Genomic DNA, 72,089 nt, shown 5'->3' with positions numbered 1-72,089 from the left:
TTAATATAATAAAGTCAGAATATAAAAGAAACTTTTCCAACTCTTTTCTCCAGGAGGTCAATTAGATCCGTCCGCCAAATAGGATCGTATGCATTAAAATCACCCATTAACAGCATCGGTCCGGGAAGCTGGGCAATTAAACGCGTTATGTTATTATCCTTCCAATGGAAATTCCGTAAGTGAATGCTGCACATAGAAATTTGCAGCGAACGCTTCATTATGGTTGCTAACACATCCAGATTTGTATTTATTTCAAACGCTTTGGTGATATCTTCAATCGACGTTAATATGATTACTCCACCTGTAACTATTATATTTGGCGGTGAATCTCGCCGATAATTATTATATCTTCTTAAAATAAGATTTACATCTTCATGAAAAGGAGTTTCTTTCAGTCAAACAAATAGAGTTCACATCATGCACCAAGCGTCGAACCTCATGGATGTTTCACAAACAACCATTGATGTTTCTTGCAAAAACGATTCGTTTATATTAGAATATTATTTGTGAGTATGCATTTTGGTCAGCCCCGTTTTTATCTTTTTCTCCATTCTACAAACTTTATGTCGAAATTATCTCGTCGCCCGTGAAGCTCCCAACTTCCGAGACGGAGTGCAAGTTAGTGACGGACGAGTACGGGTTGGGATGTAGGCGCCGATTCAGAGTCAAAACAAAAGAGACACTCATAAAAGGATCGCACCAGCCGTCGCGCCACCTCGATAAGGGGAAAACAGTCCCCCTTGTTTGGATTTAGGTGGTCTTTGCGATTTTGGTTTTATGACAATCTCAGAATAACATGACTTCAAAGTCTCCTTATTGTTTCGAAGCAATCACAACAGGCTAATCTGAAGAGTTATGTAAACGAATCCGAACTTCAAGTTTATCTTCCTTCTTATTCTGCTCAGTTGCACTTTTGTTTCTACTCGGTACAAAAAACTGCTGGCTGTAACTTGAACATATCGTCATTTTGAGAGAGAAATCTCATTTTTATGAATTATTCTCTCTAGATTGTAGCCAAAGTTGGAGTAAGATTGACAAGGAGCTGGTTTGCAACCTGCATTAACAGTTGGAGTAAAAAAAGTGGCCGCTACCTGAGCATATGTTGTTGTTGCTTTTGGTTTGCGGTTGTTTACCATTTTTTTGGCCTCGAAATAGCTGATCTGTAATGTTTTCTTTTCTCGAACACTTCCCTGTTCTTTGTAAACAGGACAGTCTCTTGATCGACAACAATCCCGTCTTTTGCATTTAACTCAGAGAAGAAGATCCTTGCAAGGTTCCCCTTCATGATTTTCTTCACCACATAAGCATATTTGCAGTCTCTCATATCGAACAACGGTTTGACCACATCTCTGGCACCTGAAGATGTCATGAGTTGCGGCACGAAAGCTAACACATATAGATGGTGTATACCAGCGCCCGCTTTCACCGACAAGGAAGGTCTATTAAATGTTAGAACATTAGAGGCAGAAGATAGAACGTTGCCATTCCTTCTCACGTCCAGCCTTCGGCATAGAGTGCTGAAGGCTGCTATATGTAACAGCTCCTTCACAATTTCATTCTCAGAACAATCGAGTAGGTCTCAATAAACCACAACACCCTTTGAGGTATTAAGATTACTGTGAGGATTGACGTATACAGCAAACTCACCTGTATTTCTTAAAATAAAAATTTTCTGCAGCTGGATATCGTTGGTTGTCTCGATGTACAGACCGTTAAAGTCTTCCATATTTCTTTTCCTGGGCCACCAGTGCAACTAGTTATTTCACGAGCGATTAGAAAAGAGTTTATCCTCGCAAAATGTCCATCTTCCTTTGTAATCACCAGCTACATGGGTCTGTGTGAACAGTTCTTGATTGTGATTTCCTGCAGACTCTTCAAATCACTACGAATTCTTCCCGCATCAAAACTCTTCATCCGTTTCGCTTCCGATGACACGGCTGGTTCTAAACGAGAGTATTTATGTGAACTCTCTACCATGATAGATCATTCAACTTGTACGATAGATTAACCCCTTCTGTAGCAAGGCTAGCCGCGGAATGTACCCCCCCACTCCTGGGCTACCAACTCTAGAGGTCCGATCGGGTACTTCGATGGAACCGGTATATGTCCTGGCAAAAAGCGGATGCGCAATCTTTGCATTGACTCCAGGTCCCTACTCATCGAAGCTTTCAGGGCTCCCATGCAGGTCATACACGGGCATCTTACTCCATACTTGCCATCACGGGAAGCGGCATGTGAACAACGGAATGATCTCTGATCACCTGAATCGCATCGACCGTAGCCGCCATGTCGCCAGCTCTAAAGGCGGTATAAGTCCTTTCAAAAACGTTTTCAAATATACATTTTCTGTAGACCTGAAGATGGAAGTCGGGTCAAATGAATTACCACACTCCGAGAAAAATATTCGAATTCCCTGTTAGCAAGCTATATGTATTGTAGTAATGTACAATGCATGTAGCTGGCTACACATCCGTGGATGTGGAACGTAGATGGTATGTTCCGGATGTGCGGAATGTTTACCTCAGGCCGTTATTATTACTATTTACATTAATTCATTTCTCTGAAAAGTGATTAATCCGACCTTTAAAAAATTCCATTAATTTTCCGTTTCTTAGAAGACTAAAATATCAATTTACTGCGTAATTTAAACATTTTCTTACTTTATAATTAAAATCCATCGGCTTGGAGAGCGCATGAGTACTAATATGTAAAAAAGAAAACAAATTACGTAGCAATTCATTACAATAATTTTTAAGCCATTACATAGTAATTCATTACAATTATTTTTAAGCCGTCATCACACGCAATAAATATAATCTATGTATCTGTTTATAAGTTAACCAAGCAGTTGCATTCGTATGCTTTACTTTTAATTTGGTTACTTTTATAATAATATTTAATTATTATATTTTAGAAGTAAGATTTCATAAAATAACAGGTAAAATTGTCTTTTGTCATTATTCATTGTACTTTGAATTTTAAAAAAAATAATATTGTTCTTGTGGTATTTTTAAAAAATGCATCATAAGCTTTTCGTAACATTGTATTTATCCTTGAAAAATTACCTTGTAAAATGATAAATATCCAATGAAAAATTTATTTATTTATTTTTTTTTTTTTTATGAAACGATCAGCTACGATGTCTGATTCGATCATAGTGAGAGATAATCGATGTTTAATTATTTTCTACATAACGAAAAAAGTGATAGGCAACGATTGCTGACAGTCGAATGCCGCAGTGTTTACGACTAATAACACCATACGATTTTATTTTACATCCGTTCCTCCGTTCATGTAAAACATAACATTTATCTGAAACAGTTTTTTTTCAATCGATGAGATTTTAATTTGAATAAATGATTATTCCCTTTATTAATAATCTAATAAACTAATTCAACAAATATTAATTTTTTTGAACATTAAAATGGATGGTCAAATTTACGTTATACTTTTTGTCGACCTCTTAACAATTTTTTAATTATGTACTAAATTCCGTATGGATTTAATACTAAAGAGTAATTAAAAATTAATTAGTATTTAATAAAAGGTCTTTCAGATTACGACAAAAACTATTTTTAACTACACTAAAACGGCGGAAATTAATGAATAATCTGATGGAAATTCTGTTGGGATTATGGACCAGAAAATGATGCTAGGATTAAATATAATAATTACTGTATGTAACAAAATATTTTTTTTGTTTTTAACACCTCAATCCTTTATTTTTAATGGCTACTTTAACTAACCTACATACGTGATGTTACTATCCGACTTATATACTCGTATATCTAAATTATTAAAAATATAATTCATGTAAAGTTTTGAGCTATATAATGAATGAATTTATTATAAAATAAAAGACTAATTTCAAATGATAACCTAATTTAAAATGCTAATTATAAATGTTTATTTAATAAGTATTAAATATTAAACTCAGATTTAGATTATTATGGATATTAGATTTAATTTTAAAGTATTTTTTGTAAAAATGAACGTTTATTTTGATACAGATACATACATGTTATTCGAAGGATTGACCATTATTTGTTAAAACTTTTCCCCTCTTTCTGGTGAAAGATAGATTCCTGGTCGGAAGAACCCGTCTTTTGAGGCTGCCCATGAATCGAGCGATTTTTAATATCTTTAAAAACTGAAGTGCTAGTCAGACAGGTGGTTCTGTATGGAACGAATCAAGTGGAAATCAGAAGGAGCAACGTCTGGTGAATACGACGAGTGGGGTAGAATACCCCATCCGAGCAGTTTTGGCGTTTTCAGCGGTTGTCAGACTGGAGAATCACTTTGTCGTGTATTCTGACGTATTCTGGTCGTTTCTCTTTTAATTCTCAATTTAACTGTACTAATTGTTGTTGGTAATGATCCTCAAAAATGGTTTTACCAAACTTTAGAAGCTGATAATAAACCACACCCTTGTGATTTCACCAAATACAGAGCAATCAATACCTTCGAACGATGGATATTCGGCTCAGCTGTTGATGTTGATGGTTGACCAAGCTTTCACCATAATTTTTTGCGCTTGGAATATTTATAATGTATCCATTTTTTATCGCACGATACAATGTAAAAAACCCTTCCTTTGCTATTGAAAGTGAAATTCGTACGTAAGAAAACACCTTTCTATGTCCTTTAGCTTCAGTTCATATGGTACACAGTTTCTTTGCTTTTGAGTCATTCATATCGACTTCAAACGTTTAGAGACAGCTACGTCGATAACATTTAATGCTTTCTTATATTCTTTAAGCGTTTGACATTGATCTTCGTTCAGCAATGCCTCCAATTATTCGTCTTTAAACTTTTCGGTTGGCCAAGACTCTCCTTGCCTTCCAAATCAAAATTTTCATTTTTGAATCGTCTAAACCAGTGCTCACAAGTTTAGATCGATAGAGCATACATTATAGCCATAAGCTTCGGATAGCAACCGAAGACTTTCAGGTGCCGATTTCTTCAAATGGCAACAAAAAAGTAACATTTCCCACAAACTGCGTTTCGTTGCAGCAAAATTCTACATATTCAATGCGCCAAAAATATGTTTTTACACTTCGATCAAATGATATATATTGCTTCTTAAAATCTAAAGATAGGGTTTTTATATGCAGGTGACTGTGCCCTTTGTGATGGGTTTTTTTTTGGTTAGTATGAACCAAAACAATCAGGTGCTATATTTCATTTTATATTCATAAACTGTAATTCTTTAGGAAATTAAAACTTGGTAACATCATGTAAAAAACATTTCTAAATTTTATCAAAAGAATTTTTCATTACATCAGAAAAATTTGAAAATAACTTTTATTGAAAAATATTATACAGTTATGGTTTCTCATTTTTACAGTACGAAAAACAAATGAAATTTTAATATCCCTTTTCTCTGAGTATCATTCTATTCACTGTTTGCCCGTATGTGAATCATTCAAAGCGTTTCACGTTTTTATTTGTATCATTTATTTTTTTTATTCACCTTTACCAGAAGAATACTTTGCATTAAAAAGAAAAGATAAAATTTAAGTAACATTTCAAAATATCTCGGATCAAAGTAGAAAGTTTTATTTACTAAATATTTCAGAATTAACTATAAAATTTAACAAATATTTTATATTATTTTTCTTATTTGAAAATAAATAAAATTTAAAAAGGTAATTAAATTTGATAGGAAAAACAATAAAGAGGAATTAAGAAAAGGGGCTCTAACAGAAGCGAAGAATTTTGTTATTTAGGTAGTAAAATTAGGGTAGTTACCTAGGTAATAATTAGGGTAGTAACAAAGGGCGGACTCACAAGCAGATTGACCCAAGCAAGGAGAATTGAAGAAAATAAGTTTGTTAGTATCAAATATAACTACGAATTAAAATAAGATTCTTGAAAAGTAGTGTAGTAATTTATTGGAGTGAGATGCAGGAATAATTGAGAAAAAGAATAAAAGCCTTTGAAATATGGTATCACTGAAGGATGTTGATAATTACGTGTGCCGATAAATTTTAAATGGTCTAAATAAATAGCAAAGACTGAAAATCTGTGACAAAATTCTATCCAAAGAAGAACAAGGACGGTGAGCTATGATTTAAGACTTCCATCACCAAATCTAGTTAATTTGGTGATGGAAAGAAATGAGGAAGATAAACCTACAGAGGAAAACAACTGGAGATCCGGTTTAAACGAAATAGGTAAAGGATGCCGGCCTCCGTGGCGCGAGTGGTAGCGTCTCGACCTTTCATCCGTAGATCCCGGGTTCGAATCCCGGTTAGGCATGGCATTTTCATAGACGCTAAAAATCATTCATCTCATCCTCTGAAGCAATACTTAACGGTAGTCCCGGAGGTTAAACAAAAAAAAAGAAGAAAAAAAAGATAATTGAGGATTCAGGATGTAGTAAATATGTTAAAGTTAAAAACTTTGTGCAGATCAGAAAGGAATAGAAAATAGTACCAAACCGATCAAAGAATGGTGAAAGAAAAATTATTTGTATCCAGTTAGATAGGCAACAGAAAATATTAAATCTCGTTAACCTTTTTTTTAAAAATCTTTTAGAAACAGAATGAAAGACTTAATGGTGGACCGCTCTCTACGAATCAAAGGAGTAACTGATGTAGGAGATTTACAAGTTTTGATCATCAAATTTAAATTTGTAATACATTAAATAATTTGGTTTCAATTAACCAAAAAAACAAAGTTATTTATTTGCTTACACAATTTAGCAACTACAGAATAACCGCCTGATTACAACAACTAATGAAAAATATTTTTTTTAGTTTATAAGAATGCAAAGCCTGAAAGGGTTTCCTGTCTGAAAGGCAGGAAAAGGTTTTCAAGTAGTCCCCGGCGAGACGCAATGAGGTAAAGCTGAATCAATTTTTTTTTTTTAATTATTTATTTACCATACAAACTGGAAGCTTGTGTATGGGAATATGAAATGGAAATTTTGCAGCCTATGAAAAATATAATGCTTGACCGGGATTCAAACCCGGGACCTCCGGATGAAACGAAGATGAAAATAACAAAATTAATGAACAAGCTCACATTTAAATACGTAAGATCTTTGTTCACGACATTTAAATAATAATAGATAGTTGTAGTAGTATTATAGATGTATCTAGTGCTGTAAAAAATAACTTGATCTGACACTGATATCCGCGTAGAAAGTAAAGTAATTATCATATCTTCGATATCAAATAATAAAGTTTTCAGTAAATAATAATGAAGATAAAGTTAGAAATACCATGATAGAATTTCGAGAGTTGTATTCCACCAACGTAACAGAATTAAAAATAAAGCCGAATAAGATAGATTGATCAGTTAAATTCAAAGAAAGCGAACCTATTTTAAAATATAATATAATTTGTTTCGCTTATTCACGGATAATCGTTTTAATATTGCTAGTTCCTTTAGGAAACAGGTTTGAAACCAGAAATTTGTCAAGAAATGAATAGTATCCAAAGAATAAGTGAATTTAAGCGAACAGGTGAGAAAGAACGCTGAGGGTGAACGAAATATAAGAAAATAAAATAAATTTAGAAAATTAAGGTCAAATATCTAAAAGACAAAAAATTTCAAACGATTTAAAAACACAATCATACCTTAACTCGGCAGTTTAAATGGATTAAATAAGAAAACGGTATTTCTAATTTAGGAAGTAGTGACTTAGAGAATTATCTTGTATTTAATGAGAATATATCAGTTGGTAAAGAAATTATCATACCCGTAATTTCATCAATTTTTTCAAACAGCATCAAAACTTTATATATAATAAGGGTATGCCATATAACAAAGATTGGTAATATGTTAGAAAGAATTTGCAGATTATTCTACAACGGAACACTGAAAAATAAAAATAAAAAATCGTTCTAGAGATAAAATAGCGATCCAAAAATATTGAAGAGAAGAAGTAGTAAACCAATTTTTAATTAATGAATCAGTCGAAGAAAGAAGTCCCTAAACAATTTGTAATAACCAAATTAAACGATTTTATAAATTTAACGCCAAGATGAGATCATACAACTGTACATCTATTAGGTTATTTTCATCTTTTTAAAAAGTATTTAAAAGAACTTCAATCAATAAGTTAAATATTGTCTGTAAAAATATAATAATTATCACAGAAATTCAAATACTTTATTAATTAAAGGAAATTTTAAAAACCGTTCAACTTGTACAAATCATTGCTATAATTTTTGATGCAATGGTTCGAAGAAAAGTCTTTTAAATTTCATTAAACTTTTCTACGTGAATTTTTTATGTCCTGAAAAACTTAAGAAAATATGTAAAAGGTTTAAACAATGACTAATTTAGATCATAATTATACATAGTAAAACATTATATATGTTGATATACATTAAGAAACAAAGGAAATAGTTTCAAATTACCGGTTTCAATTTGCCGAAATACCAAAAGAGAAAGTACAATATCAGTTCCAGATTTAATTTCAAAACGTATTAATGATGTACCGCCAATAATTAAAATGAGTTAGTAATTAATACTTCATGCAAATGATAAGATAGATACTGATAAAATTCAGAAATGATACATTGTATCAATACATATATTTCATAAATATTTTCATAGTTAACGTCTCATTCAGAGAAATTTAGTTATAAACAAAATTAAAAATCTAACTTTGTAACCTTTAAAAATAAATTTACCAAAAAGAAAATTATTTTTTATGATAGATAAAAGAAATACGCCAACAGTAATAAGTCTGACATTCTTCAGTGTAACGATCGAGCGTAACCTCTCTTGGAATGAAAGATAAGTCGAAATATTTTTTCTGTAAGGCAATATATTGTATTTATAATATGTAAGACAATATACTCATATTTCTTGGTAATGAATAAATTTGGTGAAGCTGTTCAATAAACTAGAGTTTATAAAAAAAGGCCTAAAAAAATTTCTTCATAAAAAAAACAAAAAAAAAAAAAAAAAACAATTTTTAGAGAGTAATTCGTAATTGTGCAAGATAAAATGAAAATATATTTAAAGCGTAGCATAAAACGGCACTATTTTAAAGAAAACGTTCATTCATACCAAATTTCGTGGGTGAATTACTATATGATATCGGTATTTATGATGAGAAAAACCTTAAAAAATTGTGAAGAAGTTTTTATCGGAAAATGTTTTAATTACATTAAAAAATGCCAACATATTTTTGCTACAGGTTTAGGATTAGAGTTTAAGTTAAAATACTTGTTTCACCTTCTACTCAGTCCCGATTCACCAGGGTACGCATTTTAAAAAAAAAATAAAGACTGAGAAAAACACCAATATCTAAAAAACAATTTTGAGTAATCGAGATTTCATTACATTAGATTACAAAAAAATATAATCACATAAACTCTTCTATTAAATCAGCCTGTCTCTTATAGGAAAGAAATGAAAATTTACCTCAGAAATACTGGTATTAAGTGTCACAGATATTTTCTGAAGCGGGCTGATCTTAATACTTTGGGCTTAACGATATTGAAACTTCATTCCGTGTTACAATAGTCATTACTTACGGTGCCCTTTTTTTTGGTGTATCCGATATTCCTCGTAAATTTATATGTCGAATTCACTGGAACACACGAAATTAATATTTTTATCTAGTCATGGCTTGCGTTCACTTATGAAAAATGTCATTCAGTTTATGTAAAAGCAATTTCCTTTGATTGGCACATTGTTGTTTAATTTACCGGGCTCAAGACATTCTATTTTAATTAGCATCTGAAGTGCTAATTATAATAGAGGGAAAAACAAACGGTGTTACTCTTACATACATCTTTTTTGGTCTTTTATAGGTTTAATGGCAAGAGCGAATATAGGTTTAATGGCAACTTTGGTTGTTAACAAAGATGTTGTTATATTATAATTTTTATTGGAAGTCACTCATGTTCGATGTTTTAGCATGTTCGGAAGTCACATTCTTTAGTTTCTATGTTTTCTAACTATAAGAAACACAAAATGAACAACAGCTCAAATAATTATAAAATTATTGAAGAGAAATACGAAAATTATAATAACATAAAATACCTAAAAATAGTACATATATATTGTATCTATATACATGCAATCTTAAGAGATTAAAAATAATATTTTTATGATGTTTTAACAAAATAATTTTTTTTAATTTCATTAAAAAAAATTAATTATCCCCTAATTTCGCTGAGACAAATGTGTAATTTTTATTTTCATGATTTTTATTTCCAGCATTTTTACCATTTGAAATTATCGCTTAAGAACTTCTTCAATTTACAGCTATGATCTAAAACTTCATAATTTTACTTGGGATTTAGCATATATTTAGTGTTCTATTTTAGTCAATATTTGAATACTGCAAACGAATTAATAATAATAATAATTATAATGCTAGAATCGTTGACTAGAGCAGGAAATGAGCGATGATCGGACGGTTAATCATAGTCTGGAGTGTGTTCGGGTGGGCGTTTGTTTGTGATGCCAGTAAGGATCAAACGGGTAATACCGAAAAGGTAAACGGTACGTTTTCTTCTTAGTAGAGTTATTTTCTGTAAACGGGAAATTTCATAAACAAAATGGACAGAAACAATAAATGTCGAACAACTTTATGTACGCGAAATATAGGTTATTTGTCTGGCTTCATTCAGTATGATAGGGGAAAATACTAATCACATCAAACGCTTATCGAAGTACTCGTGTAAGTACGAATATTCATCTTATCCTCATGTATCTGTATATCCCTTACATAAATGTTTTATGAATGACCAAATTTAATCGAATGTAATACTATTTTTTAACTAAAGTAATTATTACTATCGGTTATTACGTAGTTATCATTAATGATAGTGGCTAAGTACCCGATATAAAAACTGAAGTCTTAATAACGAAAAAGACACTTGCGTTTCAGATTTTCTTATTATAAAGAAATTTATAATAAATTACATGAAATTAAAGTGTGTTCTGGTTTACATAATTTTATTAAGAGCTCGTTTACATAGAAAGGAGCTTGTCATTGAAATTTTCATAAAAGCTTAGGGAAACTTTTGTACCTTTTATATTTAATGTGCTTCAACAGCACAGTCTGTTATATTATGTAATATATGTTAAGATTGATATTTTTTTCTACCCTCTTATCAAATTTCAGGAAGTTTCGACCATTATTTCGATGACAGTGGATTGTTAGAAAATTGTAATCACCAGAGATCTTATTGAAATATTTTATTAACAAATTAAATATAAAGATTAAATTAATTTATTAACAGTTTAATAGCCGAAATTAAAAAAAAATGTGGTTATCTGTAAAATTCAATTATGTTTAAACTTTCATAAATTTAAAAACGTACTTTCTAAAATTTTGTTTAAAAACCAGTGGCTTACATTTTGCCACTGTTTAGATTACTGTCTGTTACTAAACGTTAATTGTCAAAAATATTAGTAGAAAAAAAAATAGTGAAAAAATCCTTGGGAGAATAAGATTCCTTTTAGAAAAGTAATAATTATTTCATTAATCTTACAGAAATATTAATACTGCATTGATCTAAGGGAGTAACATATACTAGGCTTTAAAAGAAGATATTTGATTGAAATATATTTTTATTATTAACAGAAGTTGCATTTACAATATTGGCTATTATAACAAACAATATGGCTGCTTACTATAGTAAGTTTTTACAGATAATAGAAGACCAATTTGTGTAAAATTGGAATCTTCTCAAATCATAAAATGAAATATTTATATAAAAAAATTGCAAATTTTGATGGACACGAGATTCGTCCACTGGGAAATCTGCAAACTACGTGGAAGATTAGATTCTTATATTAAATATATTAAATTAATAACAAATTTATTATATGGACGTTAAATTTAATAACATAAGCTTATATATATATGTGCGTGTGTTTTATATATATATATATATATATATATATACATATAAAGAGAAAGAGAGACAGAGAGAGAGAATATTATTTGTAGTTTTTATATAATTACATGGCTGCTAAGGTCATAAACTATACTTACTTATATATGAGTATATCAAACACCACATGCATGGCCTAAAGGACATACCTAGCTAGAGTGTATTGACTACCAAAGAATTAATTATATTTCTTGCTACTCTTCTTTACTCGCTTCTTAAGACAGGAGGGAGAAAAAGCATTTTTCTATCCCCCCACCAGAGGGAAACTTTTTATATTAATGAAGCTCTTTGGATAATTTCAATTTTTTAAATATTAATTTTTCTTTTGTTCAACAACTAGTATAATTACAAGTAGCTCTCCAAGTGGAACCATAAGTAAGTCTCCTGATGAAAAGCACGTAATAAGGGGGTTCCGAAGGAACTTCCAAAATAAGTAATTCACAAAAATAGTTACAAGTAAACTTAAAGACCATTATTAAAAAATCTTTTGTTGTCAAGTATGGTCTTTATTTTTATTTCATCATTTACACTCTAGCAAAGGTGCATAATATTTCCCATTTATCATTTTACCCTTCTGCAGAAAGCCGATTAAAGTTATGCCACAAACATTCCAAAAGAAAATTGACATCAACTTTTCTACTGACGGGACTTGTTCGACCTACGATTTGTTTCCCCGACTGCAACCCACTGTTTTGAGTGTCCTTTTGTTACAGATAGGAGAAAGTGATGTATCCAAGTTTCATGAACTGTTATAAAGAGTAAACTTTCTTCTCAATTACGTTAAATAAGCCCCAAATGGGGCTTAGAAATGTTTACTTGTTCGAGATTTTGATCAATTGAGAGTAAACGCAGCGCACCCATCTTGATGACATTTTTGCGTTTGTAAAATATTTTGTTGTATATTGTAATATTGTATATTTTGTTTGTATTTATGTAAAATATTGATGCGTTCGTTACTTGAGATTTTCATTGTCTTAGCGATCTAACGCACTTTAAATTTTCTACCTTCATCACATATGATGAATTTTTTCAATATCTCTGCAGTTGTAAACTCAACAGGTAGTCCGGAACATTCACCGTCATTTGTGCTCATACGACCTCTTCAAAAATAACTAAACCACGGTAAATTTTTCTAAATGATGGAGCTGATTTGTCATTATACTTATCCAGTTTGGATTTAGTTTTCTGACTATTTTGATTTTCAAAAATAACGTTTGATCACCATACGAAAGTCTCTTTCGTCAGTTTTTCATAAACCATAATATTTGATAAAAACGACTGTCAAAAAAAAAAATTATGAATCTATTTGACTGCACACTCCTAACGGAGATGCAGGAAACTAAGAACGAACTTACCAACGTATTGCGAATGCTACCTCTTGACTTTGCATCGATTTATAAAAATATTAAAATACAAATAAATTGAAGCTTATGATAATGCCTATAAAAGATTTATTCGAAATAATTATACTGATCCCGTAAGGGAAACACCCACCATGTGATAGCTGTGGTCGCCAATCCACCCTCTCCGTACCTAGTTCTTACGGGATTTAAAGGAGGTCATCTTCAAAACCTCGGCAAAAGGCATCTCTCAGCCTTGTTCTTGCCTCAGCCAGAATGCCACCGATGAGAAAGTCGCATGTGACATTACTATCAGTGTACTACTATTCCTAAAAAAAAACATCTTCCGTTAGTATCAAACAAGATTGAGTAAAAAAAAAATAAGGAAAGGAACTGTTTGGAAATAAAGAAAATATTTTTAAAAATATTTCACCATTTAGCGCAAAATTAAATTTAAAAAATGAACTACTTTATTTAGAAGTGCTCTATTTTTAAGAAATATGAAACTTTAATTTTAAAATGAATTCTGTTTAAAAGTTTTGTGAATTATAAAAACCAACAAATAATCCTACCTAGTTTTATTAAACAGGTTGTGATTGCCTTTATATTTTTGAATTTAAGTTAAATTACATTCTCGTTTAGAATTTTACTTTCCTTGCATAATATTTATAATTATATAATACACCCACAATAATGGTGTGATATATTGAAAATAAAATAAATTGAGTAATTACAAATTAAATTAAATTTTGTTTAAAAGTAAATATAACAACTGAATGCCCTGAGGTAGATATTCCCCACGTCCGGAACACAACATCTACGTTCCACGTCCAGGGCGGCAACAGCTGTACTCAAGTACATTACATATAGCTGGCTAACGGGAATCCGAGTGTTGTTTCTCGGATATGCATTTTTCGGCCGATTTACATCTATAGGCCGAATTGCAGGACTGGACTTTGCGGCCACCTGCAGATACGAAATTCTTAACGATTACGGAAATGGATTAATACCGCCTTTAGAGCTGGCGATGTGGCGGCCACGGTCAAAGTTATTTGCAGGTGTAACGGAGACCTTTCGTCGTCCACATGCCCCCCGCGATGGCAAGCATGTAGTTAAGGTGCCCATGTTCGGAGCATGGGAGCCTTGAAAGCTTCGGTGTGTAGGGGCCTAGAGTCAGTGCAGAGACTGCGCATCCGCTCTCTGCCAGGACATATGCCGGTTCCACCGGAGTACCGGAACGGACCTCCAGGGTTGGTAGCCCTGGAGTGGGGGTGTACCCCGGCGGCTAGCCTTACTACCGAAGGGATTATTTGTTCATGGAAACTGAACAATTAAACGTGGCAGAGGGTTACGCAAACACCCTCGTTTAGAACCGGCCGTTTCGCCTGAGGCGAAACGCCGAAAGAGTGCAGAAACCAGAAGGATTGAGATTGAGGCTAGAAAAAGCTTGCAGAAAGCTTTTTTCAAGAGCAGCATTCCAAAACCTAAGTATTTGGTTATCACAAAGGAAGAAGGTAATTTCTCGAAGGTGAGTCCTTTCCTCATCGCTCGAGAAATAAACAAATGTGCTGGAGGCCCTGTTAAAGAAATAAGAAAAACTTTCACGGGACTTCATGTAGAGACTGTTAATGATGTACAGTCTCAGAAGATTCTAGGACTGAAGAAAATTGGAGAACTAGCTGTACGTGTTGATCCCCACGGCACGCTCAACACCTCAAGAGGTGTTGTGGTCTGTCGGGATCTTTTAAATTGTTTGGAGCAAGAGATAGTAGAGGAACTGGCAGCACAAGGAGTAATAGAGTGCCGTCGATTGAACATGAGAAGGAACGGTGAGGTTTTACCCTCAGCTTCTCATGTCCTCACTTTCAACCGGCCTATTTTCGGCGCCGGTTTCAGGCGCCGATCCATTTCCGTCGTCATCAGCGGCTTCGGTGGTCTCCGATTCGGAGACCGGAAGCTACACCGGCGACGAACATGCTGCCGTTCTCCGCGAACATGCTGCCGTTCGCAATATGGAGAAGAAGCGAAAAAAAGGATTGCCGAAAGGAAAACCCAAACAATAATTTAATTAAAAATTAGTGAGTCGATAGTACAGTGGAACATCAATGGATGTTTTTCAAACATCCATAAGCTCCAACGCTTGGTACATGATGTAGACCCGATTTGTATATGTCTGCAAGAAACGCATTTCCGCCGAAATGAAAAATTTAAATTAAAAGAATTCGATATGTTTCGGCGAGACGAACCGCCAAATGTAAGAGTTAGAGGTGGAGTAGCTATATTAACATCGACTAGAGCTATCACCGAAGCGGTTGTTCTAAACACAAACCTACAAGCGGTCGCCGTTAGAATGAAGCGTCCGCTTCAGATCACTGTTTGCAGCATATACTTGCCGTATTTTGATTGGAATAAGGATGACATAGCGCGACTAATTTCCGAGCTTCCCCCACCTGTTTTACTGGTGGGTGACTTTAACGCTCATAATTCTCTTTGGGGATCGGATCGAGTAGATCCCCGTGGAAGAGAACTGGAAGGGTTCCTGATGAATTCAGAACTTATTATTTTAAACGACGGATCAGGAACCTTTTTCAATGCCAGAGATGGATCGACGTCCTGTATAGATCTTGCACTTATAAGTGGATCGATAGCACCGAGGTACAGCTTACGTGTCATAGACGATCTGCATGGAAGCGATCATTTCCCGGTGCAAATTGTAACTGATGTTACAAGAACAATATATCCCATCCCTAAAAGATGGTTATTTGTAAAGCCAGACTGGACGAGCTTCACAGCTAGAACGATACTCCCAGAAACAACTGGAGTTATCGGAGACGATGTCGACGCCATAACAAATACAATGATTGAGTCGGCATCGAGATATATTCCCAAAACATCTGGGAAACTTACGAAAAAACCCGTTCCATGGTGGAACGATGAAATAAGTGAAGCTATAAAAAGAAAGAAAAGGGCGTATAACGCCTTTAAGAAGCGTCCTAGTATAGAAAATCTTGCTGAATTTAAGAAATACAGGGCGTATGCAAAACGTGTTATGATAGATTCGAAAAAACGATCCTGGCAGCAATACGTGTCATCCATCGACAAAACTACTACTGCATCAGATGTTTGGAGGAAAGTGAAGGCGATTTGTGGGCGTAATGATTTTGCTCCCATAACTAGCCTTCAAGATGAAGATGAAATAAAAGACACTCCATATGAAATTGCAGAGCTGTTATCCAATCACTTCGAAAAGGCCAGCAATACGACCAACTACGAGGAAGGTTTTCGAACCAAAAAAGAAGAACTCGAAGGTCTACTAAATTTTAGAACTGAGTATAATTACTCATATAATGTACCATTTAAAATGGAAGAATTCGCGAAAGCGTTGGAAAAATTAGGTAACACAGCTGCTGGTCCGGATGAAATCCACTATAATATGATCAGGCAGCTGAATACCACTGCAAAGCGTAGATTATTAGAACTTTATAATAAAATATGGCGAGATGGAACGTACCCGCAGCAGTGGAAAAAAGCTCATGTTGTTCCAGTACCAAAGAAAAATAAAAATTTAACAGACCCCAATAGCTATCGTCCTATTTCTTTGACGTGTGCTATGGGGAAAATATTGGAGAAAATTATTAATAATCGACTCGTCTGGGTTTTGGAAAAAGAAAACCTGATATCACCGTATCAAGCAGGTTTTCGGCAGCACCATTCTACCACTGATTAAATGATCAGCTTAGAGGACATTATATTTAACAGCTTTATTACAAGGAAACATTGTGTCGGAGTCTTCTTTGATCTTCAGAAGGCTTTCGATATGACCTGGCGTCATGGTATAATGCTCCAGATACATGAATGGGGCATTCGTGGCAATCTGCCCATACTGCTCAGCAACTATATGAATGACCGTACCTTCCAAGTACGCGTCAACAATGAATATTCATGTGAAAGAATCTTGGAAAATGGCATACCACAGGGTTCGCCGTTGAGCGGTACCTTGTTTACCATTGCCATTAATAAATTGATATTAGCCATTCTAGTAGAAATCAGCAAAAGCGTCTATGTTGATGATCTGGCAATCATGTATGCCAGCAACAAGACTGCTATGGTGAGGTACAAATTGCAACGAGCGATCAATGCTCTAAATGAAGTTGCAAGGAATAATGGATTCCAATTCTCACCAGAAAAAACGTGCTGTGTACACTTTTGTAGGAAGAGAATTCCTCATCAAAGTCCTGCGTTGACAATTGATGATAATCCAATACAATATAAAGACAGCGTAAGGTATTTAGGACTAGTATTGGATAAATCCCTTACATGGGGATTACATATACAGGACTTGAGTGATAGATGCAAAAGAGCCCTAAACATTATAAAATGTTTATCGAACTTAAATTGGGGCTCAGAAAAAGAGACATTATTGAGATTGTATAAAGCATTGGTTCAATCTAAACTAGATTACGGATGTATCGTATATTCATCCGCTAGAAAGTCGCACTTAAGAAAGTTAGACGTAGTTCATAACAGCGGAATAAGATACGCAACAGGCGCTTTCCGCACAAGTCCGGCGGCTAGTCTGATGTCCGAAGCCGGAATAATGCCACTACATTATAGAAGAGAGATCCTTTTGTTAAGATATGCAGCAAATGTATGGGCTTTCCCTGCTCATATAAATAATAAATTGTTTACGAATCATCCTATGGCTGCAGTATATGAACATCGTGCTACCTATTCCAGACCAGCCGGAATTAGGTATCACGAATTAAGAAGAAAATATGAAATTGCTTTACCAGAGACACTAGCGATTTCTACTAGAGAAATACCGCCATGGCTTTTGCCAGCGGTTAATACAAGTTTGGATCTCTCTCAAGGAGAAATAAAAAAGAAACCAGCAGTGATCATCCAGCAGGAATTTTTTGGCAACCGTCAGTAGTTACGAAGAAAATATTAGAATTTATACTGACAGTTCTAAAACCGAACATGGTGTTGGATTCTCGATATATGTAAATGAAGAAGCCCACTTTTGGAAACTGCCAGATGTGGCCAGTGTCTACACGGCAGAACTCACTGCAATTCAGCAAGCTCTTCGCTACACTGAACACTATTGCGAAGAGAGAGTGCTAATATGTTCCGATTCATTAAGTGCACTTGTCGCAATTCGGAACAAGAACATTAAGGATGTCCTAATTGCAAACATTCTGTCCATTTTATACGTTCTAAAACAACGAGGACAGCGATGCGTATTTGTATGGACTCCGGGGCATGCTGGTATTACAGGTAATGAAAGCGCAGCCGAAGCTGCCAGAAAGGCAACAGTCTGCGATGATTTGGATGCATTTCCTGTAAGAGTGGCAGATGTTAAAAACCGTCTAACAAACATAGTAAGAAGCAAGTGGAACGCTGAATGGAGGAAATTAAATACAAAATTAAACTCAGTTAAAACTTCTCCTTAAAAATGGAAAAGTGACTTTAAGTTGACTCGCTGTGAACAAGTAGCGGTGACCAGACTTAGAATCGGTCACACGCGATTAACAAATTTATATTTGTTAACCGGCGAAGTGAGACCAATGTGCGGTGTTTGTAATAAAACACTGACAATTAAGCATCTAATAGAAGAGTGTACCATATATGAGGACCTCAGAAAGAGGTTCCGTCTTAGAAATAATATTAGTGCTGATCTGGATAATGGAAATGAAGAAAATATAGTTGCATTTTTACACGCCAGTGGACTTCTTAAAAGTCTATAAAATGAAAGTTTAAAGCTGTGACAAAAGAAACTCTAAGCGGTAGTTTATATATATATATAAAGAAAAAATGGTATTGATAAGTTTAATTTTAATTTCATATGTATGCATATATATATAAGGGAGTCTCGAAACGTGGCACGTATAGTGACGGGAGGTAGCCCTCTTGCCTAGGCCATTTTGGCTCACTTGCATTCAAGAGCAGTGAGTCGGGGTGTGTCCGATGATGGCATGGGGTACCCTCAAGGGTGGATTGAGGGCGCGAGGCTGTGCATGCCTATAGCCTGTTTATAAGAAGGATTCAACTGCCACGGCACCCAGGCGCGACTGATATACTGCTCAACGGCGGTTCTGGTCACCCCGAGGGTGCTTAAACAAACTATAAATGAGACTCGTAGAAGAAAGAAAGAAAGAAATGGTATCGATAAGTTTAATTTTAATTTTAATTTAATGGTCTTTTGAGAACCTATCTCAAATTTTAATATTGGGGCCCTTTACACCCCATAAGTGTTTGTGATTGTCCTTGTCTTTATGTCTTAAATGTTTTGTGTAGTTTGTGCTTTTAAATAAAATGTAAGGGCCCTTTACACCCTTACATATGACGATCCAGATGGTGATAGTTTCTTTTAAAGATTGTGACGAGGGCTAATGACCTTAGCAGTCGATGCCCATAATAAAAAAAAACAAAAAAAAAAAACAACTGAATAATAGACATTTTAAAAAAATTATTGTTATTGGAATTGGAAAAGACTGTATTTTTTTCATAAGTACACTAGATCAGCACAATTTAAGCTAAACATTTTTAAATAAATTTTGGTTTCATCAATTTTTATCTTTCTTTCCAACCACTCATCTAACTTTGTAAATGTTGGCAGTATTTTAATTTCTGCTACGTATCATTGTTAGTTTTCAATACGATTACTGAAAATGGAGATAATATTTCTTCTTTAAATATCCACTATCGCCGAAATAATTACGATATTGCTTGAAATTTGATGGGAGTAAAAATAAAAGTTTATATTTTAACATTATATTAACTAAATATTTTTCTCAATTGTTGTTCCGTAGAATTAAAATAAACCATGAAAATCCTGAAGTTTTCGGCAAATTTAAATAATAATTCGTCCATTTCCGATTAAATGAATACTTAATAGTAAAATAATATATAACAAAAGAGGCTTTGTTTTGGTACATGGTCATTTTTTTATGTAACAGTTACAAAATTACCTCAGCTCAAACTCAAGTGCCTTCTTTTTTTAGCTAGACTATAGAAATCATAGCGCAAAAACGGCGAAGAATAAAAACTACGAAAAACGGTGAAGAATAAATTTTTCCTTCATATAACAACATACATTGACACATTTGTGTTCATTTTTATTAAAAATTAATTTAATTTTAAACCGTAAGAACATCCTCATTTTATTTCCACAACTTTAATTACTTTTTACCCAGAGATCTACTTTCTGTAAGCATCTGTATGGCAATAAAAATCTGTACAATTGGAACAATAATCTCTGTACGACTGGAACCTCAATTATTTCTTTTTGCAAATGGAAAAAACTTAATACTTAATGATACGTTCCACTTATAATCGTCTGGTACTGCTACCTAGCGAGAGCTAGAGGTTCCCGGCAAGCTCTGATCATAGGGTGTTCTACGTCATGATGCCGCAAGGAGTGGTCATGATCGTATAAGTAACCTGTATTCATCGTTGCCCGAATCCTGCAAAGAGCAGTCGTATTTTTAATTTCGTCCGGATGGACAATTAGTGTTACTAGTTGCACACTTGATAATGTTCAAGTCTAGTTATGTTAGCATTTATTGTTCTTAATTTAGTTTGTCGTTAGTAATTATGTCAAGAGTAACGACATATTAAACATAACAATTCAAAGGAAACAAGGAGTTGTTTCATTTCTTCATCATGAAATACAATCTATACTCGCTCTAAAATCTACCACAACGTTTTATGGTTCTCCGGGGCGGATAGTTAAGTCGTCGGATCTACCACTTAATTATTACAGTCTCTTCGTTTATTTGATGAGGAAATTGCTCTTTGGTAACATATTTTTTACAGGTTATCCTGACGTTTTCCTCAGAATCACGAGAAGCGCTTGTAAAATGAGTATGTTCTTTTTATAATTAAATGAAGGTAGTAAATTTCTAGAAGATAAATCAAATTTCAAATTGAAAAACCTTATAAAATGTAGGGTATGGAATAAATAATTATCGTTTCATTTATAAATAGGAGTATTTCTACCGCGTAATAATGTAAATTTTTCTTTTGTTAACATTAACCAGCAAAAAACCATTGTCCCCATTGTAATGATTTTGTTTTTAAATTAAGTATGTGTAATTCAAGCCAATTATTTTTTTCCTTCAATCTGACATTCTATTTTGCAATCTCAATCAAGTTTATAAAAATGTTAGCCCTCTTCCACAACATCTGTTCAATGCTTAATCTTTTTTTCTCACTGTTTTGTTTAATTATCTCCTTTACGAATTTTTATAATTTCATGCCAATTCTCAAACAATCTTTGTCTCTCTTCTGTTTATTTTCCTGTCTCACATACACACTCAACGATTATTTTGTGTTTTTTTTTTTTAGTTTATTTTAACCTTTTCATACATATAAATTGTTATTTATAAAGCTTTTGAAAAATACTATTTGATGGATCTTTCTGAAAACTACTTCAATAAAGAAATATGTTTTGGTTTAAAAAAATAAAGAATGTTAAAGTAGATTAATAATTAAGACAAAATAATTTTAAATTATATTTATATGTCATTCGTTTAATTTTGAAATGTAAGGTATAAAATCTTTACTTACATTAATCTTTAAGTACATAATAAGAATTTGATTGTAATCTGTTTCTGTTCATTTACAACTTTATTTTTTTAATGATGAATAAATAAATCTATTTTCATACAAATTCATTTTTAATCCTTTATCAATTATTTTTAACAATTTTATAACTTTTCCATTTTATTTTTATATAATATTTTATTTTCCCTTCACTCTATTGTTAGAATGAAACAGTCCTAAGTAGGACTGGCCCAAAATAATGATATAGAATATATTAAAAAGTTTCAAAATAAATATTTTCTAACTAATAACTGATACTAATATAGTTTTTTATTCATACCAATACACAAGTTTCACTAGTAATACAGATTTTAGATAGCTTACATATTTTTTCGAGGTATTGTACTCATCGGAAAGAGCAGGGAAGAGAGGTATTCAGAAAGTTTTGAAATTGGTTTCGGAGCAGAATTAATAAATAAAATGAAATGAAAAATGAGGAATAAAGAATTTTGAAGAGAATGAAGCAAAACGGTTTGTCTTATGAGGATGATGAACAAGATAAATAGAGGTTGCTCTTTACTCAGTCTGCATAATGATAACGTGCAATCTATAAAGGAGCTGCAATAACTGACTGGCACCAGAAGCAGGTTAATTGGAAACAAAAAATATTTATTTTGTAATAAATACTTTTCTGAAAAGAATCGGTTAACTACAGTTAAAAACAATTGACTAATAAAACCATCTGATATGTATAACAGCTAATTAATCACCAATAAATTCATGTGATCCGACTGGCCTTATCTACAGTTTCGTTAATGATTAAAAAAACATCCCACTTCAGTTGTTGAGAGGCCTGTGTTTTATTAATACAATTTAAATTTAAAAAAGGTTATAAATAAATAAATGTATATATGTAATTATTATTTTTCTAAAATATTTAATCATTTTGTATTGTATGATTGAAAATTCTGTTTCGTTAAATATGTAGTTAACATCTCCCACACTTTTATATGTTTTGTTTTTACTAAACTTCTAAAATATTATGTTTGTTTTTGGTTTCTGTGAACTTTATTATCATTTTCTTCAAAATCAAACTATTTACAAGTTTCCTTAAAAACGTTTACGTGTTTATTGCCCATTTGACAAAGTTATTTTACGCCATAAAATAGTGTATTTTAAAACTCCATTCTTATCCTAATATTTTACCTAAGATTTTTCAAAAACTACTAAAAATACAGTTGTAGGACCTATTTATTCAATTTTTCAGATTAAATTTCATAGAGCGCTACTAAATTTACCCTTCAATTTGAACCCCAAGGTTTACAGTCCGCCTTAATCTTACTGAAGGTGCTGAAATCCGGGCGAAGTTCGTCAGCTGACATTCGATAACGAAGCGTTTCTTTACTTTTGTAGCGTTATTATAATAAATAATTATATGTTATAATTTGTACTCTTAAAAAGATAAATTAAAATAAAATAGAAGCATCTTAAGGATAGTAATATTAATAGGTAGATACGTAATTATGATATGACAATGATTTTCATTGCAACAATTAAATTTAAAAAATTCATATGCATTTGCATATAAATTATTTAAATGTAGTCGTATTGATATTGCATAGAAATTGATTCTGTTTCTTTCTTTAAAACATTTTGAAGAGGAGGGTGAAAGAAGATAGTTGACCAGTACAAAATAATTTGCGTAATTTCATAGTTATTAAATAATAATATATTAATGATAGCTTTTTGAATTTACTGTTAAGATTAGTTTTCGTTTTATTAAATGATAAATAAAATTTTGCAGTTAATTCAAAAAGTTTTATAAAGCTTTGCTAAATATACCAGCAGGCGTTTATAATCTGATGGTTACATTTTAGTCATCATGTTCTAACGTTTATCGCAAAACGTGTAAAAATTTTCAATAATTATAATTTTTTTAAAAATTTGTGATAAAAATAAACAAATTGCATATCATTTTGTATCTAAGAATTAATATCTCAATACTGCAATATTGCGCACGCGCAGTGGGTAATGAGCGCAAGCAGAAATTTTTAAGTGGTAAACTGTGTATTTTTAAACTGTTCTTCAAAATCCTAAAAATGCTTGAAATCAAGAATGAAAGATAAACTACACTTTACTTGGACTTTACATCAATCATCACTTTATTTTACCATTTCATATTTTTTTCGTAGTGATAAAAAATTATTAACGAAAAATGGCTGACATAAGGCAACAAGTTCTCGTATTGTATTACTTTTGCATTATCGACCAGAATTGTGATATTGTAAACTGTTATATGGCTTCAGTAGGAAACCTGATCATCTCTCTATTGTTAGCCGATATATTTAACTTTTCTACAACGGAATAAGTTTCGTTTCTCTTTCCTGCATGAACAAATTTTATTTAAAAAAACTATTTTTTTTTCTTTCAGCTCAGGAATAAAATTACTTTTGTGGTAAATCTCAAGAATCAATTCAAATGCATACTCTGATATTTAAAAAAAAAACTTTTTTAGACTTTTTTTAAATTATTATAATTTTTTAATAAGTTGATTACGATGTTGCACTTATAAGTGCCATACTCGTTGTTCCAGTAATTTTAACTTTAAAAATATGTAATTTCCAGTTGATTTGACGTATTTTAGTGTTACGCGGCAAATATAGTTTTAAAATAACAAAGTAATATCTAAATATATTTTACATTCATTTAAATACACTTTTATTAATAGAATTAAAAAAAAAAACAATATCGCGTATGTCAACAACATTTTCATTTTTAAAAGCCAATATATAAAGAGATATAGTGAAGCGTAATGAATATTTTCTGAAGCTAATGGGAAAACAGTGGAAGGAATTAATCAAAATTGTATACTTGAACTAGTAAATAATATAATACTCCTTCATATATCTTAACTTACATTTAAGCACTACCGAAAAGGAATATAAGTGTAGGAACGCGCATGAGTAAGACTGTAACGTGTTCATCTAAATTTTAACTAATTTTAGAACTATGTCTAGAAGAAGATGCGGTTTCATATTGGCAGTATGCAATGCTTTTACGATCATACATACTAAACTAGAAATTTAATCAACATAAGTCCGTGGAGTACAGTTCGAATAACAGTCTGAATGTATTGGATAAGTAGGCTTATACTTTCTTATATTTTTACTGAATATATTTTTAAAAAACGTCATAGTGAATCAAAAAAAATAAAATGTACAGAAGGAATTTATTTTCAAGAGAAATAATTTTTTTTTAAAAGGATGTACATAAAATGTGAGTATTTATAAGGTATTACCTTGGTTAACTTTGTTATAAATACTTTGTTATACAACTTTGTTATAAATACTGAGACAGATATACATTTAACTTAAGTCAGTAACTATGGAGATTAGAATTGGTTTAAAAAAAAACCGGAGGAATCTATGAAAACAAACTGGAAAGATTACCCTCACTGAAATCGGAATTTGGTGGAAAATATACGTTGCAGATATTCATTTTAAATAGCGCCAATATCTTCACTGAGACTGCAGGGATGTTTGTCGCTAGCGAAATACGCGCGGTTACTACAATTTCCTTCAGGAAAACAGCCGCATCTTCATACAAAAGACTCTTCCCACAGTTTAATGGTCGCATCTTTCGCAGAAGTAGTCGCGAAAGAACACATCATCCAGGTAGAACAAACACATAGGTTCTGTCATTTACAACAAACGCGCATCCAAAGCTATAATTCTTCTTCGACCTATCGGTGTATACTACTGCGTCTGTTTGTCTTGGATAGAAAATGGTAAAATGTTTACAGAAAGACGATAGGAGTTGTTAATTTTTTGTTATATATGGTGAGATCATAAATAAAATTTATGGGGTCGAGTCTCCACGAAGGATATGAACAGGGATAAGTTGCGAAAATGGAAGGTGTGTCAAAATTTAAAAGGTACATTAAACACAGAATACGAACACCCATTGGCGCTGTACCACGTGGATAGTTTTTATATACCGTTGTAAATGAGTATTTGCAAGACTTCTTTAAGAACTGGGTGATTTGGTTGTCCTTCAAAACGAACAGAGTAAGTTACTAGCAGCTAGTCCCGTCTATCCCAAAGTGATGGTTCACCGCAGTTAACAAGTATGCTTGCAACAGTGCTTGGTCTAAACGCACCTGTGATAAACGAAGAAAAGCGAGTGGTACAGCAGCCAGCATGATAAGCACGGTATGACGTGCTGAAGAGGAGGCGATAAAACCATAATCCATAAACCAGAGACCGAACTAAAGAATAATAAAAACTTAACATTCATGATCGGTCGGCTCCCACTTGGTGTTGCTAAGGACTCGTACCATATCTTGAATTTTTAAACATCTCTCTTTTAACTGTTTTATGTGTTTGACGCGCATAAGACGACTATCGCAAAGTAAACCTAAAAATTTAACGTCAGGAAAGATAGCAATTGGCTTTCCGTTGGACTTGTGAAGTGAAAGGGTCTCGTACACGGAAAAAGACTACATTTGTTTTCTAAGGTAAGAACGTGAATCTGGATCGAATTTGAAGGCGAGATATTGCATTCTGTACTAGTTTCTCAGCTGTAGCTGTATCGGGTTGTGATATTCATAGCAAGATTACCAACAAATTGATAATATAAAACAGGTGCCTGCACTCATTTAGTAATACTGCTGATATCTATACTAAACAAGATTGCACTTATACACTTCCTTGAGGCACCGCACTTTACAAGGTAGCACTACTCGACACAGAATCTTCATCACGAATGCGGGATATATGGTCATTTAGGAAACTCCTAATAAAGGCAAGCATATTCCCCACAACTCCCTATTCTTTCAGGGTGTAGAACACCTCATCTTCAGGCTGTGTCGTACGGCCTGCTGATGTCAAAGAAAATAGCAACAAGTTTTTGGCAGATAAGAGTAGCATTCTGGATAGTTGTTTCCAGTGATACAAGATGAGCAATGGAAGATCTCCGAGGCGAAGCCAGATTGTTCTTCATTGAAGATACATACATCTGAGTGTGTTTCTCTAAATACCAGAATGGGTTCCCATTCTCTACATCACATCACTTTGCACGACATGATTCTCAGACTGGTAGTCTGAGGAACATGCTTTGTCTCTACAAGGTTAAAGTACTAGTACTATAATGCTTCTGACTACCATTCTATGCTACTATACTGGATCACCAGTCACATTGTAGTAGACGGGTGGGAAGACTTACGAGTAGAACAAACCATAATATACGCAATGTGTATATATATATACACATTGCGTATATATACACACACATGTATATTAAGGTGATGAAGTGCTGAATTGGGAATATTTGAGAGCATTCTGAGACGAATATTATCAGGTACATGGGTGGTATCACGTGAGTTTTTTTAATGCATGCGACAACTCGTTGAATGTAAAGGGAGCATTTAATTCGCCAACCGAATCACCAACTTTTAACGGTAAAACTTCCATTTGTATCTTATATCTCTGAAATTTGTTAATATAAGATGAAGTTATGGACACCGAACGAAACAATCATCAAGGTTTCTTACGACTACACAAAATGGCGTAAGAAGTTCTCCTTTATGAATAAGACAGAGGACAGACTGTTTCTGAGATCCGAAAATTGTACGAAGCTTCCTCCACACAGTAGATGTAGAAGTAGAGCGTAAGATGGTGTCCTCGTAATTCCTTTATGACTTTTTCCTAGCGTCTATGAATATAGGACGACATATCACTAGAGTTCTACAATATAAATTTAGATGTTCATTTAAAGGTCTGCGCTTTAACTGACGCAGTGCCTGCCGTCGTTTCCTGATCAGGTTTTGGCAATCATCACTCCATCAAGGAGTGGAGGAACGTCTTGGCTTTTCTGATGTTTGTAGAATGAATCTACTAGCATTGTCGAGTACGCGGGAGGTCAAAGAGGTAAGTTGATATTGGGCGTCAGTACTATCGTCATATTGTGATGGGAAGGTTTTAAGATAACTGTTCCAATTTGCTCTTTCAACATTCCACCTCCGTAGTCTTTTGTTCAACACGCGGTCGGCCCCAAAAGCAATGATACTGCCGTAAAAATCGTCAAAAAAATATCAATTAAGATGAGAGAGTAAACTCGGTGAGCATTAGGAGAGAACAATGTTGAAAAAAGTACCAGTCGTTAACGACATAAAAGTAAATGATCCATTATTCAGCAGACAGATGTCGACGTCCTGTCTCACTCTGTTTATGATATTTCCTCGAGGGGAACAGATTTTGAGTTCCATGAAACATGGTGGGCATTAAAGTCTCCTACTATTAACGATGAAGATGTAATTTGGACGAGGAGATATTGTATATCTAGTGTATCAGTCTCGGAGTTTGGTGAGAGGTATAGATTGCAAATATGTTATTTTAATGGGGCAGAGATCTCTATGGCGAATGCGGGGATGTGGGTAGCCAGTGGTATCCTTGTAGCTGATACCCCATCCTGCATTAAGATAGTAACCCCACCACTTTCTTTACTATCAAGGAGACCGTCATATCTCTCACAGAAATACCCTCTGAGAGTTACTGCATCTTGTCGTAAACGGTGTATTTCTTGGGAGCACATCACTAAAGGTTCATGCGCACGTAGCAATATCGTAACATCTTCAATGCGGGAACGAAGACCTCGAACTTCCACTAGATGATTTTCATAACTGAAGGCTGCTATAGGTATTTTTTTTTATTATGGTCTCTTTGGACCGCGTTGAACTTGCAAACAGATGTCTTCCCTCTGTTTTCCCAGTACAATTTCATTTCATCTCGTTCAACTTGTTTTTGTTCACCAGTCCACTGCCTCCCAGTTCTTGTCTTATCTGTAAGTTTCCGGAAAATGTGTTTATTAATTTTATTTCTAAACTCAGTTCTGTTACAATCATCGCCTTCGTTCAGTTGAAGTTCGCTGAGATCCTTCTTAACTTCGATGACCCAATCCGTAGTCGCTTTCATATTTGTTAAAAAACTAAAGTCGCGCTTCGTTAACCTATCATCCGTCATCCTGAGTATATGACCGTAGAACTTCACCCTTCGTTTTCTCATCGTCGACGTCAGCGGTTCGTTGTTCCCTTTATAAAGTTCTTCGTTACTTCTTAATCTGTAAGATCCGTCTTCTAGTTTTCTTGGTCCCAATATTTTTCTCAAGCTTCTTCTTGCACGTATTTCCATTTCCTTCAGTTCATTCTTTTTCCTGAGTATCAAACATTCTGATGCGTAGAGTGCCTCTGGTTTGAGCACGGTGGTGTAGTATCTTATTTTTGATCCGTATGATATACTCTTTTTGTTGTAGATATTCTTTGTTATCCCGTATGCTCTTTCTAATTTCCTGGTCCTTTCTGTGTTACCTGCCTCATCGAGTCCATTAGCTTGAATAATTTCTCCAAGATATTTGAAACGATCGACTCTCCTGATATTCCCTCCTTTTGTTTTTATTTCTTTCTACTTGTGATGTCGGTATTCCATGTATTCCGTCTTTTCATAAGATATCTGTAGTCGTGTCCTTATGGCTATTTCCTCTAGTAACTCTATCGATTCTCTAGCCTCTTCAACATTTTTTTGTAATTATTGCTGTATCATCTGCAAAGGCCAAATAATCCACCTTTATTTGGTTTTTACCAGCTCCTAGTCGTATTTCTTTTAATCCGTTTTCCTCTTTCTTCTTCCGCCATTACCTTATTATTTTCTCGAGGATTAGATTAAACAATATTGGCGAAAGCCCATCTCCCTGCCTCAATCCCGTTTTAACTTCAAAGGGCTCTGATATTTCTCCCATAAATTTTATTTTGGACTGCGTATTTGTCAACGTTTGTCCTATTAATGTTTGCGTCTTCCTGTCTACTCCGAATTCCTTGAGCGTTTCCATCACTGACTGTGTCTATCGAATCGTATGCCTTCTTGAAATCTACAAATGTTACTACGGTGTTAATACCGCTCAATGCTTTTAGTCTTAATATATTTTTTAAATTGAAGATTTGTTCCACGTACGATCTTCCTCTTCTGAACCCACCTTGATATTCTCCTATTTCATTGTCGACTTTTTCGAGTCGAGAAAGTAATGCCTTCAAAAATATTTTATAAGCTACAGGAAGCAGGAAAATTCCTCTGTAGTTGTTTATGTTGGATCTATCACCTTTCTTGTGTAGTGGGTGTATCAGCGCCGTCTTCCATTCATCTGGTAGTGTTTCTGTATCCAGATTTCTTCAACCTTTTTTTGAATTTTCTCAGCCATAATCTGTCTGAGAAATCTATAGGTATTTATAAATATATAGATTTACAGATATATAAAAATTATGTATTGGTGATTCTGTTTTTCTGTTGTAAATAACTCTGTGTGCAGATTATTTGTCGAATATTATCTGGTGTTTCTTTTTTGTATTTATAACTTTTAGGAAGTACTTTGCTTCTTTGGGTACTTCATCCTTGATCATATCCTCAAAGAGATCTCGAGATGGTGGTGGTGTTTGGAAGCCCGGCCTCAAAGAGATCTCGACATGGTGGTGGGGTTTGGAAGCCCGGGAGGCCGGAGATATCGTACTAGACGACGATTTTATGATAGATACCTTTAAAGGGATCTTGGTAGTTTGCTGTGTAGATAGTGCAGCGGGAATTTTATTTGGCGGTATAGCGATTAAAGTGATTTTTGGTAAACCATAGCCGGTGTTTCCACTAAATATCCTTCTTCTAGTCTGCAGTCTGATATAGTTCTAAAATAGTTGCTGTGATCAGACAACGTCTGAAAAGGCTGTTTTAATTTACTGCAGGATTCGCAGTGTTTATTACCCGTATTGGCAGGAGCTTGGCTTGACGTAGCGGCAGCAAAAGAGACGTCTGGTTTAACCAGGTTCCGGGAGTTCAGCGTCTTTTTGTATACTCTTCGTGTGGACGGTAAAGATAGTTTCTGCTCGGTACAAATTTTGAGAATTGCCTTTTTTTCTTTAAAAGTTGGGCAATCTTGCGAGTGATTAGAATGCGATCCTTTACAGTTAATACATTTTTGCTCCACCTGACAGTCAGTAGCTTTTGTCCTTCTTTTGCACATCTAGCCCATATTGCAGTATTCGAAAGAAGTTGTGGTATGGTCATACCTTTGATACTGTAAACATCGGCGTTGGTTAGGTATAAATATTTGTACTCTAAATGACAGGTAACCTAACTTTAATTTTCTCCGGTGGCACGGGAAGTTTAAACATTAAAATAAGGAAAGAGTAGGTACTTCCATCCTACACTGACGTTTCATTATTCTGATCACTTTTACCTTGGAAATTTAAGCTTGGAAATGAAGCTTTTCGGCAATTTCACTAATGTCCATCTCTAGAAATTTCTGGCAGAAAATTACTCTTCGGCTAATATCCAAGGTTTATGGCATACCGCACTTATACCTCCCATCTTGGTTAGACGTAAGAGCACTCGACTATTCCCATCACTAAAAGATTCTATTATTATCGATCTGTCTTTCAATTTTCTGACGTTCTTGGGGAACCGCTTGAACCAGTTTATTACTTTATTAATCAGGAAAGTCGAGACCTTATTAAGAGAGCCACCTTCCTGATTATTCCGCGGAATTACAAATCTGCCGTTTGTATATTGCAGGTGTGATTTGTCACCATTTAAAAATCATTAACTCCGGAATAACTATCATCAGACAAAGCTGATCGAGGTCTTTTCACAAGACTAATCTTGGTGGTTTTTTCAGATGGACAACCAACCATATCGGGTTTTTCTGTGGAATACCAATTTTGGTCCCACGAGTACCGGGGAAATACAGGACCGTCTCTGCAAAGCCCACGAGTACAGAGGCTAGAGCTAAATACAACTGGATCTGCCCAGGTGCCAAGGAGGAGATTGTTCGAGACCCACTATGGGTGGAGTCATCTACCCATCCGTACGATAATTTCCACCTTGGATTACGGTTGCGTTTCCTGATGATGTCTCAACACCACCGAGTGTAAATGTAAGAAGAAACAGTGTAAGATATTGTAGTGTAGTTGCATAACAGTATATGTTATAATTTGTGTATTGTATTTGGTTTAATGTATGTGTTTAGTGTAAACTGTTCTGCATCCCTGTCTGTAGTGGGAAGAAAAGCTGCAAAGGCTAGAGCCGTGGGAACGCCAACCCCCAAAATCTTAAAAGTAAGACTCTCCGCCGGGGTCAATTTATTTCTTTAGTTATAAAAGATATTTTAATAAGCAATGTTTTGTTTTGTTACATTTTTACTTTCTCATATTAATGAATAAATTTGTACATTATAATATATAGGATTAGACGGCAGTTTATATTAAAGATTTTTCTTGAAAAAAGGGAGCATTAACTGATCGTTTGCATAATGTTTATCAGTATTTCTTATTGGCGTTATACATTTAATGCTTTTGAGATATATGAGGTAATAGTCAGGGTTGATTTCTCTCACAGTACTAATATTTACTGTAGAGCCAACACTGGGGTAGAGTGAACATGTCACGTGTTGACATATTATCCACAGGGGTAATATTACCCCGCAGGGAAAAGGTTGAATATTACCCGCATTTCGCTAAGATTAAAATGCCGTTGTGCAATGCTAATACAGTTGACTCAGTTGAGAAGGCAACAGAAAACCATTTCACTAATTTTCTGTAAAGACTGATATGAAATTTTAAATTTTGTTAAGGATCTCTATGACACTTCGTGGTTCGATTGTGTTTTGTATCTAAACACAATCGTTTGCTAATGATCCACGAATTATCTTACATAACTCCTTTTAGGTTCTGAAAATAAAAACTTATATTGATTTCAAGCTGTAACAGTGTGATTTATGTGTATATTTGTGTGTGTGTGTGTGTGTGTATGTGTGTGTGTGTGTGTATGTGTGCGTGCGTGCGTGTGTGTGTGTGTGTGTGTGTGTGTGTGTGTGTGTGTGTGTGTGTGTATGTGTTTACGTTCCTTTAACTTAGTAATGATAAATTGAAAACGATGAAAACCAAAAAAAGATTATATTCTTGACATTCTGATATTTTTCTTCAGAATTAATATTAGATTCTTCCACTAATGGAAATTTTTCAAATTTTTAAAACTAGTCAATAGCAAAAACAACTTTAGAAAAACGGAATCCTTGTTAAAGGATTGGACACGAGCTGGAATCGGGTATAAAGGCTATGCAATTTTTCTGAAAGCTATTACGAGTTTTATACCTGTGAAAGGAAAGACCGTGTATCGAGAAAATATTTTCTAACTTAATAATGAATGTAAGAACAAAACTGCGGTAGGCGGTCTTATATTTTAAGAAAAGTTATGTTCTCAGAGGATCTCCGTTTATATAGTATCACGTTTAAAAACTTTAATTATTTCTTGAGATTTTGACATAGATAGATTCTGCCGTTCTATTACAAGAAAATTTGTAAATAAATAAACCTATAGGCAGACTTGTAAATAATGAGAATTTAAAAATATAACCTATTCACGAATAAATGTTGAAAACAGAAGAAAAATTTCTTTAAACTTAAAATTTTTCCTATTACGTAGGTCGTATTAAGTACGTTACTATAAAACTCAATTTTGTTTATTTTAATTGTCAATCAATTAATTTACTATACTTTAAGGACAAATGAAATAAAATTTAATGATAATTTTTCTGGATGCAGTTACAAATCAGAGTGACTAATTTTTTTTTTTATTATACGAGATTTAGACGTATGTTTAAGCTTTTATTATTGAATAAAATAAATTGTTTAAAATTGACTTGTCATGCAATTTATTCCGAAATAATTTTCATCATTTTCCGTTTTGGGTAATAGTTAACGGATTGATACCTGTAATTCAACACATACACGCTCGCGCGCAAACACACACACACTCAATCAATCAATCACTCATTCGCTCACTCGTACACATTATTCGTCCATTCATTATTATTTACATCCACATATATCAGCGTATGAGTTATACATACATATTCAACAGTTCAAAATCAATTTCAGTAAAAACGTTGTTTTTAATTATCGTTGCTCTGTGGACGCAGAAGATCTAATTAGCTTTTTGCTGTCGTAATTGACTTTAATACCAACAAAAACCGGAATTAACAATTTATAATCCGGCAGCTTGTGCAGACCTTGGCTTGAACACAGACAAACATTTTCCATAACTTTAATACAGTGTTCGAAAGCCTATTAATAAATGACTGATACATAGTTTTGAACCCCATTCATAGACCATAGTACCGAAAAATATTTAGAGGATTTAGAGGATTTTTCTACTTTTTATTACTTTCTAATGTAGGATGTCAAACGTGGTGACGTTTAACTTTGTTAAAGAGAATCTAATTTAACAAGTTTGTTATATTACCGAGTTTATACGAACTTAGTATAACAATACAAGAAGTAAGATATGTGAACAATGAATCAATACTAAGCTTTTACCCTAAAATTTGAAATGTTTTTACCCTAACACTTCCCCTTTGCCAATTTTGCATTCGGATCGTACACTTGAATCGAGGAGCATTACCAGTTAATGAGAATATCCATAACTATATTTTTTAGACAATATAGACTTAATAAAATAAATATTTTTCAGCCCATACCTACTGAATTTTATCAAGTTTTAGATTACATTATATACATAACTTCCTTTAGATAGTAAGCAGAAAAAGCTAACAATCTAAATTTTTGCGGTTCCGCAGTTTAAAAAACGAACATTAAGAACTCCAGTACGTTGATTTTTACTCATCTGGAGGGTTAGATGTAAGATGTTAACATATTTAGAAATGAAAATAAATTATAAAAAATTTCTACAAAAAAATTATTTCCTCGAAGTAACTCTAAAAGTTATTGAGTTATTAATGATGTTTTAAATCATTTAATATTAATATTAAATGTTTTTAAATTGTATGCAACTACTTTATTCATTATAAATTGTTATATCAATATTTAGTAGAACATAAATTGTATATTTAATTAATAATAGATATTAATAAAACCACATCATGTCGGACTCATATTTTTTATAGCATAAGGAATTAATTTTAAGAAGTGAAATCTTTTCGATAGTTAAGATTAATTTTCACTCAATTTTAAGAATAGACTGTCAATATAACGTATAAAGTAACAGTAAATCTATAACATAACGAAGAGAATTTTAACATCAATGGAATTCTCCCGTAACTTCAACTGTTAATTTGACTTTTTAAGTAACGAAATAAATAAAAATTTCCTCTTTATTACCGCGTGAAAAATAGAAATTTGAACAACTGAACTCGAAAAAGAAAAAACAAAATGAAAATTTCACAATGTAAAACAATTTTAAAATGCTACTTACTCATCTTCTAATATAAATTTACAGAATAGACTTTACGACCTCGAGGACACGCTTTTACCCGTATTTCAACGCAAAAATTGAGATGATTGATTAAAATTATAACGATGATGAATGGGTGAGAAAATGATAGAACCTTGCTGGGATTTGAACCCAAAACCACTAGAACTTGTAATGAATGTTCTAATTATTAGAACTTAATTACAAGAAGTAAGTTAACATAATTGCTTTAAGTACGTTAACTTAATTATTAGAACTAAATTTACTGTTTAATAAAACAAAAATACTATAACCTTAAGTACACTGTCCGAAAGCCAATTTATAAATGTCTGATACATAATTATTGTTTTAGTAAAAAACTAAAAAATAATAATATTTTAATAACTCTGAATAACTTCTGAATTAAAATAGTATCTTTTTACTGATTTTCTCGGTTTGAAGTTTAGCGATTCATTTTTCATCAAATTTCATTCAAGCGAAAATACGTTTTATTATCTTTCCTTTACGTAAATTTATCTTACATAATTTTTGTCGTTATCAAGTTTTGTTAAACTCAGAACGAACTCGGTACAAACACAGTTTTAAATCTAACATTTCCCAGTTTCTCATTTAGAACTGCTTTTGATCATTTACATATATAATGACGGGCGACAAAGGTATTTTATGCGTCATATGTGTTGGTATGTGTGTAAACACGAGCACGCGACTGTTACATACGTTGTTTATGTATTTTATACTATAAATTGTCCACTATGATTAAATTCGCCAAATACGTCTAAATAGGTTTTTCTCGACCCGTTAATACATTAATAAGTCAGCTTAAATTTAAAGCTGCTAACTTCGATTCCAAATAAAAGGGTTAGTGAACTAATCTATTCACAATTCTTTTCACCTTTTAAATAAATACATCAAAACTATTTAATAAAAAAATCTGGTGGAATATAAATCTACATTTACTTACACAAATGAGTTGAAAACCGTAGTCAAAATCGTTAGATATTATCAACAAAATATGCAGCACTATTGTGTAAAACCTCACTAAAAATGGTACTTGTAACATCAAGTTTATTAAAATTTATTTCCACAATAGGAAAAAGGCGGGCCCAAGGCCCGCCGAAAAAATATTACATGATTTACGTTTCATAACAGGCAATTTTTTTTAAAAATGTTTTTGCCAATTGTAACTAAATAACCTTCATGAATTTAGCGTTCAACAACAAAAACTTTTACAACGAAAAACTTAAAAACATTTCTGAATGTTTTCTAGCTGTGTTCTATCTGAACATTTTTAGCTGTTTCTTGAGTTGTGATTTTTTTAACACAGTTCTAACCCCAGTGTTTTCCTCTTTTATCCCCAAAACACAAATATGAAATAAATAAATATGAATTTATATCATGAAATATAGATTGTTCGAACGAATGAATCGTTCGAGAAGTATAAATCGTTTGTGCGCTGCGCGCAGCTGCCCGGAGCACCACATGGTTCGCTCTATGCCAATAACAGCTAAAATAAGAATATGAGCACATACATCAAAGAGACAAACCCATGCATCATAATTTTGATGGGAAAGTAGTAATGTGAGCACATACATAAAAAAAATAAACAAACCCATGCACCATCCTTTTTATGGAAAAGAAAAGACAGTAACCCTAAAATTATTAAACGAAAGTATAATCAGAAATAAACATTTTGGATTACATTTACTAGTTATCTCTTCTAAGGTAAAAAAAAATGAAATGACTTAGAGAAAATTTCAGTATGAATGATATTTTTTAATATAAAAATATATATATATAGAAATAGGTAGCTGGAATATGACTTAAATTGAAAGAATTATTGAACTGTGATGCAGAATATGTTGTAGAGATTGGAAATTGCTAACGAAAAGAAAAACATAAGACCGTTTTTCAGTCAAATAGTTTCTATTCTTTCCTCAGAACATCTTTAACGGAAGACCATATTTAATCTTGCAATTTTTGATAACACAGGTAGCATAAACCACTGTAAATAAACAAACAAAAATTGTTTTTCCTATCTTCAGTAACTTAGTGCAGCGAAAAAACTTCGCATTCCTATACTGTGATTATCATTACATTATTTTCAATCTTTAATGAAGAGACTAATTAGTAGCTTCAACTCTTAAAATGTAGGATCATTAACTTCTTATCTACAAATCTGTCTTTTTCCTTGCATTATTTTTATTTCTTTTCTTCCCTTCGAAACTCAAAAAGACTTTCACTTACATATTCATCTCACTTGTCTCTTTCTAACAAGAACCTTTTATTTATATTCATCTCACTTGTCTCTTTCTAACAAGAACCTTTTATTTAAGAGCTTCTTGAAATCGATACGGATGTATGGGATTCAGCTCTGGGAGGCTACTTGTGATAGCAATGTTTAAGTTATCCAAAGTTCACAGAAAAAATATTGAGGAAAGTGACCCAACCGCCTTGGTTTGTCAGAAATTCTGTAAAAAACATGAATACCTGGGGATGCCGTATGTTCGGGATGAAATTGTCCATTTCAGTTCGAAATATATGATTAGGTTAAACAGAGATGTAGATCTCTTTGCTTGAATCTGCTAGACAACATGATGATATTAGACGATTGAAAAAGGTTCATGTGCTGGACCTTAGTGATGTTCATTGAAAATATTCTATTTTCCTGTTTTTTTCCGGTACTATTTCCTGTTACTATTTTTGTTTTTTAGTGTTTGAACGCTTATTTTTATTGTTATAACGCTATTACTCTTGTTTATCTACGTGTGTTTATTTTCTATCTGATAAAAAACATTGCGTGCGAGCTGAATGTGTTGGACACATGTGGTCCATTGTTTGGACAAGTTGTAGAACTTGATGATACTGCTTTAGACATAATGAGTGTTTATTGAATCTTAGTTCTTACTATAAGTATGTTTATTAACATGGATGTTTCTGTTATTACAATCTTTTACTGTTTGTTTCCGTGGGGAGTCATCATTTGATGGCTCTTTCTCATGTAATATTTTGGCATATTATTTGTTTATGGTTTCGTCAGGAGAAACCGATTGTAAATTTTTGTTCTACAGCAAAAAAAACAAAAAAAAAAACACAATATTGCAAACCACTACAATTTATAGGGTATATTAGTATTGTTATATCTTTATCGATAAGTATACTGGTTTATAATATAATTAATAACGCCAATACGTTGAGAGTTGCCTTGTTTCATTACCTGACGTTTTCTTAATAAATTGTATACTTTTGTTTTACTGCTGAGATTTCTTCAAAAATTATGAATAATAAAAGTACTTTATTTTAACTATTTTTGAGCTTTATTTTTAGCCTTTTAATCTATCTTGACTTTAAGCCAATGTGAAACCGTAGAAAAAATGCTAAAACTACGACCTGTTACCAGCTTACTAAGTAATGGTTTCCTCGTTGTTCTCGGAAAAGCTTAATAGTTTTGGGACTCATATTATTCCGTAACGAAATTAACTGAAACTAAATCATGGATATTTTACGATAAGTTCTTTTATTCTTTTACTCGCTGGTATTGGTTTAAATTGATGACAACATGAGAATTATGAAGATATTAAGACGATTAAAATATATATATAATTTTATTTTCTTATAAGTATGATTTTTAGTTTCTAAAAACTGAAAAATTACTTTATATTACTATAAAAAGTTTAAGAGAGTATGTAAATTCATTTCACGTTTACTTTTTAGAATTTTTCACCAAAACTTATAATACGGTAGTTTGTCTTATCTTTTAAGTCTAACAACAGTGTTTACAACACAAGTATCTCATTAAATATTTATCTGAATATCCTGTTTATTCTGTCGCCACTGGTACCATTAAAATCTTAGGGCGCTTTAAAATGACTTAACATGTAATGTATGATAAACTAAGATGTAAATTTCTATTACGCAGCGCTTATTCCTGGAGTAGATTTGGTCTTAATCTCCTCGTTTTCATAAGTAGTATATTGAAATCGACCTACGATGTACGCATTCATGAAATAACGCAATGTTTCAACATTATCAAGACTGAATTGTTCACTGGTATGCAAGACTTTATAGATTTTGAAATATTTAAAAATCAATTAATCTAGCCTGATATAAAATAACTGGGTAGATTGCTCTTAATATCAGTTTCGAAATAATTAATTTAGAAGCAATAAAATGTGTAGAACTTGATCATAGTTATTTAATTATAAAAAGTAAATAGATAACTGCAAGATAATTCAGGAAACAGGCTCTTAATTTTTTTTTTTTTTGTTAGCGATCCAATTTCATCACTAAATTTCATTCAGACGTCTCCTACAGTTCAGAATTTAAAATATAAAAATTAATAAGTAATCGCGTAACTTATAAGTTGCGAAATTCTATATTGAAAAATCGGTATACTTTATAAGTGCTATAGAACGCTCTCACCCCACAGAAAATGGAACTAATATTTGTTCAGATTAGCAACCTACCGATCAAATCTTTCATTAAGATATTTAGGATATGACCAATAAAAATTCTCCGCATCATGGAACCGGAATAATATCTTCAATAAAAGTTAAATTAAAAATGGTAATCGGAGCGGTTGTTGAAAATGTTGAATTCTCAAAACGAACAATTAATGTACCCCCAATCATCCAATTAAAATTGTAATTTTAATATTCTATAATGTAAAGAATGAAGAATTACAAACTGCAATATATTTTGAAAAATTCTTATTATACTAAACCCATGCGGATGCCATCCAGATGGAAAACTGACCACTTAATTTCTACCGCAGATCTTGAGTTGTCTATCGCAATGCCTTGCTTGCCTAAAGCATTGTGATTTATCTTTTCTAGCTGTAGAAAAGACATACGACACAGCCAGCATGTACGTTATGTTTAAATATATACATATATCACTTAAGGGATATTATTATATCACTTAAGGGAGTAGGATGTGAGCCAATAAAACTTACAACCAACTGCTTCGATTCCTCAAGAACTGAATTTTTCATTCGACTTGGAACAGACCATTAATGTCATGAAACGGCGCAGAGTAAATAACGCTAAGCGTTATTTACTGAAATAGCAACATATTGAAATGTTGACAGTATAACAATAATACTTAATATTTATTGAAATAGATTTATTTCTATTTAGTAAATCTTAATTATAGCGAGAATAAATGAAATTTTTAAAATTATTTTGTTAAAATACATCTAATATTTTTCCGCATGTATTACAGTTCTTATTGTATTGGACTTATTACGAGTATTTTAAGAGTCGAATACTATAAGATACTTATACAAATAAAATTTATTTTCAAATAATTTAATTTTTTTACTGTATAGGAGTGAGTACTTTGGTCATGCAAAAAAAAATCATGCAATTACAAGTTTATGCATACTAAACGTCCTTGTATGCTCTTTAAAACTGAGGATTTCAATTATCTACTTCGGTATTTCAGGAGTTTTTATTTTAAAAAAATAATAAATTAAATACATAGAAAACTAAAAAAAAAAAAAAAACTTCAGAATCAAGGGTTTATCCTAAGACCATCCTTCTATTTGCCGAGCTTCCGGCCTGAAATAAGGTTCACCTCCGATACAAGTAAACTGCTCTCTCTACCATTATTATCTGAAATCAAAACGTTCTGCGACGAACCTCAATGTGATAAACAGTTCTTATTCAAACTAATATGAAAATTATAATATTTTACAATGATACAACAAATTAAGAATATTAAATTAAATAACATTTAGACCCAAATGTTATCTGGAAAAGTATTCTAAATTTTTAATTAAATTTTTAAAATACTAAATTCCATACAATAAGAGTGGAAAAAAACCGTGTGTAATTTAACAAAATAAATTGATTAATGGAAGATTAGTATTTAAAAATGACGGTTTGTTCAGACAGGTATTAAATTAAAAATAAACATTAAACAATCAGCAAAGTCGCAATTCAATTAATTCTAGATATTTCTTATTACCAATTTAATAGAGAAATTATGTTTTTATAACTGTAATTATTAGATATAAGTTTATAACTGTAATTATTAGATATAAGTGATGATAATAATAATTTAATTTATTATCTAATTAATCGTTTGTTTTATGTATCTGTCAAAAACGAACGAAAATACTTATTATGACATCAGTTACTAACATCACATCATAATGTTTGTTACGACATTTCATAGAGATATAAACGTTTGCTATCGACTGATTTTAACTCATACTCCTGATAACGATGTGACTAATCAATCGAAAGCGCTTTCAGGATTTTTTTTTTAATTACACTTAGTCGGTAAGAGGTGATTTTGAAATACTATTAACATTTTTATATTAATTACACCAAATAATTATTGTCAAGTTTGATAAATAAAATATAATATTCATTTAATACGTTTAATTTTATTTTATCAGTGTAATTTTATTTTAAATACCGTGTAATTTTATTTAACATTGTAAATATAAGAATAATATTGCAAGTAATTAATGCTACAGCAAATAATGTTACGCATAATACCGAATAGAAGTACCTACGTCGCAGGTTTTTATTATACAATGTAAAAATTAATAATAAACCCGTCAAGCATTACTATTTGATGATGACTGAAATTTATGCACCGTCACGCTCAGTTTTTACGGCCAAGCCTTTTTTTTCAAATTAAAATTTGTTAATAGAAGCTTAACTAGTGCAAACCAACCGGTTTAAAATTTTTAGTCGGGGAAAAAATTTCTATAAATCTTCGTTAAATCAAAAAATAATCTTATTATTTATTTTAAAATAAGAACTTCTATTAAAAAATATATATATATATAAAGTTATAACACACACAGGATTTAACCTGATGCCAATTACAAATAACAGTTCAGGTATTTCTTTAAATTGTTATTCGATTCAAGATTTCAGATTCAACTAGACATCTTTACAGTGACAAACCACAAAAAAAAAACCGAAAAATAGACGCTGAACAAAGTAGTATTTGTGAAGAAAGTAGTTTACTCAAAACGATTTTGAAGCTTTTAAAATTTTTTACACCAAGAAACAATAAAATAGTAAATTTTTGTGTAGTGTGGTCTTTTCTTGTAGTTTTGTATCTCTTCTTCACAACGTAATGAAAAACACATAGATTTATTATAACTTAACGATGAACACTGACTTCGTTTTTTTAACCGAGTCAATTTTCTTTTTGTAGATCTAACTAATTTAAAGAAACAATACCGGTATTACGCAGCACAAGTATATCGATCCAAATCCAAAAAAATATGGTTACTGATCGGGATTAATTTTTGGACTGTTATCGTATTTTAAAAATAGCGTACCAAAAAAAAATCCAGCAAAAAGGGTAAGAGTATTTTACCACATCATCTTCTAACAGATATCGTTACGAGATTTAAAATATCCATTTTTTAGGATATCTTGTTGATGTTTAATAGCCACAATTTATAATCCCAACAATTTCTGTGATTTTAAACAAATTTAGTCGTTCTTATAACAAATTTATTTTAATCACGATCAATATTCTGTATTAAATACAACTCATTCGATCCGTTTAAGCAAGTTGAAATTACTAAATAGACTACGAAAAATATTGATTTCTAATAGGCGATGTTGGGTATATTCAGAGTTGTTTTTCCTGTTGAATCTCTGCAAACATGTTTTAGACAGAGAACTTTTCGGACAAAATTTAATGACTTTCATTATAAAACTTGGTAATGTCGCGTTTATTAAAGACAGATCCAATTTATATTTTAATGAGAAATATTCTCTTATAATTACGTTTTCTTTAGGGTTAAAAATATAGGTTAATGGAAAAAAATTATTTTTTTTTTACTCCTGTGATTTGGGATAAAAATCTCGTATAAGTAGATTATGTTATTATTTATAAGTATAACTTTAGTTATATATTTATTAGTATCAAGAAAAATAGTAATTTTTGAATAAAAGTTTACGGATTTGAGTAATTTATCCAGAAAATAATTTTTTTTTTTACTTTAATACTCTATTTTTCCTGTTAAACCTCTTAAATTTTAAGTGTAGTATATTTTTAGCAGTTTTTAGTGAATTTATTAATAAAATTGATAATTTATGATTAAACAATACCAACCCTAGTCACAAAAAATACCGTTGTAATTTTGTAAATTCATTTAAATCATCAAAATCAATTTTTAGCTTACAAAACTCAAGTGTGAATAAAAATGAAGTAATGGTTAGCAGAACTTTATTTTTTAACTAACGTTGTTTCGCTTGTGATTTTGTAAATTATGTTTAAATTACTATTTATAAACTATTTAAGAATTTTTGCAATTTTTTTCTATATAAATTGAATAAGTTACCAACTTATTTGACTCTCCATTTCCATTATTATGAAAATATTTTTATTACACCTATCATGTAACATTGTCATATCATAATAATCTACTAATATAAACAAAGATAAAGAAAAATACCGAAAACAAACCTTAATTCATTTTAGTGAATTGATTCTAAAAATTGCATATTTTTTTCAAAATAAATAGTTAATTTTTTAAGCTACGTAAAAATTAGTTATGATATCTGCTGGCCAGCAATTAACCAAATCACAAAAACATTCCTCTTTAAAATAGTGATAAACTATGAAATTGAATACATATTTAGAAAAAAATCAATATAAGAAAAAATCATGCTTTAAAATTAGTATTAATGCTTTAATTTAGTTATATTTTACTTGTTTTGTTTGTAAATATAATTTTTTTCTTTAAGGAACGACTACTAAGAATTAAGGCTTTTAAAAAAATCTAAACTTTATTTCACATCAAATTTGTTGCAAAATTACAGAATTTTTTCGTATAAAATAGTTTGTTATTATTATAATACGGTTTGTTAGAAAAATGTCGTTACAGGTAAAGGATTGAATTAAATATTTTATTTTATTTTCTACTCGCCTTCATATAAATATACAATTCGTAGTAAAAAAAAAAATGTAATTAATTATGCTTTACCATATCTATCTCCTAGCTTAACGGAAGTAATGTAGTTCAACGTTTATTAAAATTTACACCTTCTCTTATATTATATTGAAGTGCATTATCCTTTCTCCCCTTTTTAATAACTTTAATAACTCTTTTTAAAACCATTTTTTTTTTAACACAATTCCCTTTTTTGTTCAGCTGTTATTATCTGAAATTACTATAAACGACTTTTCTTCTATAGCTCTTTTAACGTTCACAGTTTACAACGATAAGGCTGAATCGTAGAATAAAACTCTTGATGAATATTTAATTTCAGACTTCAAAATTTTATAAAAATACCTACATTGAATTATAATCAATAAACCTTCGGTAACTTTTATTATGAATATTTTTCTGTGACTAATTCACCGTCTAGAGATGGATAAATTGAAATAAATGTTTTAATACACCCAGCTAAACCATTCGAATTACCATTAACTTCCGTATATGAATAAACACAAGTACATATACACGCGCGCGCACACACACACACTTTATTTTTATCTTTTCTAAATGCTGCATAAATAAGGTTAGCATAAAAAATTGAATTTTATTTGAACTACTATTTCCAATAGTAGTTAATACCAACTTAGAAATGTTTTCGTTATTCTATCACAATTTTTTTACATTCCTAACGTGTTTGATGTTAACAATAATTTCATTTCCGTTTTCCCGAAGCATTATTTTTATTAAACGTGTTAGTAACATCTATTACTCTCACTTTATCAAATTCTGTATAAAATAATATTTTACAAAAGTGTTATTTTAATTAATATGAAACATATGTTTCTATTTTCTCTCACACAAAGTTGCAATTAAAAATAAATAACAATTCTTTTCATCTAAAGGAGTATGTTGACTTTTTCGGAGAAGTAAGAAAATTCACTCACACAGAGTCAAAAATATTATCTCTTCCAATCTTAACTTAATCACTCAGTTTTTATCAGTGAAGATACTCAATTTATTAAAACCGCTGACAAAGTATTGCAAAGAATATCCGGTTTTTTAAATCGGCTTTTTATAATCCGTATTATAAGGTTATGCTTTAATTTAGTATTAAATAAATTAAAGTCGAAAATTAAGAAACGTCTATTGTTCTAAAATCCCCTTGAATCAAGTTGTTAAAAGTCCCCTTGAATCAAGGGGACTATTTAATATTAGTTTAAATTAGTATTAAATAAATTAAAAACAAAATTTAAAAAAAAAACTTTCTTTAATTTTCTAAAAATTGGGGTTCCCGCAATAAAGGAGACTTGTTTGTGAGTTATGGTTACAAAAACAAATTTTATACTTTGATAATTCGGAATTGAGAAAAAACCTTTGATTTTGAAGGCTCCCTTACTCCATTAGAGTAATTGTGTAAAATTAATTTAAAAAAGAAGTCCAAAAGTGGGAGGTAGCTCACTTTTGGAAAAATTATTCAAAAAAAATTACATCCAAAATTTAAAAAACGAGTAAATGCGATTTTTTAGGAAGTGGGCGGATATATTTTTTATACTATTTTTTTTTTTTTTTTTTAATATACTAGATATCTGGGAAATGAAATATCAATACTCTCACATTTTAGAAATAGTGGGTATTACGTACTAAGCTTTCAAACTTTTCAAAAATTCAATTAACGACTTTTCGTTGTCACAAACAATAGGAATAGAATGGGGGAAAATTTTTTATAATTATTTAAGGGCTCATTGATTTATAAAATATTCTTTAACAATTTCCCATTAAATTCATTTCCGAAGCAAGAAGCGGAGTTAATGAGAAAAATATTTCATATTTCAGGGGTGGGGATGAATATTAAAAAAACATTTGAGCAACTTGTCATCCTGATAAAAATGGCTTCAACATTTTGTAAAGAAAATGTTTTGATAAACTGCTGCAGTAAAATTTTAAAATATGTTTTACAAAAACACCCCCGCCTCTTTTTTCAAGTTTTGCAAAAATGTAATATATAAATTCACCTTAGAACAGCATCTTCCTACCAGATTTGAAGAGGGAATTTGAAGAGGGTTTTTGAGAGGTAAAACTCATAGTCATATGAGTTTTAGAGAGAAATTGAAATGGGTTTAAAATAGAAGAATGGACAGATCTGTCAGAGTTTGTCTTTATTTTCTGAAATACTAAGTATGTTATAAAAACTCACCGGGTTGGTCTACTGGTGAACTCATCATCGCAAATCAGTTGATTTCGAAGTAGAGAGTTCTAAGGTTCAATTAATAGTAAACTCAGTTACTTTTATAGGGATTTGAATAATAGATCGTTGATACAGGTGTTTTTTGGTGGCTGGGTTTTTAATAAAGCACAATTCTCGGGAAATGTCGTTCTGAGACTGTACAAGACTACAATTCATTTACATTCATACATATCATCTTCATTCGTTCATTGAAGTAATACCTTATGGTGGTTTTGGAGGCTAAATAGAAAAAAAAAGGAGCGTTAGAAAAATATATTTGCATAACTGATCTATTTTAATTCATTATAAAAAAATCTGACAACACAGTTGTAGGACTTTACGAGTCCGGAGTTATTAAGCTACAAACAGGCCACATATATACCTAAGTACATTAAAATTTACTTATAAAAACATTTATTTTGGGCTTAGGGATAACGTTAAACATTTTTTTTACAATTCCACTATAAAAAGTTTGGAATTTATTTTGGCGAAGTCTTGTTTTTTGTAAAATGTCCCCTTGAGGCACAATTTAATAAAAGAGTGATTTTTTTTGTTCATTTTTGAAATCGATTTCCATACTTTCCCAATAAAGAGAAAGTATGGGAATATAATAATATTAACTACAATAGCCGGGAATAAAAAAACAGGATTAGTTTCATAGTTAAGAGATAAGAAACTGTAGAAATAGACGTCAGTGATTTCATACTAGTGACTGTTTAACTTGGATTCACTTGTTACTGCACCATCAAAGTGTTACGTGTTACGAGTATCATTGCCTTCTGCTACGTGTCACTGTAATTGCACAGAGATTTGTGTTTATACTGTTACAATCTGCAATCGTCAAAGTATAGCGAATCAAATAATATTTAAATATCTAACTTATTCGTTATTTTATTATCTAGAGATAAAAGTGACGGTTATTTTGATACGGTCAAGTTTAAATTACTACAAAATGATAACAAGATAAGCTTTAGAAAATCTACAATCAAATTGTTGTTTATCTAATTCTTGTTAATTCTACAATTTGACCTAGAAAAAATTTAATTTCAAGATTTTTTAAAAAAACACCAGTTTTTTATTCCTTTATGTTTAGTATCAATGGAATTTATTAAAACGAAAAGAATTTGACTGTAAATTTTGAAAGTGAAATAAGATTATCACTCAAAACCGGATATTTATATCGACATCTGTAGGATTTTGTCGATCCGATTGAAGGAAAGCCCAAATTAGTCTCTAGAACCTTCACAAATTATGTTAATTAACTTTTTATAAAAATCTCCGAAAATAAAATTAAAATTCTCGAAAAAGAATCTAAAATTTCCGAAATCAAAGATTCAAAGATTAAACTGATATTTTATCAGTTTATTATTAAAGAAGAAGGTACAAAAATAACTGCTAACCTAACGTAGTTTGTTAATAAGATTTACAGCGTTTACCGCTTTTCAAATGTAGCAGAGATTTTTGTTAAAAGTCTTCCATAAATAGGATATGTTTTAAATAGTATACTCGTATGCTTCTTCAGTGAAATAGGTTAGTATACATTGCTTCTCGCAGTTTCTGCTGTTATTTCTTCCTGCCCTAAGTAATTTGACTACTTTTTCTAGATTTTATGTTCAAACATCAAAAATATCTAAAAATATTCTTCAGTAGACTTATTCAACTCATCGGGTTGGTCTAATGGTTAACTCGTCACTGCAAATCGGCTGATTTCGAAGTCGAGAGTTTTAAGGTTCAATTCCTAGTAAAAGTAGTTACTTTTATACGGATTTGAATGATAGATCTTTGATACCGGTGTTCTTTGGTGGTTGGGTTTCAATTAAGCACACATCTCGGAAAAGGCTGTACAAGACTACACTTCATTTACATTCATACATATCATCCTCATTCGTCCTTTGAAGTAAGTCCGCCGAAAACACCGTAACAGTGGTTTTGGCCGCTAAATAAAAAAAGAAAAAAAAGGAGTGTTGGAATACTTTTCGATATCTCCCTCCCTCTCTACTTTTCGAGGGCTGAATATATTAGTTGAAACGGCATTGAAGCGAAAAGTTCATTTTTTTTATTTCCAATTCACCGTAGTTTCCTGCAGTAAGTTCTTTTTTTGCCAAATCCAACGTTTAAATTCCTAAGTAAAACATAAATTTTGTGGCCTTTTTTAAAATATGCAATTTCAGATTTAAAACTATCAACAAATATATTTCTAGAATGTGCGATTTAACCCTATTTTGACTCTAGTCAAGTTGCTGATCATTTCTTCCATTATTTTGGCAACAATGGGCATTTAAAAAAAAAAAAAAAACATTGCTATCTCCATAACTTATTGCAGTACTGAAATGATTTTTCACATTTATAAACAATTTTACTACAGAAATTGAATAACAATGCGGTTCTTTTAGAAGAATTACAGTTCTGAAGAAATTAGATAAGGTAAAATGAAAATGTTAATGTTATAGTTAGTTTATTATTATAGATTTATTATTATTATTATTATATAGATATTTATTATTATGTAACATAGCGAAAAGGTTTTCACCTTTTCATTAATCTTAAATTAAATAATTAATTTTGAGCTACTAAATAATTTAAAATAAATAATAATTTTATAAATTTTGAATTATTTGATTTAATTCTAATGTCGTCTTCCTACTCCTAAAAAAGTTAATTCACCTTTACAAACAGCTGCATATCAGTAATAATATAGTGAGGGGAGTTTATCTCTGGAAGTGACTGTACCTTTAACGCGGTGAAGTAGCACCCTGAAAACGGAACAAGCCATTAAAGGAAAGTTTTGAAGTGAATTGGTTTTTAACTAATTTTATTATTTCTTTTAAAGATCCGCTCCAAAATTAGGAAATAATTGAAATTCTGCTGTAGTATGGAAAAATTATCTCCTTATTATCACCAAAATATAAAGATAGTAATTTTTTATATAAAACCCTGTCATTGCCAAAATATTAAACGGAAATAAAATTTGACGAGGGTCAAGACAGAAGTCAACACATTTTATATTAGAAGAATGTAGAAGCCGCACTTTCTACAAGTTCTGTTTGATCAAGTTCCAGAGAGCCCATCTCTCCAGTATCTAGTGGTTAACTCGTCGTCGAAAATAAGTTGGTAACAGTTAATTTTTGAAGTCAAAGATTCTGAGATTCAAATCCTACAATATTGTAGTTGTTTTTATACGATTTTGAATACCAGAGAGTGGATACGGGTGTAATTTGGTGGTTGGGATCCAATTAATCACACGTCTCAGTAATGGCCGGCCTGAGTCTGAAACAAGACTATTTCATTTGCATGTCATATATATCATTCTCCTCTCAATGAGTTGAAGGGGGGTTGTTTATTATTCACTAGTTGAAGACAGATTGCAACATACTCGTTAGAAAAATAAAAAGTAAAAAGTTTTAAACATAAAAAACAGCGTGCACAAAAAAGAAATGCGCAAAAATCGTGTTTCCCTCGTTTTCCTCAAGTATGTAAACGTCGCGTTTATTGTTTGAATAAGTACTTCATTAACAAATGTAAAAATGAAAAAGTTTTGTTTTGATATAAATTATAATTTATTACTATTTTTTACTGAGAAAGTATTGCGGTTTAAGTTCAGGTACATTTTTCATTCGCCAGATTTTAATGACAAATAATATTAATTAATTTTTTATGGATTCTAATAATTGCCACCAAAATTTTCGTACGTTTCATATATATATAATGTAAGATCATTTTGTTTTTATTAGATTTTATGACATTTAAAAATAAATTAAATAAGATAAAAAATAATTTCCGTTTGACTTTTATGAAAAAAAATATCTTAAACAACCGTCGTTTAATTTTTTTTCGTCATAAATAAAGAATAATAATCAGAAGTTATTTACATGTTTTATAGAAAAATATGGTTCAAAATAATTGTATAATAATTAAAATTTAGGAGAATCTTGTAAAAAGAAAAACTAGGTCGGTGTGCAATCCATTAAATCATCCAAGTTCAGTTAATTTTTTGATAAAAGGATGTAAAATTGTAGAGAAAGTCAATGATTAAAATATATAAAGCAGATAAAAATTTGAACCTGAGATTAAAAGTTGCCAAAAAATAGAAAGAAGTGGAAATAATACCAAGCCACTTAACCAAGACTGATGTCTTCAAAAAAACAAATTATATTATCGGTGAAGTTAAAATTCTTGTAGCATTATTATGGTAGTTGCTGTATACTACGTTTATATGACACATTTTTAATTTATATCTTGTGAAAAAATGTTAAAATCGTTAAGAATTATTCCTAAATCCTTGAGTTTTAGAATTAATCCGTCCTTCAAAATAAAAAGCGATTACTTAGTCAAGTGTGAAATTACTACAGAGGGTTCTATTCATATGTTTACAAAACGCTTGTAGATGATTAGTTATTAATTTATTTTAATATTCAGTGTTTTCTTTATAATCTAGAGACTGAAATAGAACCTCTTTACTTTATTAAAATATAACGGTTGAATAAGTGATAATTGTAAGATCATCACCGCTTTGTTTGATGTAATTTGTTTTGTTAGTTAAATTGAATTGTAATTATTTCTTAAATTATTTTATCTACATTTTATTTCTACGTGGCTTAGTACGTAAGTTGAATTAGGTGTTCCTAAATTAAGTCCAAAATACATACTGAGCAATATTGTAACGTTTTAGTTCTTAAATAAGTTGTTTAGTACGAAAAAAGATCTCTGCAACGAATTCATTTTCCAGAAATAAAGGTTAATTTTATCATTAAGGAAGGGTCAACATTTAAAGAATAAATTTACTAAAAAAAAAAAATCTTCAATGGTATCATCAAACAATAAGCATATTTTTTCCCGTTTGGTGTAGAAAGGAAAACAGGAAGGTCTGTTAATCAACAGAATAATGAAGAAAAAAATGTAATTACAATTATCTCTTAGAGAAAACTAATATTTCAGCAGATAAAATTTATTTAACTTATTGAATTTTTAATTCCGAGATGTTTATAAAACATATAGTGACAAAAAAAAACTGCAGAAGACGAAGAAAGAAGAGCTTTACTTTAGAAAAGAGTGCGGTAACGATGCAGGCTGTCCACGTTGGTTTTTAAATCGTATATAAAAAAAACACTATAGAAATTGATGAACTATTTAGAGTTCAGTAACTATTGAAAAATAAATCATTAATTACATATTGCTTTTTGGGAAAAAATAAAAAAGAGTTAAAAGAAATACTGAGTTACACGCATTTATTATTAAAAGATAAATTTAGTTTAAAATTAAGTAAGAGTAAAAAAAGGAAATGAAGTTTAGCAGAAAGGGCAATAATCAGTAATTAAGGTAGAAAGTACATCTACCATAAGTGAAATAATCTTATTTTTAGGCGGTAAAATTGCAATAAATATACGAAGTAGTCGTTACAATAAAAGCAAACTTGCACGAAGTTGTAAAGAAAACAATTAGTTTACAGAACCATCTATTAAGAAATACAGGATTTCGTAATTTGATAATAGCGGGAAAGTGTGATTCAGGACTTTGTAAATGTTATAACAATCAACGAATTGAATTCATTTTATTTCATGCTGCAAAGCATTTTATGAAGTTTGGATACTGCAAGTATGTCTATTTTTTTTAAAGCTGATTTGGGATCTAGTTATTTGTAGTACTTATATGTTTCTTCGTATTTTTGAACAAATGCGTGTTCAATCTGGCCGATGCAGCATTCAGTGCCATGATTGCAGTTTAATTTACATGCACCTTGGCAATGTATTAACTGTGATTACGTTCAGTATCAATTATAACATTTTCTAAAATAAAGGAAGATAATATTAAAACAAGAATAGTTAAAGGAAATAATACAATAATTAAAGGACAGTGTCAAGTTATATGTGAAAGCCACATCACGCGTATAAAAGGGTCAGTTGTATCGGATTTTCTATTTTGAAAATATTCTAATAATCTGCCGTTGATAAAATGAGATAAAGGAAATTGAAAAATTTGTTATTTTTGGAGAGATCTGCAGTGTAAGAAAGTCCGGTTATAATTTGCAAATAAGTGTGAGAAGTGTATGCTGTCTTATTACAATATTTATTTTTTGTTGTAATGCAAATTAGGTCTCTTTAAATTGTTCCCCAGCTAATACGCGATGTAGACATTTTTTTCATCATATATTTTAAGGATATTGATATTAATTTCAGGTAAACTGATGAAAAGTGAGTTGAATAACGAGCTACGTTTTTAAACTAATTTTTAATTTATATTTGCTATAAACAGTCAAAACATTTTAAAATTCTGACGTTCGCAAAATATGTCTGGATCCATTTTATTTTTTTAACTCCTCGATCAATTTTGATCAAAGAAAACTCAATCGTGAAGACCGGATTAAAATATCGACTTATGCCCACCGGTTTTTATGTCATTATAGAAAGTAGTCTATAAAACAAAGAACGGTTGTTTTTCTTTCATTCTGTAACTGGTGTATCTAGATATATTAAAGTATGCCACTTTTATATTATGCTGGTGAAAAATCAAGCACGACTGAAAACCTACGTCTACAAGCTTTTAATTTATAAAGATAAACCTTACAAAACTATAAAAAAAATCTGATGTGGACACCAAATGACTTCCTTGTATGCCTATTAAATTACATATATACATTTTTTTAAATTAAAAGTGCATAAAATATTATTTCATTCATAACTTCTGAAATTTTTAATTGTTATTGTTATTATTTAATTATTATTCATTGTAATTTTTTTGTAATCAGAGGGTAATAATTCAACACATTTGAATTAAAAAAAAAAAAAAAAAAAGATGAAGTCTGATTTGAACCGATGTGCCTTCCCCTTCCAAGATCCAAATATTTCATTAATTAAAATTTCATTTGTCTTTAAGTCTGGAATCAATGAAAATATGTACCACTTATGATCATCGTTGAAAAGATCTCAATGAGGGCTTATTACTGCAGTTAAGAAAAAGTCCAAAACCCATTCATTCATTTTAGATTTTGGGCTTTTTTGAGCACTTTTAGTTAGTCAGTTGCAATCTAAAGTGGAGATACAACTAAATGTTACAACAGTCATAAATCCAAAATTTTAATAAACCACGGTTAGTCGCTTCTGAGTTATGCGAGATACATACATACGTACGTACAGACGTCAAACCGAAATTAGTCAAAATGGAATCAGGGATGATCAAAATGGATATTTCCGTTGAAATCTGAAAACCGATAATTTTCGCGATCACAATACTTCCTTTACTTCGTACAATGAAGTAAAAAAAACACTATATTATTTACGAAACCGATTTTCTAAAAATGATGCAGACGTATTGAGAAGCATGAAACTAAATATCGTAAAAAAAAACAAATCCTGTAAATATGTAAACTTCTCGACTTGAATTAAAAAAATAGAGCAGAATGAAGAGAGTAAAAAATGTAAATTATTCCCGATTTTCATGCAGAGAAAATCGAGGGGTACAATTAGTATTTTAATTATCAAAATAAACGAATTTAATATGTCAGAAGACGTATTAGATTCATGTATGACTACGTGGTATGATTTACGTGGACTTTATCGATTAAGTTACTAATAGAACCCATTCTTTTTCTTATTCTAACTTACACCATCTTTATTATTTGTGTATGACCTTTTTTAAATTACCAGCACATAAATTTTCCCAGATATTAATAACGTAATTTGTTACTTATGTTGACGTTTTAGAACCAAGTTAAAATAATTAAGGTTTAGAGGAAAATAAATTCTATTAGTGAAGAAAGACAGTAGATGGCATTCTAGCTTTACTTTGTTTAAGTTATAATCCTACTAATTTTTTCCTTATCTTTTATGAATTATGTAAATACTTATTCTTATTTTGAAGGACACAAATTATATTTAAAGAAAGAAAAATCATCAATCCATAATTGACCTCATCAAATATACGGCGATTAACATGAAAAATATGGATTTTCCTCCTCTTCACTGCGGCACCATTTAATTAAGAAAAAATTTAAACCTCTCTGTTTAAAAGAGAAATTTAAAATTCAGAGAGGTTGTAAACCTCTCTCTATGTCATGCAGAGAATGAGTATTATTATTATTACAATTACTTATTGATTCTAAATTTAATTTATTTGTCTAAATTTTAATTTGTAATTTAATTTTTTTATTTCTTTCGGTAATATCCTCTTCATCCAACAGAATATATCAGTGAAGGTATTAGGAAAAAAATTTTGATGAACTTCATAATGTAATAGATAATAATTAACCAAAATTACCATTTTTTGAACGAACTGGTTTCCATGAAGTATCTATCTGGAAGTCCGATCTTGACATCTGGTTTTCTTATTTTTATATTGACCATTGTAAATTTTCTTAATTGCGCTTGAGGTTTTATTTTGATTATTTACAGTCTTGTAAGTTGTAATTTTTATTTTTTTTTTTTTACGTGACAAACATTCAGCTGTATACTGAATTGAACAAACTACTGATGTATTTTTTCATTAGAAAATTTCAGAAAAATCTACTCGACATCCCAGAAGAAAAACTTTTTGTGGGCAGTGTGAGTTGGGAAAATTCTAACAGTGTATTTGTAAGTTTTTAGTAAACCAGATTCATTTTCTGTCACATTTTACATAATCAACAATTAGGAATTAATTTTGGTGTAATAGATACAAAAGAATACACTAGTAAACATTTTTTACGTGAAGTTTTAAACGAGTCAATAGTGTTTTTTAATTATTTTTTTCGAAATTTACGAATAAATGAAATGAAATTAAAATTTTACATTTTAGTAAAACCTTTTATATTACATTACAAGTTTAACTTCAGTCTTTCTTATTCCGTTTCAAATGACATCATAAGTATAGCAGTAGGTATTTTTCAACTCTCAGATTCAGCGTTTTTTGCGGGTACAGTTTGAAAATAAAAATCGGAGGAATGAACTGGCGTTTTTATAATATTTAAAATTATTCGTTAAATTTTATTTTTATTGAATGCCACTGATCTTTTTTCTTTAATGGTGAATTTTAAATAAATAGAAAAGAAAGTTTTTAAAAATTAGTGTAGGAATAGTCCACAGTGACCAGTTATAATTGCTGGTAAATTATTTAAATTTAACAAAAAAAATATTGTTGGTAATAGTATTCTAAATGATTTTGTCAAATTTAAAATTCTTCACTATTATATATTCCCATTTTTTCATAATATTTTACGAATGCTTTATATCTCCAAAATTATAACTCTTAGTGCACAATTGATCGAATTCATTAATATCGGGGTTATGGCAACGTTGCCAGATATTATTCAGGCTGAAGTAAGCATCATAACTAAGTACGATTAAATGCTCATTTTAATACAAGTGAACACAGTTTCTATTTATTATCGTAAACTTTTCGTTCATAAAACTACTTTAAGTTTAATCCTTAGCAGTATAATATTCTACTCGTTCTAATAAGATCGTACTACAAAATAAAGTCTTTTTGTTGCAGGATAAAATAAAAGTTTTTTATTGTAATAATATAATTTTAATTTATTTCATCCTTTAGTAATAATAGAATAATGTATTAATAAACTACCATTATGATTAATTTATTGTTACATCAACACTACAAGATTAAATTCGGTAGAAAAATGAATAAATTTAAAGAAGGAAATAGTTAAGGTTGTAGAAGAAAGGAATGTAGAAAAAAATGATAGAAAAACTATGTAGCTTTTGAAAAATAAGAGAAAATTTTGGGAAAATGAAGGTTATACGTAGTAGTATCAAAGATCCAAGCGGGAGAACTCTGTTAAGGAAAGAAGAGGGAAGTAATACGGGTACGAATACATTGTTTTTTTTTATGTCATCAATCATTTGACTGGTTTGAAGTTATTCTCAATTCCTTTCTATTCTGAAATAATCTGTCAACCTCACCGTAATTACCGCATTCTCCATCTTTAATCTTATGCGATCTAATCTTTGTCTTCCTTTACAGTTTTACTTCTAGATATATTCCAATCATTAAAGTAACAAAACCTGGATATCTTAATAACAAGCATACCAACTAATTTACAAAATTTTTACAAGAATTATTTTTATCAGGTAGAAAATGAACTGTAGAGAGGGTAAAAGGTATTAAGTGACAGAGGTGATAAAATAAACCGATAATTTTAGAGAAGATTATTCCACGATTGATATTCTTAAAATTATGATAATAATTCTTTGTATCTTTAAACTAGCATAAATTTATAAATATATTTCTTAATAGCATACATACATATAAAAGAATTTACATAGAATAAAAAAATATTCATATATTACTTAACTGATATTTGTACTTGAAATTTATAAAAATATATCAGAGAAATACTACCTTTCAAACTAAAGTTAGCAATTCTTATCCACATACGCCAAAAGCTGAGAGTGGATCTATTAACTGGACATAAAAAATAATAGCTGAAAAAATATTTTACATAATAGATATCATGAGACAGATGATAAAAAAACACGAAATATTCAAGCCGTATTCAAACTAAATCAAATGAGTTCGAGTAAAAAAAAAATGTTTGGTAACCAAGAAACGAATTATGAAAAAAGGCGAAATGGAAAAGAAATGAAAGAGGAACATTGCCAGGAAAGAAAGGTATTCGACTTCCCCACCTAGCTCTTCTAAACAAACATGATAATGTTGGTTGCGCTCTGACGTCAGATCTCAAGTAACCAATTATTATATATCCTTCTTTTATAAGTAAACGAAGATATATCGTTAAAACTGAGGTAGTTAGGAATATTTCGAAACAAAATGTAAACAATATTACTTCTTGAATTTCTTGCTATGCAGGATTTTCTAAAACTTTATCCATGGATAATATTTCCAAGAGCACTACGCGTACCTTATACATGTTTCTTTGTGTCTAAAATGTTTAGATGCTTTGATTATACAGCTTTAATTATAGACCTCTATGCAATATTTAAGAATTCAATTTTTTGATTTTTTGCGCACCTGAATAATAAACTTCCCCCTCCACTTCCAATCGCCTATGTCATTAATTTATAATTTAACTGTCGAAAGACATATAGTCACTTCCTGACTTCATTCGTAATAAACTGAATATTCTACGTCCAGGTAAATTTATGATAGATTATTAACAATAAATTCTTTTATACACTTACCGTTTCAATCTCCTTACGATCATTAAATCGATTCAGATCGCTCATTTAACTTTCATGGACTTATATTTGGTCCGATTTTAATTACCGTTATCGGTCAAAGATAGAGCCATAAATTTTGTTCGTTGTTAATTCTAAGCATTACTTTTAAAGAAAATGGCCGGATCATCGGCAAAAAATGCATTATTTCTTTAATGTTGATTTTAGAAATATTGCTTATGTAAATGAGAGAAAGTAAATGTTCAAACGTGTTCCTCCCTTCACCACCCTGTAATAGCAGTAAAGATTTAAACCTTTTTATTGGTACTGGAAACGTCACACAGCGATACAATTTGTATACTCAACTGCTAACCCCAATCAAGCTTAAATTTTGAATTAGTTTTTCATCATCCACAGTAAATATTTTTAGTCAAATCTTAAATCGTTATTAAACACCTTTTACTGTTTATCAATTGCCTTCTGGTTTATCCTAATTACTGCAAATATCGCATCGTTTACGTTGTTTTTTATAGAACAATATTGTTTGTCTGTCATTATGCTGTATTTATTTAAATCTTTTAAAAGTGGCTCTTTACTATTTTTAATGTTTATAAAAAAAGTAATTTAATTTTTTATATTTTAATATACATTTATTTATTTAATTTGATAATCTAAAAGATTTATATAATAATTGCATCAGGAATTAATGATGTACGATGATATATCATTAATTCCTGAAATACTAGCAGTTTGACGATTACGACTTAATATGTACTTAGTACGCAATATTTACGGGAATTAAGGCATAATTTTAGAGTTCAATAAAAGCGTTGATTTTATTGCATAAGAAAGCAAGAATAACCATGAAAACTGCTACAGAATTGATTTATAATCTCATACTTTCAAATTATTAACTAGAGAATTTTACTAAAGGATAAACTTCAAAACATGTAAATAAGTAAAATTACAAGTGTTGTAGTATAACCTGGAATTGAAGATGTTATTAAGGGATAAAAGTGAGAACTGGACAAACTAGTCAGAGGGGGAAAAATTCGTCTAAATGTGAAAGATTAATTATTTAAAAGATTTGTCAATTTTGCCCATATGGAAATTTAAAATTGATAGTTGGGCTCTGAAAGAGGGAGACCGGGATCGTTGGTTACCTGCTACAGAAGGATTCTGTAAATATCAAGTCGATCGTTAGAATTACGTAACAAACAACTCAACAAGTAAAAGAGAGAAAAATTATTTGGAACAAGCTCATAAAAAGGAGAAACGAGTTAATTTATCATGTACTACGATATTCTGAAAATCATTAACGAAAGAATTATAGAGATAAGAACCACAACAAAATATGTAGCAAGTAATAGTTGACAAATTTGTACAAAAGTGGAACGTTTAGGTAAAAGGTTTAGGTAAAGTGATACGTTTGATGGAAGAGAATGGACTTAAGAAACAAAGAATAAACATTAAGTAACGCAGAACAAAGAAAAAATTTCTAAACTTGGTGTGGCAAAATTATACTAAAAATTAGGTGAGTTGATAGAATACGAAATAAATGTTTTAAGAATAACTGGAGTTTGTGATAGAATTTTGTAAAAAAAGAACAACTTTAATGGACTTCATATTAAAACATCCAAAGTCAATGGATTTTATTTTAGAAAATATGTTGAGCATATGCAATAATAAAAGAAAAAATAGAATGCATAAAAGTGAAAAATGAGAATATATGAAGGAGCAGTTATATTGAAAACAAGTGATTGGGATAGAATAAACAGAAAAAGTATACAAAACCACTCGAACGGCTTATGAGAGAATGTTTCTTTATGCCTCTAAATCTGCCGCACATCGTTTGATTAATTAAAATTACTTTATGTAAAATAATAGAACGAGTAATTTTTTTTTTTAAATTGAATTGCATGTCAACATATTAAAATACAATAATATATATAACATACATAATAAATATACATATTTCATATGCTGACACTAGTTAGTAAATTCTAAACTTAGATGTATTACGTAAACGTTTGTAAACACTTGAATATCCTAAAATAGTACTTGTGAGACTTGATCTATTATTGGATTAAGTAGTCTAATTTATGTAGTCATATCACAGCTGTAACTTTAGATAATACGCTGTCATCAGCATACAGATTTTAATGCATAGTAATATGCTTTTAATATTTTAGCTGTATACCAAGGGTCGCTTGTGTACTGCCTTAAGTCGAGCATAAACAACACATTAAATACTTCATCTAAAGAAAAAAATGGAAGAAATAATAACAAATACAATCCTCTAAAAAATGATAAATAAAGATCATATTACAGTATGACTTAATATTGTAAATTTCAACGTGATGAAGTAAACACGGAAATTCATAATATAAGCACATATGCGTGTAAAAGCTTAATGCTAACCTTACTTGTTTTATTATTACCGTGACATGTATTTTACATATTTGATTATAAATAACCACACTGAATTTCATTAGTGAATGCTTCAATTAATTTCAGAGACTGGCATCCAATATTAATTTGCTACATTCAACGACAGTCCCATCATCAGCAGGCTTTATGTTAGCTTGTCCTCAGGCTTGTAATTTATTGCATGAAAAGATTAACGGACTTTTTAGATCTTAACAAAATATTTTCTTTGAAAAAGGCTGGAGTTTGCTTTAGCACTTATCCTTTGTAGGATGTTATGCGAAAAACAAACATCAGATCAAATATAATTCAGTTAAATAAGATGGTTAATTAGCGGTACTATGTTTCATTATAAATTTTAAATATGTTTATTAATTAGAAATTCAAGAAAAGTAATATAAAACTTGTATGTCTATCTTTATCTCTAATTTTATTTTATTTTTAAAGTATTAGGGTTAAATTAAATATTAAATTCTTTCTATCGATAATTAAATTTCTATTCAGAAGGATTATGGTAGTTTCTAACCAGATAACTTTATTGCTGTTATTAAATAGTAATTGAATAATAATTTGTAAATGTCATTATAAAAAGATTACGTTGGTTTCTATGCAATTTATGCCAACCGCAACCCCTATCTGTTATTAATGATACCATTTCTGCTAAATAATGGATATATCTTTCTTTCACGGACATATTTTATGGCTATTCATGTTCTAACTTGTTGGTATACTGAAGCATTGTAATTTCTGAAAGTTAATATTAAAAAATACTTATTAAAATATCATAATTTTAATCTTTCTTTAATCGGAAACAAAATCGCGTATTATGTCCCCTTGAATAGCTTTTTCTTCCTTGATGTGAAGGTATTTTTTGATAGAAACAGTGTAGTAAAGCTGCTTGTTATAACGGTTTGATATCACAGTCACAACGGCAATACAAAGCTAATTGGTTGGCTGAAACAAAAATTTAATATTACATTACATATTCAATTCTACAAGGAAATACTGTGTAGATAAACGATTGATTCAAATTAGATGAAAGCGAGATAATAGGATAGTTAATAAATTTAATACTGATCCAGTTTGTTTCTTTTTTCTCTCCTCATTCTCAAATTAAAACGATTTCTGCTTTTTAAATTTGTTTTACATTAAAAATTTAACGATCACTAGTATAATGTACGTTTAAAATATAGCTATTTAACGTCAAATATATTTCTATATTTACTTTTAACTTGAATAAATATTAATAACAACACGTCTTTATTCATAAATTTACAATAATGTGAAAACACAAAATTTATAATTGCTTGATAGTGGTCTTGATACGACGACCGGGGTAGGAGAAGGTGAACCAAAACAGAAAAAAAAAATTATAATTTTTTTGATTTTGCTCAAGGTCTTTTACTAAAGTCGAAGGTATATTCCATATTTTTTAAGGAATTATAAATTATTTGCATTTATTACACATATATACAAATTATATTTGATTGAAAGCCGTAAGTATATAATTATGAAATTTTGCATATGTTTATGAAAAAATTACCCGAGTATTATAATTCTAAAATAATTTTGCTAATTTAATTTGTACATGAATAGGAAGGAACAAAAGGTTTCTACTTAATTCAAAAATGACATATGAGAATAAATCGATGTTCGAATAGAGACTGACAGTTACACAACGTGGACCGGACAAAAAATACTTCTACATTCGTTCATTAATATTAGCTGGAAGAATCTTTAGATAAAATAAAAGATAGAACTTCATTTGATGTTTAATTCCGCTTACTTGTCTGAATAAAGAGTCAATAATTGATTCGTGATTGAATTCTCCTCCCGGAAATTTTAAAGCAAAACAGAAATTGCCTGTTCAGACTATGAAGCAGATAGTGAAATAACAGGTGCTTCTATTATTTCAGTTGACGGGGTCGTCTAGACAATCCTTCGATATTTTAATATAACGTCTAATATATTTTTGTGAAGCATAATTATTAATCATGCGAACAATTATGACTGATCATCGTAAAAATAAAAAAACAATAATCATTTGTTAATATTTTTGTTATAATAAAAAATTTGAATTATATTATTTAATAAAATTAACGATTTCAACAAGCGTTTGCTGGATATTAGAAAATCTGTTATTTTACATAAATATATTTACTATACATTGAACCACTACGTAATTTTTTCTATAAGAAAAAGAAAAATGTAATACCTTCCCCATAATTTCTGGGTCATAATAATGGATGATTATTATTAGACATCAATTAGAGAATCTCATTTTTTATTTGCAGTCATATTAATTTAATTAATTATTATTAATGGTTAATTCACACTGCATTGGATCAGTTTAAATTATGTCAAATTACATGAATATATAAATTTATGTAAAGTCACTACGAAAATACAAACAACTTGCTTGATTTAAAGGACACAGATTTTTATGAATTTTTTATTATTTTTGTTAGTTTCAGAATTTATTAATTTTTAGAATTTTTGTCAGTGTTTGTTAGTTTGTTAAAAAAAAGAGGCTGAACCATTATCAGTCAAACTTGCAGAATATCTTTATCTTAACTGAACATAAATATATAACTACATTAACTAAACATAAGTAGAAATTTTAAAAGAAGCTAGGCGAATACCTAATAAAGAAGGTAGACTACTCGCCTATCTTTTAAAATTTTCTCTTGAAGATTAATCTCTTCTTCAAAAGGGTTTCTTTTTAATTTCCTCATTCAGAATTTCTTAGAAAGAACAAATACTATTAACTCACAAATAATATTATAAAATACGGTAATACTATGCCAATATATTTTTCTAATCATAACTTATTTTGTTACCAATATCAGTTATATTGAAAGTTATAACTTTATTTTTCTAATCACATTGTAACAACTTATTCTCAAAATATTCTGAAAAACAACATTGTTTGTTTGAAAGCGAGATAGAAATGTAACTTCAGGTCTCAATTATTTTAATCTATTTTTAAATACAAATATAAAACGAAAATACTTATAAAAAAGCAATAAGATAAAACGTCTTTCAATAACATTATGCAATTATAATATGTCTCTCGGTAATTAATTTTATATATTCAATTCATATTTGGTGAGAGTATGAAAGAAACTCTTCTGCTTACGCCTGTACTATCACGTTTCTGAGAGAAATTAAGCAAAAATGTACCTTCTTTAAACAGAAATTTGGTGTAGTGTATTGCTTCTTAGATAGTTGCACTGTGTTGCCAATTCCAATCTTAGCAAGAGAAATAGAATTGAGGAAACGGAAATAGAAGAACGGCAGACAAAGAGAAAAACAAGCTTTACTGTTTAAATAAATGAAATATGAAAATATTAATCATAATGAAGATATTGAGCACGTCAGGACATTACTTTCAATAAACCAGACTAAATGTTTCTATCGTAATGATTAACCTCCTACGTATTAAAACCACAACCTAAGACAGAAAATGTAACCAAGTCAGAAAGGACATAAAGCACAAATACAATATTGTGTATTTTATATTTCAGTGTTATGGCAGAACAGCCTCACGGAATCAACAGCTGACTGTTGGTCAGTGTTATGACCAACAGCATCACGGAATAAAAAAACAATATAAAAGAATTGCGTTGAACACACAATATACAATTTGAAGTTGACATATTGCAGAAGATTTGGTGTAGCTCTTCCCAAAATATTTTTATGATTTGTATCGTACCACTGTGGATAAAATCCCATAGAAAAAGTCTGGGAAAATCTACAGCGGTATGTGAAAGCAATTAATTCGATTTTTTTCTAACCTCCAGGACCAGCTTTAGAGAATGAGATGAATGACAAGTAGCGTGTAAAAACTCCATGCCTGACCGGGATTCGAACCCGGAACCTCCTGATGAAAGGCCGAGATGCCATCACTGGTGGCATAATTCGATTTTTAAAAATAATGAGAGGTGAGTATCCAAATAAAGCCCCATAGCGCACAATATTTCTCTGCTGAGGTGAAGTAATATTATATGCATAGCGCACGCACTATTTCACAACAGAAAGGGATATACTAAATCGTCTGCTTTGACTACTAAAATAGAAACACTATCTAGTCCAGTTTTTCTATGGCTGTGACTCACATTAAGCGTCTAATGTACGGAAATCACCAGTTACGAGTTGACTTAACTAAAAATAATGATTAGCGGTATACAGTTAGTCCGTATGGTGAGCAGAGTGACGGTTGTGTATATCTTAGTGACAGCACTCGGCACATAAAATGCAGTCGCTGTATTATTTATTGAGCCGTAAAAATGTTATATTCAAAATCACTATTAGAAAAATAGATATACGTAATACGATCACAATAGCATTAATAACTAACCGCAACTCAATAAAGATGTTCTAAACTCCACTTAAATCACTATTAATAAAATTCATTAATGAACTCGTTCATTGAATAACAGTATTTTTCAATTTCAATAAAAACGAGTTCCCTTGAAACGTTTTATTCATTCTATTGATTTTATACAAAAAAGCCAGTTAATTACCTTTTTTGGTCGAACGACTTTTATCTTTATTTTACATAGTCAGTAAGCTGATAGCCTATGATAAACGAATACAGCGTCTAACAGATAACTTCTCATGATCAGGTTTTGCGGTCCGGATTGTTAAGCGCAATCGGTTCATACTGGTCAGATAAGAGTGTATAGAGGGAAGAGACTAAATTTCTTATAGTTGGCTTTCGAGTTCAGCAAAAACGGGGAATAATGTAAATTTAGAGAAGAGGTAGAATAATAAGGATCTGTAAATGTACTTTACAATAGTTTCTATTCTATTTATTTAACATTATGCAAGCAGATCTTCTAGAGCACGAAACTCTGCTCCGAAGTATTAGATTGTTAAAAAAACAACTCTGAAAGCTAAACGAGTATAAGCGTAAGCGAATTATAATATCGTTTATTGATGTTTAATTAATATGTCACCTCGTCAATAGTTAACGTATTAGGCTGTATGCATTATTGTTTGCATACAAAACCTTTTTTGTGATGAAGCGCCAGACTAGAAACTGCAGTTTTGGTTATGAAGTTTGTAAGCAGTGCAAAGATATATGTTCCAGCAGCTATATATTAAACAATTCTATTAAGGAATGAACAATCTACGATCAAAATATTTTAATGGAAATTTTATTAAGGAATTTAATCATCAAATAGGAAAATTAAATCAGCTGACACTGTTTAAGGATGATTTACAGGCTAAAATAAGATGGTTTTAGAGCAATTTTGTGGGGATGCGCACGCAGAAAAAAGTGTCTAAAAAAGAAATAATTTAAGTTTTCATTTTTTCTACATTTATTAAAGAAAAAAAAACATCCATTACAGTACTTTAATCCTGATAAATTTTTTATCTTACGAATTTTAGAATAAAGTGGAATAAAACTAAATTTTAGCTCCGCATAAAGTTCAAACATTTTGATTTTTAGGAGTATGTTCTGGAATGCAATAGAATAATTTTCTTCCTCTATCGAACCAAAATAATACTTGATATTTATTCTACGCAAGGAGCGTATTTTGTAGGCACTTTTTAGATTTTTGAGAAGAAACTGAATTCATTTTTTTAAGAGGGAGAGATATTTAAAAATAAAATATATATGTCATTTCTAATTTGAACAAAACTTTATGAGAAGAATTTTTCAAAAGACTGTCGGATCGCCGGTTTAATTGAGGAAAGACAAAGTCCGAAATACTTCTGTGAGTAAATTTAAGTAATAAAGTATCATTTTTCACAAGAATAGACCACGTAAAAGTTGCATATGAACGATTTGACATTTTGTTCGGTCATGTATGAACTGCCTTTTCGGATTTTTTTTATCATATTTGCAGTTTACCACTTTATAACTAAGAACATACTTTAATAAGAAACATACTTATAATTTAACAATTTTCTTTGCTTTTTGTTTGAATAATTTCCGCTTTGGTATAATACCTTGCTTAGAAGTAATTATTCTGAATATAAACCGCTGATTCAACTAATAATATATAAAGAAATTGTTCACTTTATGTTTAAATGTCATCCTTTAATGTTTCATGAATAGTAATTACATTGTTACTTAATTTACGATTAAATGAATAGTGTACATGTTTACTGTATGAATGGTTAATTTAGACTGAGCAACACAGAAATAGTAAAATAATATAAATAAATAATGATGTAAATATTGTTACATTATTAATATAAAATATCAGTGTTAACAAGGCTTGCTGAATATAGATGAATTCACTTATTTTACAACGATTAAGAAGAACTTTACAGTTATATTTATTTACCTTTTCAAAATAATAAGAAGGAGATGGTACGTGAGTTTTAACACTTTTAATATTTTGGATCAGTCATTAGCATTAAACATTTTTAACTCCATATTCGTTTTCTTCAAACCTTTTGATAGAATTATGCACGGAAAAATTCCTTAAATCTTTGTATTTCTAAGATACATAGTTATCAAATTGTGAATCAAGAACAGAATTTTTGAGTTTTTGTGTAAATCCTAGCTAGATCAGGTGTTTTTACGTATAAATGTTGTTAAAATATATTTCAAACGAATTGAAAACATTAACACAAACAAGCTAAATTTAGAATTATTTCAAAAACATCACATTTTTTTGTTCAATTTTACCTCATTATAATCGAACACTACGAAAAATAAAAATATTTTTTTTAAAAAAAGAATGTCGCACTTATGAAATGAACACAATTATGCAAGTTTACTTTTCACGCACAACAAGAATATTTACTGTTTACTGATAAGACAGTTGTAATACAACGATAATAATTATACTTTGTAGTACAATATAGAAATTTATTAGACTTAATAAATGATAGAAATTAACTTCCCGAAATTGACTTCTTTTTGTATTCTAAACCATTTTTTTATCAATATTACGTTATCATTTCTTCATAAAATTCTATTGACCTAAGAGGTTTGAATGGATTTTAATTAAAGAACAAATTCCCGCTAAGGAAAGGTTATTACTTCTGTAGTAGCTGGCTACTATTTCCATCGTTAAAATGAAATTTTAACTCTCTAAAGGAAACCTTTTTAGAAACAATGTCATTACTTACATCGGTTTATCTTTTACAGAAAGGCAAATAAAGTATGTAGATTTATAACCTAAGGTAACTTGCAATAACCATTTTAAAGAAAAATGTAGGGAAAATATTTACGTATTTCAATATTTCTGTTAACATAAACGTAAAATACTTGAATAAATTAAACCCAGTTTTATTGTAAGTTCTTATTAAGCATGAAAAGTTTTAATTCCAGTATTTAAAAAAGGGTAAATTATTGGTTTATGCTATTATTTTATAATATTAGAGGACCTTTTTTAAGCTTTAACAATGTCGTACGTGAACCAGAAAGTTCAAAAGAGATCTGAAGTATTCTCATCAAAGTAATTTTTAATTCCGTTAATGGAATGCATTTAGACAAAAAGACCGCTTTGTTTTGGTTTAATTATGACCAAAATGAATCTTACTGAATCCTTTTGAAATTCCTACATACGATTCATTTAATTTTTTTTTTTTTTAAATTAAATTATCACAGGAATCAAAGGCAATATGAAGTTAATATAGCAACAAGTTAAATGACATTTTAAAATTATTAATCAATAATGTTAACGTTACCGTTTGGTTGTCTAATCAAACAGAAAACTAATTTCATTTTCTTTCAAAACACTGTATTTAACTTTTGTGACAGATATTTTATGAATTAAATTGAATATTTTTTAGGAAAAAGTTCTATTATATGACGTAAATTACATAAAGCATGAAAGTACAAAATAAAATAAAATACAAATTTAAGTTAAAATAATTATTAAAAATGTTGAAATTGTATTCGTTATTAATTAATTAAATGACAATAATTAAGAATTATTTTAATAGAATAATAAAAAAAAATAGTAATATCTTTATTTTGTAACTGATTCTGTGTGTTTAGTCTCATAACAAGTTTGTAAAGTGCTTGTTCGATCGCATTGACAATATACGGTTCAAAAACGTGTCGCTGAGCTCGCAAACTCAACAGTAATCTGTAGATTTTACTTGCTGATTAAAATTTAAATGTTTGCTTTTTTAAAGTAAAATTAATTATTTTTAACGTGTTTATTCCTCATCCCAAGAAGAAATTTAACTAAGAACTATTTGCAAACAGTACTTTGTGCTGCTACTGGTTACGTAGAAAATTAATGTTAACTAAATATAAAGCAAACACATTTGGTAAGGAGGAAAACTTTTTAAATATTCCTTTCCAGAGGAAGAATATTTAAATTCCCAAAGGAAGTAGTAGTTTATTTCTTCCCAAAGGAATGAATATTTCAACTACTTCCAAGTACTCCACCCAACTTTTATTTTACTTGAATTTTTTGAAGTCAAAAATCAATCTCACTCCATGATCTAAGTACTTTTTCGTTGAAATCCTTACTTCAGTATCTTTTTATCTGGTCAATAAAACTTTTAGCCAAACCACGCGATCAGGAATTTTAGAATTTGGCATGCAGTTAAGGCCTACGTATTCAGATAGAGAAAAAGTAATATAAAAAAATCTGTTTCTCAAAATATGCACGTCTCAGCTGCAAAATTTGAATAGAACTCACAAATAAGTGAAGATAGAAAATAAATTTATAAATGTCTTTTGTTTTTTAAAACCGATTTTAAAATTAAAAGAAAAAAAATTAAATATTTATTATTAGAAAAATTTAATCTAAAAGAGTTTCTTAATTCTTAATAAAATCAAAACACAGTTAAATAAGATATCTGTTATGTTCTATCAATTGCAGTTTAGAAACAAATCTGATTAGAAAAAAAATAACATGTCTTGATTTTTAAAAAAATTGAGTTGAACTCATTTAAAAAGCAGCGAATTTTATAATTTTTTTATCCATAAGAGGAAACTTGTTTATTCAAACGTTGTTTAAGCACCGATGGTTGTGAAAAGTTGTAGTGGAACTTTCCTTAATAAAAGTTGTAATAAGTTGGAGAAAAGTTTATTCGGTAAACAAATCGCAGAACAATCTTCGTACAAAGTCGGGCTTGGATATCCCGCCCTAGAGGTTAGAGGCAGGCAATGAAAAGATCTACCCGGCGGACTGACCTGTTGGACTAGACTTATGGCCGGCGGACGGGGGAGGCCCGTTTGAGTAGACAATCCCCTGGGCTGTTTTTGCTTTGTTGTGGATCCGGCCCGGGAGGTAGGGTAGAAAAAATCTTCGTAAAGGAGCCTTCTATGGATGATGATATTTTTTAAATACTAAATAATTATTATGGAGCTTTTAATTTTAAAATTCTTCTTTATTAATTAAAGAGTAACATGCAGAAGACGGGATCTTCATTAACGCATTTCTCTTTTCAAAACCTCTCTTGAAAATCTCCAGATGTTCCCTTTATATCGCAAAGGCTAAGTTTAATTGAAATCAATTTTCATAAAAATGTTTAAGCTACAAAGAGGATTAAGATTCCTCTGGCGATATCATAGAATAATTTTTTCTTATTAATTAATGAAACAGTGGCCTGTTCTATTTTTCAGGTGTTTTTTCTTCCTTGCATCACCTGAATAACATCATGCGTAGAACATCAAGCGTAGGGCTCAGTAGAGCCTAATCAACGCCTCTGCAACAATTTAAAGATCTTTCTCGAAATTTTGTTGTTTCTTGAAACTTTTCTCACTTTAAACAATTTTCTAACACTATTTAGCTGTTATACGTTAGTTTCTACGGTTACAATTTCATTACATACTTTTGCATCAGTATGTTCACTGGAGAGATTGAGTATTTTTTCCAAGTATTCCATTAAAGTGAATATTCTCGATTTTTGTGAATTTCCTTGTATTTTTACTCTGTAAACTAATCGAGATACAAAAGCCTCTCAAAAAAAAAATATCGTATTGCAAAAATCTTTTACTAGTTGAAAAAGCAAATCAGCTTCGTTTTTCCTTTCCGATTAAATTTCGTTGCAGTTTTTTAAATTTCTCAGAAAAATTTCGATATTCTTATTTAGTACTCAGTTTCGCTGTCTTTCTCTTTTGAATTTCTTCCCTTCCATTTCTTCAAACTAGTTCTCATTCTTCCTCCTTTCACCTTTACAACTTATAGTACTTTTGCACAGTATTCTTCTAAACAATCCTTAAACTATCCTCTTACATGAAAACCATAAGATATTTCATAATCTCGAGTTGATAGCTGAATCTTTTGGAATCATCCTTGAGTTGACTATCCTCTACTTACTCATAATAGGCTCTAGTATTAAATCTTTTGCTGATATTTAATACTGTACACAGGTAGTCGACTGTACAATTTTACTAGCGCTAAATAAATTCTGCATAGATCCAGTGATCCTAAATGATCATATTTCCAAAACATTGTTTTCGCTTCTCTAGTCTACCAAAAATGGGCCGTTTAAATTTTTGTATGCTTATAATGTACATTTAAAATTTTTTTATTCATGTACTGACATGTCTTTAAGTTATAATTATCTTTATGACTTTCTCAACTGCGACGCTACACGGCCGTATACACTAGTACTAGCACTAAATCGTGATTGAAGAGATAGATTTTACAGAGATCCTTTCCACATTTTGCCATTTAAAGCGTCTATATAATAGTTTTATATCGTTCCTAGAAATTTTTACGTTCATGATAGCTACATACATAAACATATGTATGTTCTCGATATTTTCCTCGTTAGGCATATGATAGATAGTAATGGATATGATTTTGAATTTTCCTTTTATTCTAATACAGCAATTCTTCTTAAAATATAATTAATACTTGGAAAAAGAGATTTTTTTATGGCAAAACTAGTACTGGAAAGATGAAGTATACTTTCTTCCGTTGCATCGTATATTGTAATATTTCCTTGAAACAACCTTCCCCCTGTATAAAATATTTATTGTTAATTATAATGAACATTTTAAAAAATGTACCTTCTTCTCTATTGCTGTGGCTGCTCCTGAAAATAGCTAAATATAATGTTCCTTACTTATCTTAAACTAAATAAATATCCTTAACCCAAAATAAAATAAAAACGGAAAACCTTTTTCCGTTCTCCACTACAAGCAAGTGCAGCTCAGCCCTTTCAGTTGCCTTCGCTTCTCCAGTATTATAGGGGCATGCAGTATCATTCTTCTTTTTAGCAAAATGATGGGTGACACCTCCTTAATGCCATTAATAGGACAACGAGAACTTAATTACGAAATAATTAATTTTTTTCAAAAACGGGCCTACAACAGTTATTATACTTTTAGGTATATTTTCTGAATTTATTTCTTTGAAAGATAACTTCAAGAACAAAATTATTGAATCAAAAATATCTTCATTTAAATTCAGAATCAATATAATTTTGAAACTATTAAGTTAAAACAGATGTTGGTATAGCTTTGGCAAATCTTTGCATCCGGTAGGTTCTTAATTTACCCGTATTCAGATGATGGTTATATCGATAATTATTTCAAGAAACTACAGCTGCGATAACCTACATGCCAACAGTTATCTTAATGGAAATGCTATCGTGACACTAAAAAAGGAAGTTATTTCTTTTAACTCATAGTATACTTTCATAGCGCTACTATTTCAAAATGTAACCTAACTTTTCTACCAGTAGACACAACGTACAGACGAATATGTATATATATTAAAATAAAATAGAATGTACTACATCCGGTAAATCTTGTTAGAATTGAGAATGATTTTATAAAAAAAAATTAGGAAATTTATTAACTAAAATCTATGTGATCAAAAAATACCGTAGCTCCCTTCCTTGATCAGTGTATTTATTGTCTTTATGTACGCAACATCACCTAACAAAGAAGATTTTATTCTGAACCCGATGTTAAATTCAAAAATGAATGTTATAAACGTTTGGAATTATTAAAATCACGTAAAATAAATCAGGTTTCTAATAAAACCAGACCTAACTTTGCATATTTATCGTTCAAGAATACGTTCCAAAATACAAAAAAAGTTGTCAAAACTACAAATACTGATATTTTACTAGTGAATTTTCTTTCGTGAAGCCTTTACTCCAAATGAAAATTTCTTTCACTTGATAACGTGAATCAATCAAAAAATTGTTTCATTTTTAAATTAAGAATATTATTGACTTAATCGTCTATCCATTTGAGGTGTTAAAACATTTGATTCTAAGCTTAAACAAAGTTGATCCCTAAATTAATAATTTTAATTAAAATTTTATGCAATTTTTTTCCTCGCCCCCGAATCGGATTCCACAGTGAAGCATAACACAATCCGGGGGAGTGTCCTTTTACTCTGATAAGCCGGCTGGATCTTAAGTATTAATGTCTGCCTCTAACTCCCAGAGTAGGGTTACC

The sequence above is a fragment of the Lycorma delicatula genome, chromosome 1 (assembly GCF_047948215.1).
Source record: "Lycorma delicatula isolate Av1 chromosome 1, ASM4794821v1, whole genome shotgun sequence".
Lineage (NCBI taxonomy): Eukaryota > Metazoa > Arthropoda > Insecta > Hemiptera > Fulgoridae > Lycorma > Lycorma delicatula.
The sequence above is the reverse complement of the archived record's forward strand: the minus strand, read 5'-3'. Positions refer to the sequence as shown.